We start from the raw sequence: 72089 nt of genomic DNA, 5'->3' as shown, positions 1-72089 counted from the left end.
TACCTAGCAGGTTTTCAGCAGCAAGCATTAATTAACTGAGATTGATGTATCCCATAAAAAGTTTATAATTTAAATGTTGGAGTTTTCCAGAATCCCTAAAGGCAAAAAGAAGCATTATTTTCATGAGCTTTGAGGTACTGTACAAAGTTTAGCTGTGTATATTTCTTTATTCTTTCTAGAAATTATATTTCTCATTAGAGTTTCATCTCATTACAATTTCTAGAAAATTATTATTTTTTTATGAATTAGCATCTCTCAACCTAAGGACCCTAATTGGGAAGAGGAGAGTCATTGTCAATTCCATTTGATCTGTTATTATCTATCATTTTCCAATAAACTTAGAACTATTGTATTTGTAACATGCACACATTAAGTTATCACACAGTGAGAACATTCCTGGTGTGTATTCTCATTAATTACATCTAAACTCATGCATATATAAATGCTATTGAATTAGTATTTTTTAAAATAATCATGGTATTGAGATGTCATTGGAGTAGTTTCTTCAGTTCTAGAAGAAACACAGGTTCATCATGAACTCTTAAAAAAGAAATTTGATACTCATAAAATACAAACAGAATACTTAACAGTAATATGTTCTTACTTGAGAATCATCTCAGAGATAAAAACAAATATTGTATATCTAAAACTGAAAATACACCATATAGACTGAAAATGGTGTCAGGTAAAGCATTTTAAAATGTGTGAGCTTTCTTCCAGGTGAGTAGGTAATATGAGGAAAGAAACCATTAGTTTTCATTTTAAAAGTGGTTTAGAGATTTGAAAGAATTTAATAGGGAGCTGATTTTATTCAATCAATTTCTAAGAAGTTCCTTTGTCACTAACCAAGGAGGAACATGCCTTTATGAGTTCCACTGCTGCAGTGATGTGAGATGGCCTCAGGGTGCAAACTGTTACCCGAATGATTCCACACAGCTGCTGTGCTTCCTTACATCCTCCTGGTCACCAGTGATTGTCTTATGTCCTGAGATAGCATGGTTCCAAATAATTTATCTCTTCTGAACATATAAAACTTGATTTCTTTCCTATTTGGATATTCCTTATGGTACAAGATCATGCATTTATTGTTCTCTAGTAACCACCTTCCTGTTATGGTGGAATTTATAAATTTTGTAAAAATGTGTTAAACCTCAGATCCTCCAAGTGGTGCTTAAACCCACTGTTCTGTGATGAAATGCTGGTTATAGTATCTCAGCATCTGGATTCTGTATAAAGCAATGCTAAAGCCAAAAGAAATTTACTTTTTACTAATTATGTATGTTTCCTTCATATGCTTCATAATTCTGTATGCTACCTTTTACTGAGAATAATTAGAAAAACACACATATTCACACAACATAGTGCTTCATGACTATCTAGAGTCACACAATTTAATAATATTAAGTTTTTCTGAGTTATATTTTATTAGGTTACTATGTATTAAATGTTTATAATTAGAAATCTTTAGCATACTATTTGCAATGAAAAAATTAAATTATGCTTAACACATCAGATTCCTACATTTGTCTGATGATTGTAGTATACTTACAACTGCTTATTTTTTTAGAGGAAAATGAAGTATATGAGAAAATTGCTATAATAATAAAAAGAAAAAAGAGAAAATTGCTAATTGTCTCTAAACTCAACCTGTTGAATGATTAACTACTGTAGTCATAAAATGTTCCATAAAAGTATAGAAACATATAAAAACTAGTTGAAACGTCTTATTACTTTATGAAGACAGGATTATATCTCAATAATATGAAATGTACTAGGTTTATTAAAAATTAGAGCCTGGCTACCATATAGTCCAATGATATCGGCTAGTTCTCATAAATGTATACTATCACTTGAATCTCTTTTTTTCACACCCATCTATCTACTAGTCAAATGTTGATTGTTACTCATTAACTCACTGATTTTCTCACTAAATATTTATGGATAACCATGAATTTTATAGGTTAAGCACTAGATGAGACTTGAGAACAGGTGGTGTCAGAAGTCTTTTTATATATGTGTTGCTTTTATTGGTTAATGAATAAAGTAACTGCCTTAGCCTGTGATAGAATAAAGAAGAGCTAGGTGGGGAAAACTAAACTGAATGCTGGGAGAAAGTAGGTAGAGTCAGGAGAAGCCTTGTAACTCCACCAGAGACAGACACTGGACCAAATCTTGCTGGTAAGCCACAGCCACATGACAATACACAGTTTAATAGAAATGGGTTAAATTGAAATGTAAGAGCTAGCCACTGAGAAGCTATAACTAATATAACTAATAGGACAAGCAATGATTTAATTAATATAGATTCTGTGTGGTTATTTCGGGGCTGAACAGCCAGGAAAAAACAAGCAGCCTCCTACAACAAATTGGTGCTTCAACACAGTTGATTATATCCACATGAAACCTATAAAGCTTAAAAAGGAATTCTAGTGACATGGTTGAGCATCCTTTGGATATATACCCAAAAGTGGTATTAATGATTCTTGGGGTAGGTTATTTCCTAATTTTCTGAGAAATCACACTGACATCCAAAGGGGCTGTACTAGCTTGCACTCCCACCAGCAATGCAGAAATGTTCCCTTTACCCCCAAACCTCTCCAGCATAAGCTGTCATCAAGGTTTTTGATCTTAGCCATTCTTACAGGTGTAACATGGAATCTCAGATTTATTTTGATTTGCATTTCTCTGATGACTAAGGATGTTGAACATTTCCTTAAGTGTCTTTCAGCCATTTTATATTCCTCTGTTGAAATTTTCTTTTTAGGTCTGTACTCCATTTTTTATTGGATTATTTGTTCTTTTGATAGCCAATTTCTTGAGTTCTTTGTATATTTTGGAGATCAGCCTTCTGTCCAATAGGGCATTGGTGAAGACCTTTATTCATTCTGTAGGCTGTTGTTTTGTCTTGTTGACATCTTGTTGATCATGTTTTTTTTGCTTTCCAGAAGCTTTTCAGTTTCAGAAGGTCCCATTTATTAATTATTTCTCTCAGTGTCTGTGCTACTGAGGATATATTTAGGAAGTGGTCTCCTGTGCCAATGTGTTCAAGTGTATTTCTCACATTCTCTTCTAAGTGGTTCAGTGTGATTGGCTTTATGTTGAGGTCTTTGATCCATTTGGACTTGAATTTTGTGCATGGTGCAAGATATGGATTTTCATTCTTCTACATGTTGATATTCAGTTATACCAGCACCATTTGTTAAATATGCTTTCTTTTTTTCCATTTGATATTTTTGCTTCTTTGTCAAAAATCAGGGGCTCAAAGGTGTGTGGATTAATATCTGGCTTTTCTTCGGTTCCATCAGTTTTCATGTCTGTTTTTATGCCAATACCAGACTATTTTCAGTACTGTAGCTCAATAGTAGATTTTGAAGTCTCCTGCCACAAGGACATGTGCTCAGCTACATTCATAGCATCATTGTTTTTCATAGCCAGAACCTGGAAACAACCTAAATGCCCCTTGAAAAAAAGAATGGATAAGGAAATTGTGGTACATTTACACAATGGAGTATTGAAGAGCAGAAAAAAATAATGACATCTTGAAATTTTCATGCAAATGGATGGAACTAGAAAACATCATTTTGAGTGAGGTAACCCAGACCCAGAAAGACAGTTTTCAGATGTTCTCATTTATAAGTGGTTTTTTTTTTTTCATAGTTGACCATAAAGGGATTTATTCAAAGGGAAAGAAACAAGACCAGATAGACAGCAAGGAAGCAACATACTATAGGGAGATTGCTCAAGGACCCCAAGTTACTCTGGATCTTTCTTCTATGGATTCTGGAGGAGGAGGAGTCACAGCTAAGAGGAGGCTTCTTATGGAGTTTGCTAGCCACTTGAGCAAGAAACTGTTCTTGCCTGGATGCTTGATTCTATGCTGTATGAACTGGACATGCAAGATCCACAGAGAAATGACTGCTAAAGCTGCCTAAAGGTGAGATGATTCTTCGGGGTTCCTGCTTTATGAAAGTGTCTGCTAGATATTTGGCAGGACAAAGAACACCGTGATTGACATACTGCCAATATAGGCAGAATTGTCTTTGTAATTTCCTACTTCATGGAAAAGTCTATTTGATACTATGGTGTTGGAGGGAGGCCTCTTGTTCATTTTCTGGCTGCCAGGAATCCTGAAATAATCACACAGAAACTATATTATTTCAATTGCTCCTTTAGCTTCTTATTGGCTAACTCTTACATCTTAATTTAATCCATCTCTATTAATCTGTACATTAACCATGAGGTCATGGCCTACCAGCACTGTTTCAACATCTCTGTCCCTAGCAGCAACTCCATGGTTTCTCCCTCACTCTTTCTCCTTTTTCAAGAATTCAGTTTAGCTTTCTCCTCTTACACAGATTTCTTTATTCACCACATCACTATAAGCCTGTAGGCTGAAGATAGATACTTCTATGATACAGAAGAACTTTAGGTGACTTGCCAGGTAGTAAGATGTCTCTGTCAATTCTAGAGTTTTGAAAGCTACTTACAATGCACTTCTTGTTTACTTAGGTAATTATATCCTTCTGGAGTCTTTGATGGAGTTGAAGAATAATTATAATTATAGTTTTCCTTAGTTATGATAAGAGATGAAGTAGATATAAATATTGTAACTATTATGTTTGTTTTGTAACTGTTTTGTTATATGTAATTTTGCTTTGTTAATGTTAAAACCTTCCTTTTATTTAAACAGAACAGGGAAAATGGTGTGGGAAGTTCTTTTGTATATGTGTTGCTTTTATTGGTATTGAATAAAGTAAATGCCTTGGCTTGTGATAGGGTAGAGTAGAGCTAGGCAGGAAAAAATAAATTAAATGCTGGGAGAAAGAAGGTGGAGTCAGGAGAAGCCATGTAGCCCCACCAGAGTCAGACATTGGATAGAACCTTGCCGGTAATCCAGCGCCATGTGGCAGTCAATACACAGATTAATAAAAATGGGTTAAATTAAGATGTAAGAGCTAGCCAGTAAGAAGTTAGAGCTAATAGGCCAAGCAGGGATTTAATTAATACAATTTCTATGTGATTATTTTGGGGCTGAGAAAATGAGAACAAACAAGTAGTCTCCTAAACAAACAGCAAAAAGGAAAAACTTTACCTAGTAAGGAGTTCTGATGGAGGAGAGTTATCTGTCTATGTTTCTTTCATTGGTTAATTAATAAAGAAAACTGCCTTGGCCCTTTAAGAGACAGAAAATTAGGTAGGTGGAGTAGACAGAACAGAATTGTGGGAACAAGGAAGTAGAGTGGGGGAGACGCTTCAGGCAGTCGCCATAGGAGTCTCCATGCTGCTCCTCTCCGAGGTGGACGCAGGTTAAGATCTCTCCTGGTAAGCCACACCTCGTGGTGCTACCCAGATTACTAAATATGGGTTAAAGGAAGATGTGAGAATTAGCCAATAAGAGGCTGAAACTATGGGCCAGGCAGTGTTTTTAAAGAATACAGTTTCCATGTAATTATTTCGGGTGTAAAGCTAGCCGGTGGCCGGGTGGCGGGACGCAGCCCCGCAGCTTCACACTACAGATTGGCGCTCCAACGTGGTGACTAAATCCACTTAAAAACCTGAGAGGGCTTTAAATAAAGGAGAGAGAGAGTTTAACACAGCTTTTTGCTGTTTGCTAGGACGTGCCGTAGAGAGATTTCCTGTTTTGGCAATAGCGGCAGAGAAAACGCTGACACATTTTAAAACGCAGCTTCCTGGTGCTGTGTCGCCAGCGCGAACTCTGGCTTTAAAGCATTTCAGTGGCTTGTATGGACTGGATGTTTGTTTGCCCGCTCGGGATCAGAAAGAAAGTGCTCTGTGACCATGCCAATGGCTCCCTGCTCCCTGCCTGCACCTGAGCAGATGGCGGAATCAGGCTTAGGCGAGGGGGAGAACATGGCGGATTTCTGCCGCCATACAGAGAGATGTTTTCAGACTGCACAGTGCTCTGTGGTCAGATTTGATTGTAACTTGGATGAAAAGAGTTTCTGTGCTGCACACTCAGTCTCAGAGTTAAAGTGCTGAGTGTGGCTCCTACCTGGCAGCCCCAGAGCCAGCAGAAAATGGTACGTCCTCCATTTTGAAATTGGAGAGAGGTGGAGCCAACATTCAGAGCAGCATGCTGCTCTGCAGCTCAGAGCTGCAACCGACTCAGAGTCATAAGCAGCTCCACCATGTTGGACTGGGCGTGGCAAGCTCACAGTACCTGTTTTTGACCTAGGAATGTCACAGCTTAGAGTCTTAAGCACTTAGCAATGTAAAGGCTCAAATCAAACATGTTTCTCGACAGTAAAAAAATTACAGATTCACAATAGGACAGATTCAGACATAAAAGACTTTTAAATGAGTCACAATGTTGGATGAAAGTATGTAGTCTTGAGAGAGAAGAAGAAAATATAGAAAATAAAGATAATGCCTTTTAAAAAAAAGGGTAAAGCCTTTAAAGAGACAGAATAAAGTAAGTGATAGAGTAAAAATAAGCCATGTAAAAATGGAAAATTCACAGAGAGTCTGGATGATGTATTTTATTGTGTTTTCTTTGAAATTTTTGACTGTAAAGGAGCTAAATACAGAGAGACATTTCATTATATGGGCTGCCAGGCTAGACCAGAATGGACATTTTAATGGTATGACTTCAGGATTTGGATCTAAGAACATGATGCTTTGGAAAAGAGTTTCTTCTTTTGTTTTCACAGAGGACGAGACTCTGTGGATTGCTTCTATCCCAATATGGTATGATAGACCACGCCCTCCTGAAAGGTTGCTGTGAACATCTTCAAAAAAATTACTGTCTGGGGACCTAGAATTGAGTGCACCCAGGCCTGTGGGAGGTCCCCTCCTTCATTTGACTGCCCGGAGCAAGGTAGGCCTTTGTCTGAGAGCTGCTCGGCCTGCAAGGGGACCTCACAGTCTGCAGGAGGATCCATCATTCTTTGGGGTGAGTGAGGAGTGAGTGCCCGAACAGCGGCAGCTGCCCGGAGAGGGACCACCGACTCTCCACAACTCCCCCTGCCACCAGCACACTTCCTGCTCTTCCTGCAGGGGTTATTCTCCCCGGATACCTGCCTCTCTCTCCCTGTCCCTTCCCAGCTTGCACCCAGAATCCTCCCCCCTCCCCCTTCCTCATCCTCCCGTCTTTGGGGCCACAAAATCCCACAGCTCAGCCTGTTTGGGCTCTGGGGACCCTGGAATTGAGTGCACCCAGGCCTGTGGGAGGTCCCCTCCTTCATTTGACATGCCCTGGAGGCAAGGTAGGCCTTTGTCTGAGAGCTGCTTGGCCTGCAAGGGGACCTGACAGTCTGCAGGAGGATCCATCATTCTTTGGGGTGAGTGAGGAGTGAGTGCCCGAACCACGGCAGCTGCCCAGAGAGGGACCACAGACACTCCACAACTCCCCCTGCCACCAGCACACTTCCTGCTCTTCCTGCAGGGGTTATTCTCCCCGGATACCGCCTCTATCTCCCTGTCCCTTCCCAGCTTGCACCCAGAATCCTCCCCCCTCCCCCTTCCTCATCCTTCCCGTCTTTGGGGCCACAAAATCCCACAGCTCAGCCTGCTTTGGGCTCTGGGGACCTAGAATTGAGTGCACCCAGGCCTGTGGGAGGTCCCCTCCTTCATTTGACTGCCCTGGAGCAAGGTAGGCCTTTGTCTGAGAGCTGCTCGGCCTGCAAGGGGACCTGACAGTCTGCAGGAGGATCCATCATTCTTTGGGGACACCAAACACCTCCGCGCTCCTTTTGAAGGAAGAGATGGGCAGGCGCCAATGCAGGAGCTCCTCCAACAACATGAAAGGCAACATGACATCACCACAAACCAGACATCCCGAAACAACAAGAATTGAACACCCTACCCCAGAAGATATAGAAGAAACCGACATTAAACAGTACTTTATGAAAATAATAGAGGACCTTAAACAGGAGGTAAAAAACTGCCATAAAGAAATGGAGATGACAAACAAAAAGGTAGACGAAATAAATAAATCTCTCAAAGATACCCAAGAAAAACAAGAAAAACAAGAAAAAGCAATCAAACAGGTAAGGGAAACAGTACAAGACCTGATAAATGAAATGGAGGTATTGAAGAAAACACAATCTGAGGGTCGACTGGAAATGGAAACTCTGAGTAAACGAACAGAAACTTCAGAGACAAGTATTTCCAACCGAATACAGGAGATGGAAGAAAAAATCTCGGACTCTGAAGATACTATAGAGGAAATAAACTCACAGATTAAAGAACTAAACAAATCTAACAAATTCTTAACACAAAACATTCAGGAAATCTGGGACACCATGAAAAGACCAAACCTAAGAATAATTGGGGTAGAAGAAGGAGAAGAATTACAACTCAAAGGCCCAGAAAACATATTCAACAAAATTATAGAAGAAAACTTCCCCAACCTAAAGAAGGATGTTCCTATGAAGGTACAAGAAGCCTACAGAACACCAAATAGACTGGATCAAAAGAAAGCATCCCCACGCCATATAATAATCAAAACACAAAACATACAGAATAAAGAACAGATATTAAGAGCTGCAAAGGAAAAAGGTCAAGTAACATATAAAGGGAAACCTATCAGAATTACACCTGATTTCTCAATGGAAACCATGAAAGCCAGAAGAGCTTGGATAGATGTGCTACAGACACTTAGGGAACATGGATGCAAGCCTAGACTATTATACCCAGCAAAGCTTGCATTCACCATTGATGGAGAAAACAAGATATTCCAGGACAAAAACAGATTTAAACAATACGCAGCCACAAATCCAGCCTTGCAGAAAGTAATAGAAGGAAAATCACAAACCAAGGAGTCCAACAACGCCCACAATAACTCAGGCATCAAGCAACCCTTCACCAGCACAACTAGAAGAAGGGAAACACACAAACTCTACTACTAAAAATGACTGAAGTTAACAACCACTGGTCATTAATATCACTTAATATCACTTAACATGGCCGTGTGGCCATACTAATTTTTAACAAAGTTGACTTCAAACTAAAATCAATCAGAAGAGATGGAAAGGGACACTTTATACTCATAACAGGAAAAATCCATCAGAATGAAGTCTCAATCCTGAATATCTATGCCCCTAATATAAAAGCTCCCACTTATGTAAAAGAAACACTTCTAGAACTCAAGGCAGCCATCAAACCACACACACTAATAGTTGGAGACTTCAGCACTCCTCTCTCACCAATGGACAGGTCAATCAGACAGAAACCTAACAGAGAATTGAAAGACTTAATGGAGGTAATGGACCAAATGGACTTAACAGACATCTATAGAACATTCCACCCAAATAGGAAAGAATATACCTTCTTCTCTGTGGCTCATGGAACCTTTTCGAAAATTGACCATATACTTGGTAACAAAGCAAACTTCCACAGTTACAAAAAAATATTAGTAACCACCTGTGTCTTATCGGATCACCATGGATTAAAATTAGAATTTAACAACAATGCTACCCCCAGAAAACCCACAAACTCATGGAAACTGAACAGTCAACTACTGACCCACACCTGGGTCAAGGAAGAAATAAAGAAAGAAATTAAAGTCTTTCTTGAATTTAATGAAAACAAAGACACAACATACTCAAACCTATGGGACACAATGAAAGCAGTGCTAAGAGGAAAGTTCATAGCACTAGGTGCCCACTTAAAGAAAACGGAGAAAGCACTCATTGGTGACTTAACAGCACACCTGAAAGCTCTGGAAAAAAAAGAAGCAGACTCACCTAGGAGAAGTAGAAGACTGGAAATAATCAAATTGAGGGCAGAAATCAACAAAATAGAAACACAGAAAACAATCCAAAGAATCAATGAAACAAGAAGCTGGTTCTTGGAGAAAATCAACAAGATTGACAAACCCTTAGCCAAACTAATCAAACGGCAGAGGGAGAACACGCAAATTAACAAGATCAGAAATGAAAAGGGGGACATAACCACAGACACAGAGGAAATTCAGAAAATCATTAGATCTTACTACAAAAGCCTGTATGCCACAAAATTGGAAAATGTAAAAGAAATGGACAGTTTTTTAGATAAATACCATATACCAAAGTTAAACCAGGACCAGGTAAATGCTCTAAATCGTCCTGTTAGTCGCGAAGAATTAGAAACTGTTATCAGAAACCTCCCTACCAAAAAGAGCCCAGGACCAGATGGTTTCAATGTGGAATTTTACCAGAACTTCCAAGAAGACCTAATACCTATACTCCTTAAGGTATTTCATAATATAGAAACACAAGAGTCACTGCCAAATTCCTTCTATGAAGCTACAGTTATCCTGATACCTAAACCACACAAAGACTCAACCAAGAAAGAGAATTACAGGCCAATCTCACTCATGAACATTGACGCAAAAATTCTCAATAAAATACTGGCAAACTGAATCCAAGAACACATTAGAAAAATTATCCATTACGATCAAGTAGGCTTCATCCCAGAGATGCAGGGCTGGTTCAACATACGAAAATCTATTAATGTAATCCATCATATAAACAAACTGAAGGAAAAAAAACCATATGGTCATCTCATTAGATGCTGAAAAAGCATTTGACAAAATTCAGCACCCTTTTATGATAAAGGTCTTGGAGAGATTAGGGATACAAGGGTCATTCCTAAATATAATAAAAGCTATTTACAGCAAGCCGACAGCTAACATCAAATTAAATGGAGAGAAACTCAAGGCTATCCCACTAAATTCAGGAACACGACAAGGCTGTCCACTCTCTCCTTATCTCTTCAATATAGTGCTTGAAGTTCTAGCAATAGCAATAAGACAACATAAGGGAATCAAGGTGATTCAATTTGGAAAGGAAGAAGTTAAACTTTCATTATTTGCAGATGATATGATAGTATACATAAGCGACCCCAAAAACTCCACCAAAGAACTCCTACAGCTGATAAACTCCTTCAGTAACGTGGCAGGATACAAGATCAACTCCAAAAAATCAGTCGCCCTCCTATACACAAAGGATAAGGAAGCAGAGAGGGAAATCAGAGAAGTATCACCTTTCACAATAGCCACAAATAGCATAAGATATCTGGGAGTATCGCTAACCAAGGAAATGAAGGATTTATTTGACAAGAACTTTAAGTCTTTGAAGAAAGAAATTGAAGAGGATACCAGAAAATGGAAGGATCTCCCCTGCTCGTGGATTGGGAGGATCAACATAGTAAAAATGGCAATTCTACCAAAAGCAATCTATAGATTCAATGCAATCCCAATCAAGGTCCCATTAAAATTCTTCACAGAGATTGAGAGGACAATAATCAACTTCATATGAAAAAACAAGAGACCCAGGATAGCCAAAAAAATCTTATACAATAAAGGTTCTTCTGGAGGCATTACCATCCCTGACTTCAAACTCTATTACAAAGCTACAGTATTGAAAACGGCTTGGTATTGGCATAAAAACAGAGAAGTTGACCAATGGAATCGTATAGAAGACCCGGATCTTAAACCACAAACCTATGAACACCTGATTTTTGATAAAGGAGCCAAAAGTACACAATGGAAGAAAGAGGGCATCTTCAACAAATGGTGCTGGCATAACTGGATGTCAACCTGTAGAAGAATGAAAGTAGATCCATATCTATCACCATGCACAAAACTCAAGTCCAAATGGATTAAAGACCTCAATATTAATTTGAACACATTGAGCTTGATAGAGGAGAAAGTGGGAAGTACTCTACAACAAATGGGCACAGGGAACCGTTTCCTATGCATAACCCCAGCTGCACAGACTTTAAGGGCAACATTGAATAAATGGGACCTCCTGAAGCTGAGCAGCTTCTGTAAAGCAAAGGACATTGTCACTAAGACACAAAGGCAGCCTACTGACTGGGAAAAGATCTTCACCAACCCTGCAACTGACAAAGGTCTGATCTCTAAAATATATAAGGAACTCAAGAGACTAGACGGTAAAATGCCAATTAACCCAATTAAAAAATGGGGCGCTGAACTAAACAGAGAATTCTCAACAGAAGAAGTTCGAATGGCCAAAAGACACTTAAGGTCATGCTCAACCTCCCTAGCTATCAGGGAAATGCAAATCAAAACAACTTTGAGATATCATCTTACACCTGTCAGATTGGCTAAAATCCAAAACACCAATAATAACCTTTGCTGGAGAGATTGTGGGGTAAGGGGCACACTCATCCATTGCTGGTGGGAATGCAAACTTGTGCAACCACTTTGGAAAGCAGTGTGGCGGTTTCTCAGGAAATTCGGGATCAACCTACCCCAGGACCCAGCAATTCCACTATTGGGAATCTACCCAAGAGATGCCCAATCATACAACAAAAGCATATGCTCATCTATGTTCATAGCAGCATTATTTGTAATAGCCAGATCCTGGAGACAGCCTAGATGCCCTTCAGTGGAAGAATGGATGAAGAAACTGTGGAATATATACACGCTAGAATACTACTCAGCGGTAAAAAACAATGACATCTTGAATTTTGCAGGCAAATGGATGGAAATAGAAAACACTATTCTGAGTGAGGTAACCCAGACCCATAAAGATGAACATGGGATGTACTCACTCATATTCGGTTTCTAGCCATAATTAAAGGACATCGAGCCTATAAATTTGGGATCCTTGAGAAGATAATAAGAAGGTGAACTCCCAAAAAAAGATATAGTAATCCTCCTGGATATTGGAAGTAGACACGATCGCCAGGCAAAATTGGGAACTTGAGGGTTGGGCAAGACTGGGCCAAGGGAAGATAGGGAGAGAAAAGTGTGAAGGGGAGAACGGGGGGAGCTCGGAGGAATGGGGTGCTTGGGATATAGGAAGGGTGGATATGAGAGCAGGGAAGCATATATCTTAATTTAAGGAGCTACCTGAGGGTTGTCAAGAGACTTGACCCTAGAGGGGTTCCTAGGTTTCCAGGGAGACGCCCCCAGTTAGTTCCTTGGGCAGCTGAGGAGAGGGAGCCTGAAAAGGCCAGTTCCTATAGCCATACTGATGAATTTCTTGCATATCACCATAGAACCTCCACCTGACGATAGATGAAGAAAATGACAGAGCCCCACATTGGAGCACCGGACTGAGCTCCCAAGGTCCTGATGAGGAGCAGAAGGAGAGAGAACATGAGAAAGAAAGTCAGGACCGTGAGCGAACCTCCAGCTGGCGACAGATGGGGAAGGTGACTGAGCCCCACATTGGAGCACTGGACTGAGCTCCCAAGGTCCTGATGAGGAGCAGAAGGAGCGAGAACATGAGGGAGAATGTCAGGAACGAGAGGGGTGCGTTCACTCATGGAAACGGTGGGACAGAACTAATGGGAGATCACCAACTCCAGTTGGAATGGGACTGATGGATCATGCGACCAAACCCGTCTCTCTGAGTGTGGCCAACAGCGGGGGCTGACTGAGAAGCAAAGGACAATGGCTCTGGGCTCTGATTGTTCTTCATGGACGTGCTCTGTGGGAGCCTTGTCAGCTTGGTCGATCACCTTCCTGGACCTGGGGGGAGTTGGGAGGACCTTGGTCTTAGCATAGAGTGGGGAACCCTGATGGCTCCTTGGCCTTGAGAGGGAGGGAGGGGAGGTATGGGTGGAGGGGAGGGGAGGGAAGGGGGAGAAGGAGGGGAGGGAAGGGGGAGGAGGAGGGGAGGGAGGGGGAGGAGGAGGGAAGGAGATGGAAATTTTTAAATATAAAAAAAATAAACCATGAGAAAAAAAAAATTACTTCACTCAACTGCCAACTGAGAGGAACCTAGCACACAGGTTACATCATGAAAGACCTAAATAACAGCGCCCCCATTCAGCAGGAAGCAGTTTGGAGAGAAAAAACTGCGCCCATTTTCCCAAATATTGCTTATAAATGTTCTTTTACATTTAAAGGGGGAGATGATGTAGATATAAATTTGCATTGGTATAGATTTTAAGGTCAATTTTGTTATATGTATATGTATTTCTGATCTTGATTAAGCTATTGTGATTGTAGTTCATTTTAAAAACTGTAATGTATAATTAGGAAATATAGGTTGTTAATGGATAATCATTGATAATAGTTAAGCTTGTAGTCATGTTATTAGATTTTCTAGATATGTAGAGATATATTTCAGTTAGATAGACATTCTTCATATCTTTCAAAGACTGCAGAATATGGCATTTAATGTTTTAATAACTTAGGGTTTTTCATGACAATGAGACACATCTGCTCCTGGCAGCACCATTCTACTTCAAGAGGAAGATGGGCATCGAAGAGGCTACTTATGGAGTTTGTTAGCCATTTGGGCAAGAAACTGCTCTTGGCTGGACTGTTCCATAAACTGGACACAAAGAACCCGCAGAGAGAGGACTGCTGAACTTGCCTAAAGGTGAGATGGTCTTTCGGGGTTCCTGATTCATGAAAGAGTCTGCGAGACGTTCTGCAGGACACAGCAGAAAGTGACTGAACTGTCTTTGGAATTTCCTGCTTCATGAAAAAGTCTGCTGGACACTATGGGCCTGAAGGCTGAAGATGGTTGCCCCAACGGTACAGAGGAACTTTGGGTGACTGTCTAGGCAGCGAGTTGTCTCTGTCATTTCTAGAGTTTGAAAGTTACAAATGACTTGTTTACTTAGGTAATATTATATCCTTCTGGAGTCTTTGATGGAGTTGAAGAATAAATAGATAGTTATACATTTCCTTAGTTATGATAAAAGATAAAATAGATCTAAATATTGTAACTGTAATACTTGCTTGATAACTGTTTTGTTATATGTAATTTTGCTATGTTAAAGTTGAAGCCTTTCTTTTTTGTTTAAACAGAAAAAGGGGAAATGATGGAGGAGAGTTATCTGTCTATGTTTCTTTCATTGGTTAATTAATAAAGAAAACTGCCTTGGCCCTTTAAGAGACAGAAAATTAGGTAGGTGGAGTAGATAGAACAGAATTGTCTGAACAAGGAAGTAGAGTGGGGGAGACGCTTCAGGCAGTCACCATAGGAGTCTCCATGCTGCTCCTCTCTGAGATGGACGCAGGTTAAGATCTCTCCTGGTAAGCCACACCTCGTGGTGCTACCCAGATTACTAAATATGGGTTAAAGGAAGATGTGAGAATTAGCCAATAAGAGGCTGAAACTATGGGCCAGGCAGTGTTTTAAAAGAATACAGTTTCCGTGTAATTATTTCGGGTGTAAAGCTAGCCAGTGGCCCGGTGGCGGGATGCAGCCCCGCCGTTTCACACTACAGAGTTCATACATATATTCAGGAGCTGGATGAGCAGATATCGAAGCAGAATCTATAACAACTAATTTACTAACCCAGCATAATCCCTAACAGCAGTCTAAACATTTGTCCAGATACCCACAGTTAAATACAATCCCCATCCTTCAACAAGTAAACTTCTCTTTGCAACAGACAGAATCCATTACTAACCACATTAATCAAATACAGAATTGTGGAGTACATTCCCAACAGACACATATCCAAAACAGTTCTGAATCAAAGGCTTAGGAACCATTTGTGGAAAATGGGGAGGAAAGATTTTAAGAGCCAGAAGATCAGAAAATATGCTATGAGATTGTGTCTTCTAAGGATGTCAGAAGCTGACCCATAACATCTCACCAATATGACTGTCTAAATATAAGCTGAAGAAGGATTACACCAATAAACATTCCATGAGGTCTCAAAGAAGTACAGGCAACTATGGAATGCTAAGAATGAAATAAATAGTATACTTTAAGTAAGAGGACACCAATTATTTTTCCAAATGGTCACCCTTTAAATCAAAATACAAGTAACATCATATAGACTAAACAGGTTGTATTTAAAAGTATATATGTACATACATACACATTTGTGAATATAATAACAATTAAAAAATAGGTCATTAATTTTGAAAGAGAGTAAAGAAAAATATATGGGAGAGAGGAAAGAGAAGACAGAAATGCTGTATTATAGTCTTTAAAAGATGTTAAATAGTAAATCAAAGTTTATTGGAGTTAAATGGTTTGCAATCTAATGTTGACTAAATCAAAAAATTTTCAATGACAATGAAAGTAGATAGAATATATTTAAAATAGCCTATCTTTGAATTTTTTCAGTACACTTCTAAATATAGAAATTTAGAAAGTTCTTGCTTGTACATTGTCTCTCATTACCATTTACTTTGTTATGTAGGAGACACATGAGAAGGGCCTTTGAGACATGGGTGATGTTTTAACCTAGAAAGCAGGTTTAAGTCTTGACTAAATCCTATAATTGTCAAGATTCTTGTATCTACCCTTACCACATTGCTTCTCTGTAACCAATAAATATGCTAATATTACCTATAGACATTGGTATGATGTGAAAAGTGTTGTCTGTAAGAAAATGACAATGTTGCCACAAACAATTATAATGACTAACTGACATGGGATGGGAGAGATTTTTATTAGAATGTTAACTTTAGAATTCAATTTGGGGAACCTGTACAGAACCACTGAGTAATGTAATCACCTGTTTGTCCTCCACTGAACTTTAAAATTTGCAATTTATCCCTTTTATATTTTACTAATTATTCCCTTATAGTGACTTTGCATTTGCTAATATAAAATGAAAATATTGTTACTTAATTTTTGTTGTTAAAATTGTACAGTTGTAATTAAATTATCATATAAATGAAAAAAGGTATAGCACTCTTAGCTACTTTATCAGATTTGCAGAGAACACAGCTTGCGGAAGCATTTCCGTTTTTGTTTATTTAGCCTACAATTCTTTTTTCCCACTGATGCTGTTTTTTTCTTTTCTGTTTTTTTTAAACTATCTTTTTTTCATTTTACATACCAATCCCAGTTCCCATTCCCTTCCCTCCTCATGCCCCCTCCCCTCATCTACTCCTCAGAAAGGGTAAGGCACATTGCTTTGAGGAATGACCAAGACCCACCCTACTGTACCTAGGCTGAGCAAAGTACCCATCAAAAGAGAATGGGTTCCAAAAATCTAGAACAAGCACTAGAGATAAATGCTGGTCCCACTGCCAGTAGCCCCACAGTTTGCCCTGGTCATACAACTGTCACTCACATTCCGAGGGCCTAGTTTGGTCCCATGCTGATTCCTTCACTGTTCAGCTGAAGTTGGTGAGCTCCCATTAGCTCAGGTAAGCTGTCTCCGTGGGTGTCACCATCATGGTCTTTACCTCTTTGCTCATATTCTAACTCCTCCCACTCATCCAGTAGACTTTGTGAGCTTAGCCTAATGCTCCCCTGTGGCTCTCTGCCTCTGCTTCCATCAGTTGCTGGATGAAGGCTATGTGGTGACATTTAAGATAGTATCATTCTGACCACAGAGCAAGGCCAGATCCGGCACCCTCTCCACTATTTTGTTTGTTTGTTTTTTTGTTTTTTTTTTGTTGTTGTTGTTTGAGACAAGGTTTCTTTGTAGCTTTGGTACCTCTCTCCACTATTGCTTAGGGTCTTAGCTGGGGTCAACCTTGTGTATTCCTGGGAATTTCTCTAGTGCCAGGTTTCTTGATAGCCCCATAATGGTTCCCTCAATCAAGATATTTCTTTCCTCGCTCTCTGTCTCTGTCCTTAATCCATCTTGCCATCAATCCCCATCTTGCTGTCAAGCCTCAGTCCCACAAGATCTCCTTTCTTCTCCCTCCACCCCTGTCTATTTCCCCTTCACAGGGAGATCTATATATGTTTCTCTTAGGGTTCTCCTTGTTACTTAGCATTTCTGGGGTCTTAGATTATAGGCTCATTATCCTCTGCTTTACAGCTAGTATCCACTTATGAGTGAGTACATACCATGTTCATCTTTCTGGATCTGGGTTAACTTACTCAGGATGTTTTTTTCTAGTTCCATCCATTTGCATGCAAATTTCAAGATGTCATTTCTTTTTATTACTGAGTAGTACACCACTGTGTAAATGTATAACATTTTCTTTAACCATCTTTCAGTTGAGGGGCATCTAGGTTGTTTCTAGATTCTGGCTATTACAAATAATGTGGCCATGAAAATAGTTGAACAAAAGTTCTTGCAATATAATTGGGCATCCTTTCTGTATATGTCAAAGAGTGGTATTGCTGGGTCCTGAGGTAGAGTGATGCCAAATCTTCTGAGTAATTGCCATACAGATTTCCAGAGAGGTTGTACAGGTTTGCATTCCCACCAGCAATGGGACAGTGTTCCCCTTACTCCACATCTACAGCATAGGCTATCATTGATATTTTTATCTTTGCTGTTCTTACATTTATAAGATGGTATTTCAGAGTCATTTTGATTAGAATTTTCCTGATGGCTAGAGATATTGAAATTTCCTTAAGTATCTTTTGGCCATTTGAGATTTTTCTGTTGAGAATTTTCTGTTTAGTTCTGTATCCCATTTTTAAATTGGATTATTTGGAATTTTGATGTCTAATTTCTTGAGTTCTTAAATATCAGTCCTCTGTCTGATGTGGGGTTGGTGAAGATCTTTTCCCATTCAGTAGGCTGCCTTTTTGTCTTACTGTGTCCTTTGCTTTACAGAAGCTTCTTAGTTTCAGGAGGTCCCGTTTATTTATTGTTGTTCAGTGTCTGTAATACTGAGGTTATATTTAGGAAGTGGTTTCCTGTTCCCATGAATTCAAGTGTACTTCCTACTTTCTCTTCTATGAAGTTTAGTGTGGTTGGTTTTAGGTTGAGGTCTTTGATTGATTTGGACTTGATTTATGTGCATGGTGATAGATATGGCTCTATTTTCATTCCTCTACATATTGATGTCCAGTTATGTCAGCACAATTTGTTGAATTTTAACGTAAGATAAGCACTGCTTTGAATAGGTTTTATTACTGTTAACTCTCAGTTCTTTGTGACAATGTAGATTATAGAAGGACTCTCAAACATTAATAACAACCCTTTTGTTTTTTTAAAGTATAGGGGGAAATGCCAGTTAGGAGCCATACTCCTAAGTGTCTTTCTTTTCTGTGAACATCTTTACAACTTCCAGTAACAGAACATCGATTTTTTTTATGAATTTAGAAGATTTTTGTTAATTTAATACATTTAGTTACACGGTTCCAGATATTTAAAATGCTGTTCTATTTGTTTTTTGTTTAAGAAAACTTGATTTAACACTAAGAATATTTGAAAAATGTAAATCTGTCCCAGATTTTTGCTTTTATTCTTCAAATATAAGTCAACATTATTTGTTTTTATTTTATGTATATGGTGCTTTGCTTGCATGTATGTCTGTGTGTGCAATTGTCTGTGTGTTCAATGCCTGTAAATGTCAGAAGAGGGCATTAGACGTTTTGGACCTGGCGGTATTGATGGTTGTGTGCTGCCATTTGGGTGCTGGGACTCAAGCCCAGGTTTTCTGGAAGAGTAAACAGTTCTCTCAACCATGCAGGTATCTATCTCTTCAGTCCCCAAGTTCCATTTTTAATTAAAGAATTGTAGGAACAGAAGTGGTTTCTACTGTTCACGTCACACAGTTAATGGAACTGTAATTTGTGTTTGCACTATTACAAAGCTTTTGACATCTCAAAAAACATTCCTTTGAAACTACAACCATGTTCAATAGGGTTTTCTTGTTAAAACATATGAAGTCTGCTTTTCTCAGCATGAAGTGCCAACCACAAAGTGTGCCACTGACTGGCCTTTATTTAGATAAGCTGGAAGGGCATTAGTTTTCTTTGGAAAGTCAAGGATATGCAAAATTAATTCAGGGGACTAAATGATTTCTCTCTTCCCAACTGCAGTTCACATAGCTCAGGTGTATTAATAGAGTGCAGTGGAGAAAATCCAAGCTTCACAGTGCCCAGCATTAAACATGAGGGATACCCATCATTAAACAGGAGGGACACCCAGCACTAAAAAGGAGAGACACCCAACAGTAAACAGGAGGGACACCCAGAACTAAACAAGAGGGACACCCAACAATAAACAGGAGGGACACCCAGCATTAAACAGGAGGGACACCCAGCACTAAACAGGAGCAGCATAAAACAGTGCTGGTGGTCATGCCATCATTAGAATGCCCAGTGTCTGGAGAGTTACATTTCTCCTTCACATTAAAGTGTCCCTGAACTAACAACTTTGTGTGAAGCAACTGAGTTAAAAATCTTACACCATTTTCTTCTCAGTGTGAACATTTTTCCTGAAAAGTTGTTTTGTAAGTAATCACATTGGTCATCCTAACAAGTTGAATGACAATTTCAAGCACAAGGCTTTTTCAAAAACAATCATTTCTTTGCTCTAAAGAGATGTGGAGCAATACAAATATAAGAAACATAGCTTCATCTTTTAGATGAATTAAGTATTTTTTCTCTTTCATGCATAAGTTCATGTTCCTCTAATCATAAAAATGATGTTTTGTCAAAAGCCATAGAAAATTTATTGAGTTCTTTATTATTCTCAAAATAATATTCCATTTTGTATAGTTATTCATATTGTTCATTGAGCCTCAAAATTGGTTTTAATCATCTGAAATACTGAAGATATATCTGACTACCATAATTACATTTCTCTACTCAAGAAGATTCAGAATTCCATGTAACTATCATCTCCTTTTATATTGCTTTCTACAGTTTATTTTGATAGCATAAGCTTGAGTAATCTATTGGCCAAAAAAGAAGTCAACACGGCTGTACAATAGTTACATAAAGTTTTAATGTGTGTTGGGAAGAATCATCATGGGCAATGTAATCCCCCTGTAAGTGTGAGGACCTGAGTTTGGATGTGAGACACCTGCATAAAGCAAGGGCTGCCTAGCTGCAAGCCTGTAATCTCCACTTTCCAGATGTAGACACGGGATCTGCAAGGACAACTGGCTAGTAACTGGAGCTGCTAGCTCTGGGCTTAGCAAAAGATCCTGCATTGTCAAATAGAGTGCAGAGTAACTGAGGAAGATACCCAACAGTAACCTCTCGTCTCCATATTCAGGTGCATCAACACATACATTGCTTATACACATGTAAACACACATATACACTTGTGTGCACATAAAACACACACTTAGGCAAAAAGGTCTCATGCAATATGGCACAATTGCTTATTACAGAGAATCAGAGTACACTGTATATTTTAAAAACCCACAAGAAAGGATTTGAATGGCTTTGTCGTTAAGTAATAGTGATTACTGGAGGAGAGAGAAGTAGTTTCAACATTACAAACATATACAGGTATTGAAACACTATATATGCTCCATATATGTAACATATTTATGATTTTATGTAGTAAAATCCTTTTTATCTCATATAATTTGATTATTAATTTATTTTCAAACTGCCTTGTGATAAACAATTTTCTATCCAAAATATTGCTTATGACATAAGAAAGGCTCTACCTACTTATGGTTAGTGGATAACACATTTCAAATGAACTAAACATTGACTTAATTCACTGTTAATTAGCATCTTATAATTTCCTAAAAATCTGAGGAAGTACGAAGTTGGGGCAATTTGTCCAGTCTAATTAACTGCTGAGATTTCATACAACTCACTTGATTTGGTAACAAATCTCCTCATACGCAGTCTACTAATACCTGGGACTCAAAAAGAGAATAAAGTCTTTAAAGTAACCAAATTATGGAACAGATTAGAATTAGAATTATTTAATTTATGGTGAGAATAGTCAAGAAAGTCCTCTTGCAGTAAACATGTTCTTTCTTCCTAAAATCACTTGATCTCTGGAAAGAAAATGATTCTATCATTATGAGAGTTGGTTGAAAGATGAAGCCTGGAGCCCCTCTGCAATCCATGGAAATGCTTTTAGTCTTGCTCCCTGAAGTCAACTAATGGATTTCAAAAGACAAGGGAAAGTGGTCACTCGAGGAAACCTGATGAAAGACACGTGTACCTGTTCTGGTTCCAAGCAGGGAACATTTAGTAGTAGGACCAGAGGATATAAAAAGAAATTAGATGTTAAGGGCAGTAGCTCCTGTCCTGTGGATACTTCTTTCACTCTTCTAGAGTAACATTTCTGAAAAATGTGCAAAAAAGTAGATAAACATGTAAGGGGGTAAAAACCACAGGAAAGATTTATGGAGAGAAGGAACAGAAATTTTTTGGATCTTGTAGTTTCAGGCTGCTTGTTCATTGCCCGGCTGTCAAAACCTGAAATAATTACACTGAAACTATATTAATTGTAACACTCGTTGGCCAGTGACTCCAGCGTATTCCTATCTAGCTCTTGCATCTTAAATTAATACATTTCTATTAATCTATGCATTGCCATGTGGTTGTGGTCTACCAGTCAGGTTCCATCTGGCATCCAGCATCTGTCTCCTACAAGGCATTTGCCTGACTTTATCTACTCTCTCCTTCTATATCTGCTTGGAATCCCCATCTTACCCTATTGTGTACTGCAATAGGCCCAAAGCAGCTTCTTTATTTACCAACAACAATAAAACATATTCATAACATACAGAGGGGAATCCCACATCAGTTCTTTCTACAAAGGGGAGATAAGTTTAAATAAAAATTAAAAATCATGTTGTGTTGAGTCATTGTAGCAAAGAGTCACCTATGTAGATTCAAACAGAGAAGCAGAATAGAGAAGACAGAGAAGATGCCTAAAAGGAAGGTTAATGCAATATTGAGGCATTGACAGCAATAAACACCTATGTGTATAATATGCTTGTAAAATAATATTAACCATTTTGGTCAATACAGTATTTGGACAGGCAATAGGAAGCGTTTCCATTTTTATAAGATGAGTAGTTTCCATGAGCTTAAAAGGGGGCTCTGTATGTGCTATTTCCCAGTTATGAAGGGCCCTGGCCAGCTGCAGCTGGAATTTTGAAATGACATCTCTCTTGCCATCATTGAGTCTCATATATTATCCATCCTGGAATGTGGATTTGGAGGCAGGGAGACCAGGCTCTGCTGTGCTATCCACATGACTTGAGAACTTGTTTTCATTACTTCACTTTCTTTCCCTATAAAACTAGAACCCCAAGCTTCCTATTTTAGGAGTTCATGAAAATTGCTATTGGTAGAAAATAAAGTAGAAAAATTGAAGAAGTTCAAAAGTGGACATTTTTGGCATTGTTGCTTAAAGAACAGAGAGGAGAGTGCATTCAATAATAGTACTATATAGTCAGGCTTCATAGTGAGTTTGCAGAGAAGGGGATAGCTTTCAAATACTTGGTAGAAGGTAGACTCCCAGAAGGAGTACAAAGGATAGAGAAAGAGTCAAATAAAAAGTCCTCAGAGTGGAATGACAGAGAAAATGTCAAGCATCTCATTTCACAAGGCCCTTGGGGTCATGTCCAGAGCCTCTCTCTGGAACACACTTTGTGTACTCTAATTTTCCACTGATTACTAAACTTTGCTTTTAATGTTGTGCTTATGATGGGCTTGTGGTCTGGGTGTTTTATATTCTTGTGCTGAAGTTTCATCTCAAGAATTTGCTAGAAGCAGTATGCAAATGCAGCTCCTTCTGTGTTGCTATCTGTCTGTTTCTGACAAGTCAGAGGAGATTCTACATTAAAATATCATCTGACTTCAAAGAACAATGGTTTTCTAATTGTCTATACCAAGAGACAATGAGCCTTTGAGAATGCCTTTGTATTTATTTGCTGAATTCAGCTCATATGTGTCTGGGAAAGCTGCTGCAAATCTCTGCATGTATTTGTCAAGGTGCACATAGGCTTAGAGGTTTCTGAAATAAGGGTCTTTAGGTAAGCATGACTACTGAATTTCAGATGGCACAGATGCTTAGAAGGGGAAATGGTTGTCACTAAGTGGAACAAAGTGGGTAAAAACAAATCTTGGTATTGTGGTGGCTTTGTCTTTACAAAGGCTCCATTTCAGAAAGGATTTTGAGATCAGATTAATGGCAGCCTTAGCTGAAGTAATTTGTCCTCTTGAGCATCTGCAGCTGTGAAATACACCACAAAATGCTGTAGTTGGATGTGATTCTCCTGCTGATGCCTGATACGTCTCTGCTTAACAGAGATCCACATATACCAGTGGCTCGCTCTGGGGAATGTGTGCATTTCTGACCCACACAAGGGCTTCAAGTTTACACATTAGCAAATGGCTTGTAATGAGGTTTCCGTATGTAGATTGACAATTACTGACATTAAAGAGAAAAACATTTCCTTGTTGCGCATCCCTCAGAAATAGAAAAATCATGTGTGGCATCTTTAGTAAAGGTCACTTTTTGGTCTTTATTTTCTCTGTCACCTATTGCTAGCTTGTATATAGTTTGGAATACACACACACACACACACACACACATATATATATATCAAGGTTGATATATATATATATATATATATATATATATATATATCAGGCACATCATTCAATATCTAAATTTTAGATATGTTAGAATGTATTGAAAAATGTCCTTATGTTTTAGAATAGCAAAGTAGACATTACTAATCTATGATGGGGATAAAAACTGACATCAATCTTTCCCAACTGAAAGTAACCAAGACGGTTTATGACTATGAAAGAAATTTTTGTTGCTAATTTTTCAGTGACTTTTATGACCATTAAAGGAATCTTTTGTTGGTAATTTTTCAATGGTTTGAGTTTAGTCTTTTTTTTTTAAATTATAACACTGTTTGGCCAATGGCTAAGGCATATTTCTAGCTAGCTCTTACACCTTAAATTAATCAATTTTTATTAATCTATATATCACCATGAGACTATGGTACTGGTAAGGTTCTGGCATCATTCTCCTTCTATAGCTACATGGCATATGACTGGCTCTGCATTCTTTCTCCCTGCATTCAGTTTAGTTTTCCTACCTAGGTCTATTCTGCCCTGCCATTAGCCAAAGCAGCTTCTTTATTAACCAATGGTAAAAAAAAAAGAGTTTAATCTTTTAAAAATCAAAATTTCATATTTACTCCTGTTCCATCCCCCTTATACATTCATAACTACCAGTTCTACTTCCATCTTCAAATGAGGTATATCTGTTCTTGCTAGTCAGTTACTCTGTCTATGCCTAACCTCTCTAGCTCTGTGGACTGTGGCTTGGATATCCACACAACTCATGTCCACATAAAACTGAATGCATACCATTTTTTCTCTTTCTGGATCTGGATTACCTTACTTGGAATGATTTTTTTTCCTAGTTCCATCAATTTACCTGCAAATTTCATGACTTCATATTTTTTAACAGCTGAATAAATACTCCATTGAGTAAATGTACCACATTTTCTTACACATTCTATTGAATGACCTCCATGTTGCTTCCAATTTGGGTTATTATGAATAAAGCAGCAATGAACACAGTATATGCTTATTTGGGTATGCCAAAGAACAATACATCTGGATCTTGAAATAGATGGGTTCCCATCTTTCTGAGGGATTACCACCATTATTTACCTGTCACACTGATTTCCATAGTATCTCTTCAAATAGGCATTTCCACAGCAATGGATGGCTGTTCCTCTGACTCCACATCTCTGCCAGTGTGAGCTATCAGTTGTGTTACCGATCCTAGTCATTGGAACAGCTGTAAGATAAAATATCAAAGCAGTTTCAATTTTTCTTTTCTTGATGACTAAGGATGTTGAACATTTCTTTAGGTTAAAAACATAAGGACTATTTGAGTGGGTAGAGTAGAAACCTAATATAGCAGAAACTTCCTAAAATATGTATATCTATGAAGACACCCTAACTGAAATTATAGAATAATGGGGGATAATAATAATAATAATCCACCTAGACATCTCTTGTAACCAAATAAAACTCCTAGTACTGGGCTTAGGTTATGTCTAATTGAATTGTAGGCCAAAGGAGTACCATGGAGGATTTTCCCAGGTCTTGCCAAGACTATAGTCACAAACTGACTGGATAATAGAATATTCATACATCATGGGTGGTTTGACATAGTGACTGACATGTGCTATGAGACTTTATTATGCCAAGTGTGTATGTTTTAAATACTCAGCATCTTCCCTAGTACAGTGAGCCAAATGGACATGTTTATAGAAAGACCCAGAAATGGAAAATTCAAACATGTTTAGAAGCAAATAAAACAAGGGAAGCAGGACTAAAGCGATATTTGGGGAAGTCTTACAACCTGCTTAAAAGCTAAAATTTCATTCTAGTTTTGTAAAGATTTTCATTATAAGGAATATATTTGTGTTAGAATAAATATACAATTGTTTCTTAAAATATAATTATACTAAGAATATTAATTGAAGTAATTTTTCATCTGATAAAATTAAATTTGATATTCATATGAATTAAATTTCTTTTTAGTTGTGAAATATTGATTTAGAAAATGGAAACTGTCCCTTAGAAGTATGATAGATAATTTTATTAGTGGTCTTTCAGCACTTCCAGTCATTATTTTTTTTTACAGAGAAACTGAATAAAATTCACTACTTTATACTGATACCCAGGCAGTCAAAACCAGATGACCATCTTTCTACAGGAGGACTGGGTCCACCTCACAGCATAGGGTGATGCTTTTCTCCATGCTAGGGGAGTTCTCAGCATGACTACTTGTGTATTCTAAGGGCATCAGAACTAGTTCAACTGCTTACACTTATAGACCAAAGAAAGGAAAGTTCAGTGGGGGTTTTTTGGTGAAACATCTGCCTCCTGTGATTTTTGGTGTTTTCTAAATGACATTATACATTATTTGACAAAAGTCTTCCATATAAGAAATGTTGGATAAATATCTCCCTGCAGAATTATTTGTACAACTACTAACAGTGGTGACAATAATTACTCATTGATAGACACCAGAAGCATTAGCAATATTCTTGTTGCTTACCAATGCCACTGCTGGCAATAGTTACATGCAAATTTAGAACCCCAGGTGAGGTTAAAATATCACATATATTCCCTCATTTATTTTTATTTCTTTATACAGACATTTGTGTATAAAATAAAGAACTCATAACTTCCTAAAGATTCGGTCGCTTGATCTCTGTCCGGACATCCTTTCAAAGTTTTTTCCCCTTTTAATTTTCATTGTCATAAATGATAAAATGCCAAATGCTAGAAACTATTTCTCATTTACTTTATATTTGAGGACATACTCCTTCAACAACGCTATTGTATGCATGTTCCCTGCTGGTCATGGGTCTAGACAATAGAAAACAGGGAGGGGATATACTTACCTGAGACCTACATTCCAATGTAGGAGAATGAGTGTAAGTACATACAAGAAATACTTGATAATTTTGATCATTTCTAGAAAGGAAATATATGGAGAAGGTGCTGTGATCAGCATGAGTCTCCTATGCACTTTCAGGTTAACAGGCCTCTAGAAGGGCATGGCTTCACCATGGAAACCTAGGGATATTAGTCAAGAAGAGCACATAGAAAGAGCAAAGGTCTTTGAACTGAGATCTGCTTACCACACCCAGAAAAAATGAGAACACCATGAATGATTGTGTGGAGGAGAAAGATAACTGAAGGAACTGAATTGGGAGATGACAAAGATATCAAGCGAATGGCACAGTGAGGGATTCTAGGCCAAGGAAGATCACTGGAGGATTGTGTGCAGAGGAACTTTTACTGACGAATGTACCTTCCTGTGAACACTGCTAGATAATGAAATGTGCCACTAAGGGCTGAGGCAGGAACCAGGTCAGAGATGTCAGAGGTTTGGTCCAGGTCTCAGTTCAAAGTAGACTATTTTAAGTTTTGTAAGTATGTGGAATTTTTGCAAAAAGGACAAAAACTGCCCACCTTTCTCCATTGTGGTAAGAGCAGAGACAACTTTCTTGAGGTTCACATTAAGAACTAACTGTATTAACAGTTAGTAGTGATGGCTGTTAGAGGCAGCTATGAGATACTAGTAACTGGTCCACATAGACTATTCATAGGTGTTTTCCCTTCACAAGAGCAGACGAAGCAGACCCTGTCCTAATATTCACTGAAGAAATACTGTTAACTGAATCCCCTATTATGGAATAAAAACATTTTATTCTAAAACTTATAATGAAATCTTGAGAAATGTGAAATAAGAATAACAGTGTGCCTTTATGCAGGCTGTACTCTTTAGAGCACTGTCTCATGACTTCACTCATTCGGCCAGTATAGGACTGCTGAGAGATCCAGTCCTGGCTAGGTGCGACATTGAATCTGTTCCTGCTTAATTACTGAGGAAATTGAGGTTAGAATAACTGTCACTCCTTTAAGGTTACAGGAAGTAAGCATCAAAAGAGAAATATAAACAGTGCCCAATTTCTGAACGTCTGGACAGTGCACAGACAGTGCCTCATACGAGTTCATTCCAGATGGATTTGGGAGAGGGAGTTGTGCTGTGCCCTTTATTGACAGATTTAGGCTTTCTCCTTTTACCCTGTCCTGAGTTCTTGCCATGTCCCAGCACTAACTATATCAAGATTGTTTCAGCCCATTATCATTACTTTTGTTACAGGTGAAATTTGTGGAATATAAATATACACTCATTATAAAATGAATTCTGATGACCTTTTATATTTGTGTGTATGAACTGTAGGCAGCAGCAGTTAAAGATGAAAAGGAACAGGTACTGAGCTTTCTTAATTATTGTACTTGTTTCAGACCTTTAATATAGCCCTGACTTTCGCTAACACATCTCTATGAGGTTTACTGAACTTAGTGCTGTGCATTCAGTGCTCATTGGCAGACAACTGACAGTATGTTGGAGATTTCCTTTTACTGTTTTTGAGAAGAAATCACTATAAATCTCAAATTTAGATGTTTTATTTTACAATGGATTACCTGATGATTTGGAGTTACTGTAAGTGCACTCTAGTGAAGGAAAGCCTAAAGTGAGATCACAAAAGCATGGCAAGAGAGAGAATGGAAGCTATACATCATTAGGTTTTTGGAAGTCTGTAAGGCAAAGCTAATATGACTGGTGTTGGAATGCAATGCACCATTTTAAACTGTGTTATCTTAGGAAGTTAAAGCCAGGGCTCCCATTCTGTTGAATTCTACTTTCACCAAAGCAATGACCACCATCTCTCCTGGATGTAGATCTTCAACTGATCCTTTGGCTTCCAAGGTCTACTCATGTGAAATTTACCTATATGTAATTGATGGTATATATATGTGTGTGTGTGTGTGTGTGTGTGTGTGTGTGTGTATAAAACTATATATGTATACATATATATGGATATATGTATTTATTTGCAGTTTAACCACATATACTCATTTTGCTGATTATTCTTCATTCATATAATGCTTTAGGAGAATTAAGACTCTAGTTAAAGTAAAAGACCAGCATATAATTAGTGTAATTACAAAACAAGTGACAAACTATTTTTTCTTATATTTTTGTTAAAATAGTATAGTTTAAAGGACATAGTGAAAAAAGAAATGGCTTGTGTCAAGAAGCACAGAGACAAGGCCTTAAGTCTTAGGGTACAGCAAGTGGAGAGATGTGTTATGAGTAAGCCAAGTATGGTAGTACTGGTTAAGAGGTGAAAGTCCTTAACGCATGAGTAAAAAAGCATGTCTGAATATAGATATGTACTTTGAGCAGGGACAAAATTTGGTGTCCTACAGAAAGCATGTTTCATATAAAGGCGTAGAAAGCAGTTATCAGGCCTTGAGGCAGCGAACTCCACAGGAGCAGGACTGAGATAATGACCTGGGACAGAGTGGGCCTGGGACAGTGAACTCCACAGTAGCAGGATGGAGCCAGTGACCTAGGCCAGAGCAGGCCTAGGCAGTAAACTCTACAGGATAAGGATTGAGCCAGTGACCTGGGCCAGAGTGTGTCTAGGACAGTAAACTTCATGGGAGCAGGACTGGGTCAGTGACTTAGACTGGAACAGGACTGAAGTGGAGAGCTCCATGGGAGTGGTGCTGACCCAGTGACCTAGGCCAGAGTGGGCCTGAGACTGTGAGCTCCACAGGAGTAGGTACAGGAGAGAAACTGCTGAGGGAGTGGGCTGGATCCAGAGACCTCTGCATGTCCAAGAGTGAGTCTGGGACCTTTAAGGGAATAGACCCAAGCCAGGACTCCTGTGGGTCCAGGCATGAATCTGGGACCTCCAAGAAATTAGGCCTGAGCCAAGACGTCTGAGGGTCCAGGATGAGTCTGAGACCTCTGCAGGAGTAGGCCTGAGCCAGTACCCCAAGCAAGGGACCTCCACAGGAGTGGATATAAACTAGGGACATTCACAGAAACAGTTCTGAGCCAGCAACCTAGGCCAGAGCAGGTCTGAAACAGCAAATTCCATGATTGTGGAGCAAACCCAAGGAGTTCTGAGCAACATCCAAGGAAACAGAGTGACCAACTGCATAACTGGAACCATGGCACTGACTACACTATGAGGAGCAACCATCTGAGCCTTAGAACTACTGACACCTGGAATATTGATCACCAGAGTCACAGATATGCCAACTACAGTAATGAGAGAATAAGATGAGTAGACAAGGTCAGAACACACACCACAGCACAAAGAGCAACACGACACCAGTAAAATCTAGTGACCCTACAACAGCAAGACTTAAATAGCCAAATATAGATGAAGTAAAAGAAAATGACCTAAAAATAACCTCAGGAGAATGTTTGAGGCCCATAAAGAGGAAATGAGAATTCTCCCCCCCCCTAAAAAAAAACTGGAGGAAAAGACAAACAAAAAATTGGAAGACATCAACAAATCCTGTAAAGAAAACCAATAAAAAGCAATGAAACATATGAAAGAAACTATCCACGACTTGAAAACTAAAATAGAGACAATAAAGAAAACACGTACCAAGGGAATTATGAAACAGAAATTATGAGAAAAACAATCATGAGTCACAAATGCAAGCATAAACAGCAGAATACAAGAGATAGAAGAGAAAATCTCAAACACTGAACATGCAATAGAGAAAATAGACTCATCAGTTAAAGAAAATATTAAATCTAGCAAAAGCTTAACCCCAAATATCCAGGAAATATTGGACACCATGAAAAGAACAAACCTAAGAATAATAGATATAGAAGAAGTCCAACTCAAAAGCACAGAAAATATATTTAACAAATTTATAGAAGAAAACTTTCCAAACATAATGAAAGATATACCTATTAAGATACAAGAAGCTTATACAACACCAAATAGACTAGATCAAAAAAAGTTCCCTAGCAACATAATAATCAAAACACTAAACATATAGAATAAATAAGACCTTCAAAGGTAAATGGTCAAGTACCATATTAAGGCAGACCTATCAGAATTACACCTGACTTCTCAATGGATATAATAAAAAGCCAAAAAGTCATGGTCAAGTGTTATGAAAAGATTAAGACATCACGAATGCCAGCCCAGACTATTATACCCTGCAAAACTTTCATTTACCATAGAAGGACAAAACAAGATATTCTATGACAAAACCACATTTAACCAATACCTAACAGCTCTCTCCACTCCCTTCAACACACGCCTCAACCTCAAAGACAGACATTGCCTCAGAGTAAAAGGTTAGAAAAAAATTTTCCAATCAAACGGACCTAAGAAAGAATCTGGTGTAGCTATCCTAATATTTAACAAAATAGACTTCAAACTAAAATCAATCAAAACAGAAAGAAGGACATTTCATATTAGTAACAGGAAAAATACATCAAGAGGAAATCTCAATACTGAACGTCTATGCCGCCAATACAAGAGCACACTCATATGTAAAAGAAACATGTCTAAAGCTTAAATAATGCATTAAACCACACATACTAATAGTGGGAGACTTCAAAGCTCCACTCTCACCACTGGACAGGTCAGTCAAACAAAAAATTAACCAAGAAATAAGGGAACTAACAGATGTTATGACTCAAATGGGCTAAACAGACATCTATAAAATATTACATCCAAACAGAAAAAAATACAGCTTCTTCTCAGCAACAAATGGAACCTTCTCAAAAATTGACCACATACTTGGCAACAAAACAAACCTCAACAGATACAAAAACATGGAATAACCCCATGTATCTTATCAAATCACCATTGCTTAAAACTAGAATTCAACAGCAACACTAATTTCAAAAAGCCCACAAACATGCAAATTATAAAATGTTCACCTGAAACATCAATGGGTCAAGGAAAAATAAAGGGAGAAATTAAAGACTTTTTAAAATTCAATGATAATGACCACACAACATACCCAAATTTATGGGACGCAATGAAAGCAGTGTTAAGAAGAAAGTTCATAGCACTAAATGCCTACATAAAGAATCTGGAAAATTTGCACACTAGTGAATTAACAGAACATTTGAAAATTTTAGAACAAAAAGAAGCACACTTACCCAAGAGAACTAGACAGAAGGAAATAATCAAATTGAGAGCTGAAATCAACAAAACAGAAACAAAGAAAACAATACAAAGAATCAATGAGACAGAGTTGACTCTTCGAGAAAATCAACAAAATAGTCAAACTTTTATCCAAAATAACCAAAAGGCAGAGAAAGAATATCCAAATTAACCAAACTCAGAAATGAAAAGGGGGATATAACAACAGATATAGAGGAAATCTATAGAATTATCAGGTCATATTTTGAAACCTGTACTCCACAAAATTGAAAACCTGAAAGGAAATGGACAAATTTCTGAAAAAATATCATTCAACAAAATTAAATCAAGACCAGATAAGCAAATTAAATATACCTGTATCTGCTAAAGAAATAGAAATAGTCATCAAAAGTCTTATAACCAAAAAAAATCCTAGGAAGAGACAGTTTCAGCTCACAATTCTACAAGATTTTAAAGAAGAACTAATACTAATACTCCTCAAATTTTTCTACACAGTAAAAACAAAAGGAACATTACCAAACTCTTTTTATGAAGCTATAATACCGTTTTAACCAAACCACACAAAGACATTACTAAGAAATAAAATTATAGACCAATGTCACTCATGAACATTGATGCAAAAATACTCAATAAGATACTGGCAAATCGAATTCAAGAAGACATCAGAATCATCATCCACCATGATCAAGTCGGCTTCATCCCAGAGATGCAGGGACTGTTCAACATATGAAAATCTGTTAATATAATCCACCATATAAACAAACTGAAAAATAAAAACCGCATCATCATCTCATTAGATGTTGATAAAGCTTTCAACAAAATACAACATCCCTTCATGATAAAGGTCCTGGAGAGAGTAGGGATACAAGGAACATACTTAAACATAATAAAGTCAAAATACAGCAAGGCAACAGCCAATCAGACTAAATGGAGAGAAATACCTGTTATCCCATGGAAATCAGGACAAGACAAGGTTGTCCACTCTCTCCATTTTTATTCAATATAGTTCTTGAGGTCCTAGCTAGAGCAATAAGACAACAAAAGGAGATGAAGGAGATACAAATTGGAAAAGGAGAAGTAAAACCATAATTATTCACTGATGATATGATAGTTTACATAAGCAACCCCAAAAATTCTACCAAAGATTTTCTACAACTCATAAACACTTTCAGTAATATAGCAGGATATAAGGTTATCTCAAAAAATCAGTAGCCCTCCTTTACAGAGATGATAAATGGGCTGAGAAAGAAATCAGAGAAACATCATTTTTCACAATAGCCACACATAGCATAAAATACCTCCGAGTAGCTCTAACCAAACAAGTGGAAGACTTGTATGACAAAAACTTTAAATTTTTGAAGGAAGTAATTGAAAAAGACACCAGAAAGTTGAAAGATCTCCCATGCTCTTGGGTAGGTAGACAATGTAGTAAAAATGGCAATCTTACCAAAAGCAACTTACAGATTCAATGCAATGCCCATCAAAATCCCAGCAAAATTATTCACAGATCTCGAAAGAATGGTACTCAATTTCATATGGAAAAGCAAAAAACTCAGGATAATCAAAACAATACTGTACAATAAAAGAACTTTTGGAGGCATCACACTCCGTGACTTCAAATTTTACTAAAAAACTATAGTACTAAAAAAAACATGGTATTGGCATAAAAACAGACAGGAAGACTAATGGAACAAAGACCTGGATATTAATTTACACTCCTTCAAACACCTGATTTTTGACAAAGAAGCAAAAAATATTAAATGGGAATAAGAAAGTATATTTAACAAATGGTGCTGGCATAACTGGATAACAACACATAGAAAAATGAAAATCGATCCCTATTTTTCACCATGTACAAAACTCAAGTCCAAATGGATCAAAGATCTCAACATAAAACCAACCATACTGGACCTCATAGAAGAGAAAGTAGGAAGTACACTTGGACCCACTGGCACAGAAGACCACTTCCTAAATGTAACCCAGGTAGCACAGACACTGAGAGAAACAATTAATAAATGGACCTCCTGAAGCTGAAAATCTTCTGTAAAGCAAAGGACATGGTTAACAAGACAAAACGACAGCCTACAGAATGGGTAAAGATCTTTACCAGCCCCACATCAGGCAGAGGTCTGATCTCCAAAATATACAAAGAACTCAAGAAATTGGTCATCAAAAGAACAAATAATCCAATAAAAAATGGAGTACATTGTCCAGAAAATTTTAACAGGTTTATTTATAATTGTTATAAAGTTGAACTGTTGAAATGTGTTCACTGAAACATTTTGCTTGCATTAATGCTTTACATCTTGCATTTATATTAAAAATTCACACACAAATGAAAATGGAAAAACTGCCAATACCTGATTTCTGTCCCCTATTTTCCACTCGCAATCATATACTTAGGGACCTTTTGACCCCATGGAAAAAATATCTAACAACAGCATTTGGATTTTTTTAAAATAAGTAAATTTCTTATTGACGGCAACTAAATGGTGTTTGTAGCATTTTTATCATACAGTAGATTCCATCATTCACTATACTTTTCTAACTGAGTTGTCCTACATGCAAGTACATGTTTTTAATGTTGTCTGTCTTCTGTGCTGTTCCTGTAAGTTTGCTATTAAAATACATTAAACTATAAAAAAAAAAAAAAAAAAAAAAAAAAAAATGGAGTACAGATCTAAACAGAGAACTTTCAACAGTGGAATCTAAAATGGCGGCAAGACACTTAAGGAAATGTTCAACATCCTTAGTCATCAGAGAAATGCAAATCAAAACAACTTGAGATTCCATCTTTCACATGTAAGAATGGACAAGGTCAAAAACTGTGATGACAACTTATGCTTTGGGGTAAAGGGAACATTCCTACATTGCTGGTGGGAGTGCAAGCTGGTACAATGCCTTTGTGTTGGGGCGGCTGACCAATCCCTGCGCTGAGGGGCATTTTCCCTTAGGTTTAGGGAAACTAATTGGTGGTCGATATAGGGTTGAGGGGATGAGGGAGGTATTATATGGACTCAGGGGTATATATATATATATATATATATATATATATATATATGTGTGTGTGTGTGTGTGTGTGTGTGTGTGTGTGTGTGTGTGTAAAAAAAGGAGGGATTAACTGGTCTGAAGGAATGATTGATATTTGTGAGTTATTGTTTTTTTGAAAACTGTATTGGTGCTGATTCTTGTATATTGATATATTGAACATTGTATGAGAATATGATCCTACCTCTGTTCGAAACAATTGTTATATTGAGATATATACCATATTGCAATGTACATTTCTACCTATGATATTATTTATGTAATGACACTGTTTACCATATTGCAATGTACATTTCTACCTCAGATATTAATTATGTAATGGCCCTGTTTATATTTGGAAATCATTGTCTTCATTTATTGCACAGTTGTCTATTAGTCATAAAGTTAGATAGGTGTTGAGAATTATATGTTTGTCATATTTATATTTAGGATAATCAGGTTTTTTAGATACATAGAGACTATATTTAGTATAGATAGTATAATCTTCGACCTCTTCGAAGAGCTGTAGAACATGGCCTTTAATCTAACCTAGAGTTTTGTACTTATGAGACACAATCACTCCTGGCAACAATGCTCTACTCCCGAGAAAACGTTGAGCACCAAAGGCACTCCAATGGGAGTTTGTCTTCTTTTTGGCAGAACTGGCCTTTGGGCAAAGAAAAGCCCATACCTCGACTACTGACAAAGATACAAAATATCCATAAGCGGATAAAACAGAATTGTCTTATCTTGCCAAGACAGGATAGGATAGTTCTACTAAAGGTTCCTTGCCGTTGAAAAATGGTATGTCAGGTTGTGTTAGGCCTTAGCCAAAGTTGGTTGCCTCAACATTGCTAACGAGACTTTGTGTGGTTGCCCAGGTAGTCAGTTGTCTCTGTCATCTGTTGCACATTTTGGAAGTTTCTCGTTTGTACTTCTTGGTTGCTTTAGTAATATTACTTCCCTTCTCAGATCTTTGATGGGGTTGAAGATTAGATAATTGTAGCTACCTTCTACATTATTTAGACTTCCTGAAGTAGAATGTTTAGTAAAATTTCTGTTATATGTTCCTCGCCTAATATTGTTTGCTTCTTGTAATTTTATATGATCTGTTCCCATTGTATATAGTTGTATTTGGTTTCTGAATCTGCCTTATTTAGACAAAAGGGGGAGATGTTGGGGCGCTGACCAATCCTTGCGCTGAGGGTTGTGGTCGCTCCAGGAGCAAAAGGTACCTTTAAAAAGAACCGGGTTTGGGATAGGCGCCCCTGATTTTTCTGCCTCTTGGTTCGCTGCTCTTCGCTGGAACCTTGACTCTGTAAGTTTACCCCACTTCCTTCCTTTATTAAAGCTGATTATTTTGGATAAGGCTTGTTTTTGATTATTTCCCATTGCTGCCCGACCACCTCGCTACACCTTTGGATATCAGTGTGGCAGTTTCTCAGAAAATTAGAAAACAACCTTCCTCAATACCCAGTAATACCACTTTTGGGTATATATCCAAAGGATGCTCAATCATGCCACAAGGACATGTGCTCAACACTGTCCCTAGCAGCATTGTTTGTCATAGCCCAAACCTGGAAATAACCTAAATGCCTCTCAACTGAAGAATAGATAAGGAAAATATGGTACATTTACAAAATGGAGTGTTGCACAGCAGAAAAAATGACACCTTGAAGTTTGCAGGCAAATGGATGAAGTTACAAAACATCATATTGAGTAAGGTAACCCAGACCCAGAAGGACAGTTATCACATGTACTCACTCATAAGTGATTTTTGAACATAAAGCAAAGAAAACCAGTCTACAAATCACAATTCCAGAGAACCTAAAGAACAATGAGCACCCTAAGAGAGACATATATAGATCTAATCTTCATGGTAAGTAGAAAAAGACAAGATCTCTTGAATAAATTGGGATCATGGGGACCATGGGAGAGGGTTGAAAGCAAGGGGATAGGCAGAGAAAGGAGCAGAGATAAATGTACAGCTCTATAAAATAAAATAACAAAACAGTTATCTGTGAACAAAACAGTATAAATTATAAAATGTGTAGAAAGTCAGTGAAGAATAAATGGAATACATGTTCTGATCAACATGCAGAATACAAGAGACCATAGAGTTCTCATATCTTAAGGGGTTGGACATACTCCTCTCTGCCAAAGCTCATGCATTTTTGAGGAATGGTGGGGGGTTGTTGTAAGAACCAGAATTTGTGGATCACTTCAAGTTGACAGTATTTCATGCAAACAATAGGCTCACTGTAACACCAAGAGAGGGCCTGTAGAGTTCATGGCACACAAAATCCCAGCACTGGGGGGATGGAAATAGTCAGCAATTTCACTAGAGGTGGAGGCTTCTGCACTTCATAGCTGTTGAGAGAGGAAGAACTGATTTTCTTTAATGATGTGAACTCTGGTAGGCTGACCACACTCCATTGCTGGCCTCACTCATAAAATCAGTTGTATAACACAAACTGGACTTGATGGAGAAAAATGAAAAGTCAAAGTTGGTGAGTAATGAGGGAAGGTGGATAAGGAAGACATGAGAACAGTTAAGGAAGTGAATATGAACAAAGAAACTGGACACAGCTCATGACCATTTCTCTATTAGTACCTATGCTTGTATGCAGCATACACATGCCCACAGTTTCCTAGGGTCCTCTGACTCAGGCTATATTGTTCCTTCACACTTACTTTAAACATTTATCAAATGGATAAAATGTTTTAGACAAAGTTTTAAAAGTCTCAGAACATCCAAGATGACTGACTAGTTTTTCTATTAAATAAAAAAACATAGTGTTTCAGATGATATCCACTAAGCTTGTCTCTACAAAAACTTAGATAAATAGAACTTCCTACTTCCAAATAGTTCAGTTTAGTCTGGAGAAAGGTTTGTATTTTGTGTTTACATATGTGTGTGCGTGTGTGTGTGTGTGTGTGTGTGTGTGTGCATGCGCACATTCCACAGGGCCCAGGTGAAGATCAGAGAATAACTTTTAGGAGTTGGTTCTTGCTTTGTGCTTTGTTGAGGCATGGTATCTCTTATTATTTCTGTTTTGCTGTGTTCTCAAGACTTGCTGGTTCATGAACTTCTGAGTTTCTTTTTTCCACCTTCCATCTCACTCTAAGAATATTGGGATTGCATGTGCACCCTAAGAGCATCAGGATTTTCCTTGGGGTCCAGGGATTGAACTCAGGTCATAAGCCTTGCAGCAGAACTCACTCAAATATCTACTTAGTTCAGGGTTTAGGTATAAGTCTGAAAATAAAAACAAGCATGTTGCATTTGTGAAAAATTTCTCAGGATATTAAGATAATAAATTCTCTAGGGAAGATTGATGATAGTTTAACCAAGCCTTCAGGAAGTGACAATGACCTTTTCTCTTAAATAATGAGGCCATGAAAGACATTTGAAAGTACAACAAAACAACAAGGTTAAATGTGAGTGTATTAATCATAAATATCCAACACAAGAATACCTGCATTCTTTTAAGATGTTTTAGATAGTTGCTTTGATCTAAATGTTTGTGACCTACCAATAAAGAATTTTTAGGTTGAATATCTAGTATGCAAGGTGATAATGGCATTAAGATGTAGGGTCTTAGGAAGGTGACAAAGTCATGAATGTACAGTTTTCATAAATGGATTAGTTTCCTAATAAGATACTCCAAAGTGTTACCTAATTTCTTTTAACTCAGGAGATTATAATGAGAAAAACCTCTACACCAGAAGGTCCTCACCAGATACCAAATCCATGATCTGGGAGATCCTGTCTTTCAGAATGCTGAGATAAATTTAAAACATTTCTAATTTACATGTTTATGATGTATTATTTTCTCAGGAACAAGGGGAGGGAGAGGAGAAATATATGATAGATAGATAGATAGATAGATAGATAGATAGATGATAGATAGATGATAGATAGATAGATGATAGAAAGATAGATGATAGATAGATAGATAGATAGATAGATAGATAGATAGATAGAAAGATAAATAGATAAATGATGATAGATAGATAGATGGATGGATGATAGAGATCTGTGGCAAGAAGGATTCAAATACTCCCTAGGCCAAAGATGTCCAGTTGATGGATATAACTCAGGTACCAGAGCAAAGCAGAAGAGACAGGATTCTTTAATATTTTATTGCCAACCCTGTCCCAAATCCATTTCTCTAATAACAAAGTAACAGGTAGCAATGCCCCAGGTTGTTGGATGGATATAACCATCCAAAATGGCTTACTGTGCCGGGCGTGGTGGCGCACGCCTTTAATCCCAGCACTCGGGAGGCAGAAGCAGGCGGATCTCTGTGAGTTCGAGACCAGACTGGCCTACAAGAGCTAGTTCCAGGACAGGCTCCAAAGCCACAGAGAAACCCTGTCTCGAAAAACCAAAAACAAAAACAAAAACAAAACAAAACAAAAAAAACAAAATGGCTTACTGTCTCTTTAGCTTCATTCTTATAGTGCATATGAATGTATTTAATGTATATCTTCTTTTCTGGTTCTTCAGTGACTTGACTTTTGTCTTTGGATGTAAGTAACATGGATATTTGGAGTTATTTCAAATAAATCATAACCTCAGTTATGAAAATTGAACTCTTTTGCTAATCATATTTAAAATTTAAAATGAATTATCAACACCTGTAGCTTGTACTAGAAAGAAAGTTGTAAAATCTCATGATCAGCTCTCTGTGCTGACCACTTGATGTTCAATGTGCTCTGATACTGACCTGTAGGAAACACAAAGGAAGAAGATAGCAGAGTAGAAAAGCTGCTCATGAGCTGCATAACTTCTTTCTCTTTCTCATGCTGATATACTAGAGCAGCCTCTTAGTTTTGTTCACACTTTGGCTAGAGATTTGAAAATTCTGTACACGTTCCTTCAATGGAAATACAATCTTAGCCTTCCAGATAGGTGGAAGACATTAAATGACCACCTTCAATAAAAGAGCCCAACTGTCCTTCTTTTCTTGGACCCCCAAACACATCTTGCCCCTTTTGTGATCTTATTTACCTATATGTTTGACTCTTTCTCTTATTTTCTACATATGTTACATGGAAAGTATGTATTAATCATTTGTTTCCAGGTTCTGTAGCTCTGTGGTGACCAAAAGGAAGCAATAATCACTATCTTGTTCTAAATCCTTCAGTGAGACTCAGATCTCACATTGTTCCCATAGTTACAACATACAAATGAAAATCTTTTCAGGTGATCCCTTTGAAAGTCTGAATATAGAACATTTCCCAAAGACTCCCGAGCATCCTTCGTAGATGGACACATTATTTCCCCACTTATAAAGCCTCTGGAATACAGTATTCAGCTAGTGTGTGCAGGTTATTGAGGTGATGGGATGATGAAACACTGTGAGAGCTATACTTGCCTCTCATTCATGTCTAGTTTGACTTTTATGTTTCTTTATGCTTCCAGGACTTTGATATACTTTGTTCTTTTTACAACTATACAGCTATGGTGGCAGATCTAGAGTTTAACATGTTAATATTATATATGGTATTTTGAGACAATACAGAAGAACTTCAACCACGGAGTAAGGACCCTTTGTTCACTTTTATGATGAAAATACTCTGAGAGAAGCCAAATAGGTCCTATACTGTTCAGTTTTAAGACATTAAGTTTACTTCTCATTGGTATTTTAGAAATCTTTATAACTATTTTAAAACTGCATATAGTTATGTTCAAGGTGATTTCTTCAAGAGAATTCTATACAGATATATTGGTTGATCTGAACAAAGTAGAAGCTAGGAGCTCTACCCTCAGATATTAGTATAGGGTAAAAGGGACAACAAGAGCAGGAAATCAACCAGTCACTGAGCACCCTGTCTCTGAGCCCAAGTCAGAGAAAGAAACACACCTTTTATTTGAGACCAGGGCCAGGGAGAGAAACATCTTTTTCCTTCAACTCAGGACTAAAAACATGTGCTGTGGCTCTGAAACTAGTGTCAAAGAAACACACTTTGTTCTTAGAATCAGAGCGGCAAAAGAAATATGCCCTGGTTCTAAGATTAGAGTCAAAAAGCTAAAAAGGACCAGTGGAAAAAAACTAGTTTGGCCATGAAGTTGGAGCCATCTTTGCCCCTGACCACCTAAACTGACCAATTCCTGAGCAGAGAAACATTAACCAATCCTCTGTTTCCCTAGGAAAACTCCACCCCCCCCCCTCCCCAGAAGCCCTATATAAGCCTCTCCACCCCTTCAGTTAAGAGCTGCCATTAATCCCTCTCTGGCAGAGGGAGCCGCTCTCCTGGACTCCTCCTTCCCAAATAAATCTCTTTCTCAAAAGAGTCTTGGGTGACGCCGGGTGGTGGTGGCACATGCCTTTAATCCCAGCACTCGGGAGGCAGAGGCAGGCGGATCTCTGTGAGTTTGAGACCAGCCTGGTCTACAAGAGCTAGTTCCAGGACAGGCTCCAAAGCCACAGAGAAACCCTGTCTCGAAAAACAAAACAAAACAAAAAAAAAAGAGTCTTGGGTGACGACCATCATTCACTGGTGCAGAGCAGAAGAATCTGGCCCTCATGTCCCTAAGGGGACTGAGCTGAAAAACTTTGCTGAGATGCTCACTAGGAGGCCACAGCAAGGCAGAGTAGAGCAGAAGAACTTTGCTAGGAAGCTACTAAAGGGGACTAATCAAGGCCAGCAAAGGAAAAGTAACAACTTTTCACCAGAGCAGGCAGAGATTGCTACATTTCTGCAGGGACATCTTTTTAGCAGAGTGTTAGCACAAGAAACATCTTAGGTTGGAGAAGCAGATAGCTCTGCTAGGATGCTCCTGTAAGGGAACAGAGCAGAACTCAGCTGTAGTAGCTCCGGGAGAGGAGTAGGATTCCTACCCTATATCCTGCAGGGTACCATCCCCATGTCACCCCAGCTTCAGGTATCCTGGCTTCCTGTTAGTCAGGATACCTTTCCTCCAGGGCTGAGCTGTCCCATTGCAGCTCTAGCCTCCAGAGCTGTTCTATTGTAATTCTAGCTTCCCGCCCCCCTAGCTGTCCTATTGCAGCTCTAAGTATTTCCTGGCTTCCGATAAGTCAGCATATCCCAATACCATTACTGTACCATATTCCCCTACAATTAGAAGACCTTTTTAAATGTTTTCAACCAGTTGTTCAATGTTGTAAAGACTAAAGACTAGCATAACTAATGTGTCTAGGTGGCTGATGAGCTATTGTGGTAACGACAAGGATGATACAACTGTGGGGATGGAACAGTGTCACAGTGTCATTCATGCCTACATTTTATAGCTGCCAGTGGTGAATGGTAAAGGGATCACTCAATAATTTGCTCCAGTACACTAATAAGAGAAAACTCAGGACACAAATTTGGGTAGTTGAGACCATAAACCTGAGCTTTAAATCATAACATTATTCTGTATGGTTTTGAAGCAATAGTTTCCTTGTTATTTTGGGGTTTTTTTTGTTGTTGTTTAATGTGTATGGGTATTTTGCCTGCATGAATAGCTATGCACTACGTGCATGCCTGAAGGTGTCATTTTTTCTGGAACTGGAATGAAATGGTTCTGCCATGTTGGTGCTCACAATAGAAAATGTGTCTTCTGCAGCAACAAGTTGTGTGCTTAATCATTGAGCCAGTTTTTAAGCCCCCTAGTTTTTACACCCAATATTCATCACCTAAATTTAGCGATTACATCAACTATCATTGCATTCTTATTGATACATATGAAGCAAAATTAACAATCAGTATTTCTTGGCTACATCTTAGACTAAGAACAAAAGATGACTTTGAGCCTGCTCACCATCTCCAGGAGCAGGCTGCTATGCATGGGCTACCTTTTTCCTACACATAATAACAAGCCTTTGTGGGGTGGAAGTGAAAATTTTTCTTGTGGTGAGGTAGCAACTGAAGATTTTAGTTCAGATAATTTTTTTTCTTGTTAAGTGTAAGATGGAACACAGGTCTTTGGATAATAGATGTATGTAGTAGCTGGAACGCCCACCATACTGTTTGAAGCATACAATTTTAGCCACTAGGATAGTCATGTAATTTCATGACCCAAGAAACTAACAGAAAATTCTGAGTGCTCTTTAAAATAACTGTCCCTTTTTATTTTTCATTTTTAACTGAAATACCATATTTACTGAATATTATGCTTATTAACACCCTGGAGACTACCTGCTCTTTATCATTGTCCTTTCGCAGTATATTAATATAATTTTAGATTGAAAAAAATACTATAACATCAATTCATACTGCACATTAATATTATTTGGAACATCATTCTACAAAAATAACACATAGTTATTCAGAGCGGATATATCCTTCACTATAATAATTTAGCTCTGTTACAGAAATCTGCATAGAAATATGTAGCTTTTTCATCCCTCATCTTCTTCAATGGTTTACACTTATGTTGCACTAATAAATGACTAGGAGGAGAACCATCTCAGCATTAGCACAATATTTATTTTCATCAGTCAATGCTACAGCATCCACAGATGCCCTGCTTTTTTGTGAGAATTCATTGAGCCTTCCCCACACTTGTTTAGTGATGAGATATGCTGTCAGCACAAAGCCATTGATGGAGCAGGGTCTTCAGAATCTTGTCAACTCTAATACTTTTCTTGTTTAGACAACTTCTTCATTTTTAAAATGTAGCAAAATACCTTCCACAAATAAGGCAAATATCATTCATCAGATGACAAAGGAGAATTAAAATTCATTTCATAAAATAAAAATTTTAAGATACAATGAAATGAAATAGATTATTGATGGCAATACAAACCTTGAAATATTAAAAAATAAAAATTAATTACTCAAAAGTTAAAAAGAAAATACACAGTTTTTCTCCTTATAACTATTTTGTAAAAAAAAAAATGGAAATCATGTTAAGACTGCAGGAAAATCTGTGAAGATCTGATGGTCACATTAAAGCAAAACTTTATTAAATAATTAATTTTAAACAACCACTGACAAAGTTAGTCTCTAGAAAATGTTATAATGGCAGACAGTAAAAAAAGTCCAAGAAAATATGCTGAAAATTATAAGGTTGAACTAAACAATTGTAAGAATGTACAGAAGTGATTGTATTTAATATACATAGAAATGGGATGCATGGTAGTAATAGAATATAAACATGAATGGCTGGGGTGGAGCTTTCTAAAATGAAAAGTCTACGTACTTTACCAGAACCATTAAAGAATTAATAAAAAATACTTCTAAAATATAGAGGAGAGATTCATTTATTCTGAGTTTGGTGTGACTCTGTTACCCCAACAAAACAAGAAACTACCATAGGAAGTAGGCCTCATGAACATGATCATAATAATCCTCAAAAATACCACTAAGCAATGTAAGCCATGGCAAAGTAAGAGAATTTTACCCAAAGATGTAAGCCTGGTATAAGTTCCAAAAATAATGCAGTGGATATTATTGATGGAAGAAAGAATTGTCAATTTTTAAGTCACATATCTGAAAATTTAAAAAAATGAAAATAAGTATATTTATATTATTACTGAAATAATTTTGATATTTGTACTATTGGTAAGGAAATCTTTCTAGAAAATTATTTTTAATCTTAGAAAAATATTGACTAGGACTTCTTTTTAAGATTATAATCACATTACTTCCCACTTCCCTTTCCTCCCTCCAAACCCTCTCATATACAAATCTTGGCTCTTCTTCAAATTCACGGCATCTTTTTTTCATTAAATGCTGTACATGCATATATATGCATATATATGCATATATATGTAAAATGCTATACATGAGTATGCATACATTTTCATATATATAATATATATATAACTTCTCCAGCTCCCATCTTTTCTCAGATACCTATAGTTCTTTGTGTAGGCTTGAGGCCTCAATAGCTTTTCTCTGTCTACACTGGCATATCCATCAATGTCCCACTAGTTCAGCCCACATTTCGACCGTCATGTTGGTGAGGCTCTATGGGTGTAGCTTCTGGTATACCAGGAGACACAACCTCAGAGAAAACTCTCTGATCTTCTAGCTCTTACAATCTTTCCACATCCTCTATGCGATGTTCCCTGAGCCTTAGGTGCTGGTGTTATTTTTGTACATGTGTCCATTGGTACTGGGCTCTACAACTTTGCGTTTTGTTTGATTATGGTTTACTACCTTGGTCTCTTTATGTTTCAATGAGAATTTTTCTTGATGACTGGTGAATTTGTTAATATATTTATACTTAATTATAAGTATAAGGAAAACATTTAGATGTTTGTAAGTATTACGCTATTTTAGGCAAATAGTGGATGTAGGTTTTATCCAACAACCATGACTTCACAAGCACTGAGTAATTAGATAGGTTTAAAGGACCAGGTATGGCCTCTCTCTTGTTGAGTTGGTCTTGAGTCCAATTGGAGAGATGTTGATTATCTCCAAATTATGTGAGCCATTAAGCTACCCTTAGAGTTATATGCCATTCTGGTTATTGATTTTTTTTCACAGGCATAATAGCTGGGTAGAACTGTTACTTGCTTTCCAAACATGAATGCTTGCAAGGTGTCTTGGTATCATGAAAGATAGTCATTATGGAGGAAATGAATTCAGATCAGTTCTAGCTCACAATTAATAATGTCTCCATGTCATTTCTATGAGCTGGTGGCCCAAAGTAAACTCCATCTACACATGGCAATGAACGCATGGCCATGTATATTCACATAAGACCTGAGAAAGCTAAGAAAATTTCTGGTCAAAGAGTCAGAACTTGATTTCTTATTCTGAAATATCTCAGGTGGACTAGGACTTAGCAGCACACAGAGGCACAGCAACTGGCTGCTATCTCTGGCTTGAAGTCAACAACCAGCACCATCTGCCAGAACCATGTGCCAATGTCATGCACTAAGCTGTATGGTGGCTGACATAGCGTTTTAATATTTGTCTCATGCAATCAGAGAGCACAACAACTGCCCAGTAAATACAGATTCAGATGGGCAAAAAGCTCTAAAGAGGTTATGATGTGTTTAAAAACTGTTCATGGGCTTAAAAATGAAAAAAAATGGGTCTAGTAATAGAAAAAATAGTTTATAATCAATATGATGAAGTCTTTAAATAAGATAATATAAAAAAGATAAGACACCCCCCCACACACACACACACTATCTGTGTGAGACTCCATATAAGACACCATATAAATATATACATACACATATATGTATATATTTGGTGTTTTATTAATTTTTATTTTTGAGTGATAACTAATAGAGAATGATAGCTGCTGCAAGACATTGGACTTTGGAAGGGACTTTGGAATTAAACAGGCCTAGATACTTTAGGAATGCCTTAACTTTAAAATCAATGTAAAAAATATATTACTTTGGGGAAGAGGTTATAGTTTTGTTTCCACAGAAAATGAAAGGCTATAGATTCATTCAAGGTTAAATGGATTGAATTTGATCAGGGGAGATGTCCCTGAAAACCCTGGCTACACACATAAAGAAATAAGCATAGAAAAACTAAAGGACAGGTGCTGTATATTTTAGCTACTCAAACAAAAACCAAATAAACAAACATCTTTGTCTGACTTGTGTACAACACGCAATCCATACTTGTGTTAATGCAGAAATGTATGCTATCTTTGAAAGTTTGTGTGTTTTCAGAGCAAGAGGACCAAATAGGAATGAAAATGCCTGGTCCAGGTGATCCAGCCTCTCAGAGTGCTTCTGCTGCAGTTTCCTCAGAGTTCTACATCCAGAACAGCTACAAGACTGCTGGCTGAGATGGTCCATCCTCGGAGTCTATTCTAGTCAGGACTTGAACATTATCTTAATTTGCTCAGGATCCCCCAAAGATTCCAGTACCCCAAGACAGCAGAAAGTATTCTAGGAAACACAATGCCCACATTCACAAGAGATGGGGTTGGTGGATTTTGATCATTTGGTGGACTATGGATGTTTGTTACAATTTAAGAGGTTTAGGTAATAAGTGTTATTGGGCATAGCAGAAAAGTGTGAACAAAGGCATTCAATTCAAGGATCTCTTTCTGAAGAGAAAAATAGAGGGATGATGATAACAAAAAAGGGTGGATTATTGAGTCTACTTCCCAGCTACCAGTATTCTTAAATATTTTACATTAGTATGGATTTTTGGATATTGATACACATTTAAAGTTATTTTTGTTAGAACATATGGTGTGTATGCTTTTACTATTTCTTGTTTAAGGTATTGTGCCTTTGTAGTTCATTTAAAGGTGTAATGTAAATTTCTAGTCCTTGAAAGTTATTATTATAAACTATTTAGGCTAATAAAGAAATGTAGGTAAATGGTTACCTATAACAATCAAACTTATACTCATATTATGTATGTTTTTCAGTTCAAACATAGATATATTTTAGATAGATTGTCTGCAAACACTTCAAAGACCTACAGAATGCCATATACATTATTTTTGTTAACATAGGGCTTTTAATGAAAATGAGACACATCTGCTTCTGGTAGGTAGCATCAGTTTACTTCAAAGAAGATAGGCATTGAAGAAACTTCATATGAATTTTGCTTTCAATGTTTCAAAATTGTCCATTTATGTAAGAAATTGCTATTGTCTTGACTGCTGACAATATGTTTTACAAAATGAACTAGCAGAATACAAAGGAAAAAGACTGTTGAACTTTGCTAAGTTAAGATGGGACAGTCCTACAAAATTCTTGTTTATAAAATAGTCTGCCAGACATTCTTTAGGATACAGAAAAGTGAATGCTGAACTTTGTCAAAATAAGACTAGATACCAACAGTTGTGAAGAGAAAGGTATTCTGACTGTAGGGAATTCAGGATATGAGTGAAGCTGTGTTCCAGTGGGAAATGGTCTCCTCACAGAATGTGATAATTTTCCTTCTCTCTGAGAGAGAGCCATTACAGTTGGGCTCTGCTAAGAGAGTTTCCCAGTGGAGATGTCCATCATTGCTCTGTTCCACTCCTCTAAGGGAGTTTCCCAGCAGAGATCCTGCTACACTCAGGTGAAAGAAAATCTTCACCCAAAACTCATTGAATAGATATATTGGGGATGGGGGAATTCAGGAGAGTGCCTACCTCTCCCAGGGTGGAAAGAGGCAGCTGCTAACTGAATAGGTGCAGGGTTTATATAGGGCTTCTTAAGGATGGATTTTTTTCTAGGGAGAAGATTTTCCAGATAATTTCAAACCCCTGCGTTTGGACAAATTCACAGATTGCATAGGTTTCATGTTTAAAGAATAGTTGGTTTCATGCTCATGCATTGATTGGTTTCATGCTAAGGTCAGGGGCAGATTGTGTTTCTTTGACTCTGGTTCCACGGCCAAAGTGTGTTTCTTTGGTTCTGGTTTCAGGGTCAAAGTGAATTCCTCTCACTGTCACTGGTTTCAGGGTCAAGGTGGGTCTCTTCAACTGGCCCTTTTACATTATGTTTATTGTGTTAGAGTTAAAAGCTTTCCTTTTTATTCAGATAAAAAGAAAAAATGTTGTGGAATAATCATTTGTACATTGTGAATATGTGTCACCATCATTGGTTTAATTAAACACTGAATAGGCAATATCTAGGTAGGATTTTCAAGGCAGAGAGGATGCTAGAAAAAAGAAAAGAGATGGCAGTCAAATTCCAAATGATTAGAACACACAAAATGGGATAGAGGTATAAGCCACATGGTAGAAAGTAGATTAATAAAAATAAAAAGGGTTAGTACTACTCAGTGGTAAAAAACAGTAACATCTTGAATTTTGCATGCAAATGGATGGAAATAGAAAACACTATCCTGAGTGAGGTAACCCAGACCCAAAAAGATGAGTATGGTATGTACTCACTCATAAGTGGATTCTAGCCATAAATAAAGGACATTGAGCCTATAATTCGTGATCTTAGAGACACTAAATAAGAAGGTGAACCCAAAGAAAAACATGTAGTTATCCTCCTGGATATTGGAAGTAGACAAGATTGCCAGGCAAAAATTAGGAACTTGGGGGTGGGGATGGAGTGGGGGTAAGGAGAGATGGGGAGAGAAAAGTGAGAAGGGGAGGATGGGGAGAGCTTGAGGGAATGGGTTGGGATGGAGGAAGGGTAGATATGGAAGCAGGGAAGTATATATCTTAATTAGGGGAGCCATTTTAGGGTTGGCAAGAGACTTGACTCTAGAGGGGTTCCCAGGTGTCCATGGAGATATCCCCAGCTAGTTCCTTGGGCAGCTGAGGAGAGGGAGCCTGAAATGGCCCTATGTTATAGCCATATTGATGAATATCTTGCATATCACCATAGAACCTTCATCTGGCGATGGATGGAGATAGAGAGAGAGACCCACATTGGAGCACTGGACTGAGCTCCCAAGGTCCAAATAAGGAGCAGAAGGAGGAAGAACATGAGCAAGGAAGTCAGGACTGCGAGGAGTGTGCCCACCCATTCAGACGGTGGGGCTGATCTAATGGGACCTCACCAAGGCCAGCTGGACTGGGATTGATGGAGCATGTGATCAAACCAGACTCTCTGAACATGGCAAACAATGAGGGCTGACTGAGAAGCCAAGGAAAATGGCACTGGGTTTTGATCCTACTGCATGTACTGGCTTTGTGAAAGCCTAGTCTATTTGTATGTTCACCTTTGTAGACCTGGATGGAGGGGGGAAGACCTTGGACTTCCCACAGGGCAGGGAACCCTGACTACTCTTTGGACTGGAGAGGGAGGGGGAGGGGTATGGGGGATGGGAAAGGAAATGGGAGGAGGGGAGGAGGTGGAAATTTTTAATAAAAGAATAAAAAAGGTTAATTTAAGTTGCAAGAGCTAGTTAGAAACAAGCCTAAGCCATAGTCTGAGCTTTCACAATTAATAATAAGTTTCTTGGACATTTTTGTGGCTAGCAAACCAAAGAAAATTCCATATACATACTTTCTCAAAACTTCCAATGTAGTAATGTGAAAGTTTTAATGAAGACCTACATTTCTGTGAAACTTGCCAACATTTTAGATTTAAGATGCTATGAGGTGATTAATGGAATCATTTAACCTAAATGTTGTGTGGTATAAGGACAGCTCAGAAAATGAGATTTGCCCACTAATCTCATTCAGTCTGGTGCATGTTTATAGTTATAGATGAATCAAGTATTTGCAACTTGAATTTGTTTTTGACTGTTATGGGATAATGCTCTTATGTACTGTAAAAACTTTTTACTCATATTTGTTTAATAATACACTGAGTGGCCAGGAGTCAGGCAATTAGTATAGGTAGGGCAACCAGACTAGGAGAATTCTGAGATGAGGAAAGGCAGAGACACAGTCACAAGCTAGTCACAGAGGAAGCAAGATGAGAATGTATTACTGAGAAAAGGTACCAACCCATATCACTAAATATAGATAGGAATTATGGGTTAATCTAAGTTGTAAGAACTAGTTAACAATAATCCTCATCTGATGGGCCAAACAGTTCATGATTAATATAAGCCTCTGTATGTTTCTTTGGGACTGAATGGCTGTGGGACTGGGTGGGACAGAAACTTCCATCTATAGTTTTTAACTGGAAATTTTTCTATTGTTCTTTTTTGGTGTATTTTTGAATACATCAAAATTATCTAAAAATAATTTTATATTACCTTCTATCTTAGTAGCTATTGGAAGCACAGGCAGAGAGATTAGTACACAAATTACTGTGTCATGTAGTCTTCCTCAGCTTTCCCTGAGCAAATACCATGTTCTACTATCACAATGGAATTTCTAACCTCTATTCCTTCAGTTTATCTACTCTGGAGGTGAACAGATGACTCATAAAACAACCCAATGGTGCAATTATCACTTCAGTATGAGAAGGACAACAGAAAGTGATAAAATTCTACATTCAATACAACATTTTATGGCTAACTATAAACTCACAATGGCCTTTTGGTATTTGTTACAGTATTAGTGATGATTCATACTATACTCTCACAAGACATGGAAGGATGCCCTATGCTCACATCCAGCAAAGCTAGTATGAGGAGATGAGCTGAGAGTGAATTGTGTGAAAGATAATGGTATATCAAATATCCAGAGCCACATTTTAGTAAGGCACTGGCAGCTTCATGTAATTCATGAAAAATATGATTATAAGTTAAACATTTACTATCTACCATTTTCAAAGAACAGTGATGCCCCAAATACTCTTCTTACGAGGTGAGAGTACGCAGCAGGCATTGTTTCCATTTGTATATTTTACAAATATCTAGAAAGATAATTTTAAGTTATCAAACTGAACTGAGCCTTAGAAAAACAATATTTGCTATACTTTTGCCCATGCTAAAATGTAAAATTGTTACTTGTAATTAATTGTATTTTCTTTGCTTTTCACAATACATTAAATCAGAGACAAAGAATTTACCTATATAAAAATTAAACAGGCATTATTTTCATTGATTGTAACAAATTTTCTTATTCTATATATTTCATTGAACAATATTTTCTGGATATTTAACATATGCTAACAGCACTATAAACATATTTTTTGTGTGTTTTCCACCTATCATTTCATAATTAAAATTTTCTCTTTTCATATAGACTTTATAATTATAATAGACAAATAATATTCATTAAGTTGATCTTCAAGAGTTGACTGGAATATTCATCTTTTGTATAACCATTCAGGTTTTTCAACAGGGTTTAATTATAGGTAACACCGTAACTGGCAATTTATTAATCTACCTTTATGTATAGTCACCTTATTAATAGACATTTTCCTGATGTGACCATTAACATAAAGAATAATTATACCCTATCTCTTGAGAGAACTACTGTATTGTTTTAAATGTGCTTTGTCATTTTTTTCAAACCATTGATATGAATACACATTTAATGGAAATGTTACATATTTTAATAGAACTTATGTTTATGTTGTAGTCTATCAAATAATATTGCCACAAAGAAACTGGGAAACACTCCCTTAGTTTTCTACACAAAGCCATAGCTTCTAATTTATTTCATTGTGCTTTTGAAGATAAAATGTATCTAAGATATGAGCAATCTTCTACTAGCTTTAAAAGCAACACCATAACTAGGCTACTCAAACACTATCAGTATTTTTATAATTCTGACATTCAACTTTATATTGTTTCATATAATCTCTCTGTTTTATGTACATATGGAGTAAGTTGATTAAAATAGTTGTAGTGATTGAAAACATTAGCTAATTTGTGGATTTTATGTTCTTTAAAAAATAAAAGAATTTTTCACAGTGTGATTTTAATTTGCTTTTGTAATACTGCAGTGATATGCCAAGTAACAATAAACACTGTCACATTGTTAATTTTAAGAAATAATTTCAATTAAAGTAGATTATAATTATAAAAAAACAAGAAAACCTTTCTTGGTAGCAGTGATGCAATTATAGAAAGTGTGAGTGTTGAGTGAGTCTGATCCTTGAAATTATAATGACTAGATTTGCTTTCATTATTAGGAGATAATGATGCATTGATGGTGATTAGTGAGCTGTGAACAATGCAATGATTTAGAGAAAAATGACAATATCAGGTAAACAAACGAATTGCAGCAACAATAATCCAATCATTTATGTGCTCTCAAGGTGAACTTACTTCCATTTGCCTCATTTCCTTTTATCTCAGCATTTCTCTTTTAACTGGGTTGACCTTATCAAGACAACGATATGTGGAGAAGAGGGTGGGTTTATACTTCTAGTCTTCTACATCAAGGTCTATATTTAGATATCACCATGTAATTGCTGTAGTTGTAATCTTGCCAGTTTTAAATTCTATAATCAGAGAACACAAAAAATGCTATTGCAAATAGCATTATTGAAAAACCAAAAGAAAAAGAAACAATGGATGAAGGAACACACACACACACACACAAACACACACACTTATTACAAACAGACCGTAAGGGTTAGTTCATAGCATCTCACCACTATACAGTTCATAGACAATTTTCTGTCCTGAAAGGTCACCAATTGCCTTATTTCTCTATATTTACAATGAGAGAAGAGGTAGTGGTGGCATGCCTGTGTGGTTTTGATTTTTAGATTGGATGGCATATCTAGATGAGGGTATAACAATCAAGTTTTTTTTTTCCAGTGAAATCAAGACCCTTTGACTTCAGACTAAGAGGAGTACCCATTAACCCACTATAACTGAAACATCTTTGTAGAGAGTGTCTAAGCATAATAGAAACTCAAGCTCTGAATCATCCAGGACTGGCCATGCACAATAGGAATGGCTTGGTAACCATGTTTCTCTGCAGACAGCCTTCATCTCTAAACCAGTTCCATAGGGAAAACAAGGGAGATAATGCTATGAAAAACAAGTGAAATAACAGTAATTTTCCTTAGAAAGGTTCTATACAGAGATGATCTTAATGATTATCTGTTGATCTACTTTTTTTTTTTTTTGAGACAGGGTTTCTCTGTAGCTTTGGAGCCTGTCCTGGAGCTAGCTCTTGTTTGACAGCATTCAGTTTCAATGTGGAACCTTGATGCCTGCATATGTATTGGGGCATTGTTTGGATAATTTATTTACTTAAGATATTCTTACTGAATAATTCATATGTGCCATTCTATTTCTGGATATCATGATCATGAAGATGGAAAAACAAACCCTCTGCTACTAAAGAGCTCTTTCTGGTATTAGAGGTAGGATTTAAAAACACGTATTTGCTAATGGTGTAATGAAAGTGGTAGGGAATCATTATTATGTTGATTTTTCATAATATAGTATTTCTGCCCTGAATGAGCTCTACTCAGTTCCTCTATTGAAAGTATAGTTGTTAGTATCCCAGCTTCTAATGCTCTATATTTACCATCAAACCAGTGCCATGCATATGAAGGCTGTTGCAAGTCAGCAGGAAGCAAGACTTCCTCTTGAAGACAAAGGACTTTCTATGGGTCTGGGCCATCTTTATTTGGATCTGAGATGTAATATTTGAATTTTCCCCTCTTCCTAGTCATCTATGGCTGCTTCATTTGAAGCTTCTTTTCTTATCTTCTCCTTTTTGTCCCCTTTAACGATGTACAGGGCATTATCTAATTTCACCTGTGTCTGTTTCTTGGAGGACCTAAACTGACCAGCTGTGCATGTATCCCATGTCCAGAGGAATGAGCTAAATACATTTTCTCTGCTATGAGCCATCCTGTAATGCTCATTTCTATTAAGCCTGTTTAACAGTCTAGGAAACTAAGGCTCTGCCAGGTTAAGTGACCTGATCAAAATCACACGGTTAGTTACAGATAGAGATTTGTACCTCCTCCAAATTCAGAGCCAGCTACCAAGTTCTTACTATGTCAATTTGAGTAGCCAAGGACACTGTCAAAAGTGTTTATGATTATCCTGATACATGGAAAATTATCTTACACAATATGTATAATTTTGTACATATACAACCTGCAATTGGATATACTATGCACACACAATGTACAATATGCAATTATACATGTTGCACAGTATGTATTATATACAGTATTCAGGCATAGTGTCAGGTCTGGAGATTTTGCGCTGCTGAAAAAGAAAAAGAGTCATGAAAGCACTCTGATATACACTAGGAAATGATGAATGACCTAATTATAATATAGACAAAGGATCTGAACAAACATTTATCCAGTGAATATTGCGAGTAGTTAGTAAGCACAGTAAAATATGCCCAATATCATTAGTCATTAATGTCACTTAAACTCCCATTGAAGGTTTACTTTACCACCTACTAGAATGGCTACAATCAAAGAAATAAGGATATATTGCTAGTGAGAAAACAAGCTAGCACAATTCTTCTGAAAGAATTTTGTTCATTGCTCAGAAGGTCAAATCACAAGTAACATATGATCTAACAATTTCACTCCCAGACATGTACATGAATATTAAAATCAAAGCCTTGAATATGAAAGTACACAGCAGTATTATTTACAAACACACAAGTTCCACTAATGGATGAACAAGTAACAAAGTGTCCAGTCTCCATTTAAGGCTGGTCATCCACAAAAGGAACTGATGCATGTATGAACCTGGATGAACCTTGAAAATTGTGTCCATGAGCCGGGCGGTGGTGGCGCACGCCTTTAATCCCAGCTCTCGGGAGGCAGAGGCAGGCAGATCTCTGAGTTCGAGGCCAGCCTGGTCTACAAGAGCTAGTTCCAGGACAGGCTCTAGAAACTACAGGGAAACCCTGTCTCGAAAAACCAAAAAAAAAAAAAAAAAAAAAAAAAAGAAAAGAAAAAGGTGTCCATGGATTGATTTGCTTTAAATGCAAACAGGGAAAGTCCCTAGAGATGGAAAACCAATCAGTTATTTACTGCCATGAACTGGAGGAATGGGTATGAGGACAATTACTAACAAATACTTTTCACTCTGCAGTGATGATGATATTTTGAATTTATATCATTGCAATTATTGTAGGCTTAGTGACTTTAAGTAAACCCCCCAAAATGGGGGAAAATTTTAAAATCTGTTAAAATTTCATTCTTTGTTTTTCTTTCTATTCACAATGATGTCACCCTCAAGCAAGTGTCAGACATGACATGAAAATAACTATTGTAGGCTATCAATGAATGTGGAAATTAAAACAAAATAATGAAAGTGAAAATGTGACAGACCATGTTATTGCTGACTTGTGGAGTAGAATGCAGAAAGTATACAGAACGTGATGGAAATCAACATCCAAAGAAATGAATCCCTTCATTTAGAAACTACATAGCATGAGGACAGCACTGAGACCTGAGTTGAATAGTCAGCCATTCCCAGGTTTTCTATGAATTGTTTCTCAGGACTGAAGACCTAGAAGCAGAACTACAGACAGACAGTACCAGAGAGAGGCTTCTTAGGCTGACCTGCAATGAAGTCTGTGGTGTTGACTCAGAGCCCCTCACTTCAGGAGGTAACACTAAAGCCAGATACAGGGGGATGGCTGTGAATACTCTTGAAATATAATCTACGATGCTTGGATAAGATTAGAACTGATGTAGGGAAAAGGAATAAAGATTAGAACCCTGTTGTCTTGTGCTCAAGGAAAAAGTTCTCAAGGAGAGCTGTACTGTTTTATACTGGGAATACAAACCATTAACTTAAAATCAAAGATGAATATCCCTGTGTTTTGACCAAAATTTCCTATTCCCAGATAATTAGGGATGGATGGAAAGGAAGAGTAATTTGAGCACTCAATAAAGGCTAATGGTAAATTGTTTAGAAAAATGTGAACAAAAGTAGGAGAGTACTGGGACATCATGAAAATCAATAGCCTTTGTTGCATGAATAGTAAAAACACAGAGACAGATATTGAGATTTAAGCTGAACATCAGAAGAGCAAAGCAGCCAAGCTGCCAGAGAGTTATTATTACCTCTACAAGGCTCAGACGAACAAAGGGCCAATTCTGTCCTCACCATGACACCAGACTGCTATGCTCTCCAATAAACCTCAGACTAAAATGAGCTTGGTCTTCTTCTGCCTTATATACTATATTGTCCAACTAGCCACATCACTCCTATCTCTACCTCCCTAGTACTGGGAATAAAGGTATGTGACTTTAATGTTCTGGGAGCATCTTTGTGTGAGTTCTATTTCTCTTGTTAGACAGATTCAATCTTGTGTAACCCAGGGTAGCTTGAGTCTTGGGATTAAAGGTGTGTGTCACTACTCCCTGCATTTTAGCTCTTCACTCTGATCTTCAAGCAAGCTTTATTATTAAAATACAAATTAAATACCGATATAAGGCTCATATTACAGGCTTAGAAGATGGAAAATGATATTGTAATAAAGGCACAGGTCCTATCTGCATTTGTAGAAAAAAATTGCAAACTTTGGGACAAAGATGATCATCCAGATACAGGAGGCCTAAAGAACCCCAAATAGGAGCATAAAGCAAACTTCCTGTGACATTGCATATTAAAATATTAAAACTTAGGATATTAAAAGCTAAGAAACAGACAAGTCAAATCACTTATAAAGGTAGCCGCTTCATAACAACACCTGGTCAATTAGCAGAGACTTTTAATGTGCATACTGCCTAGAAATATGCATTCCAGGTTCTGAATTACAGTAATTACCAACACAGAAATATCAATACCATACGCAGCAAGACTCTTTGTTAAATGTGAAAGGAAAAAAAAAAACACCTTTCCTCAATGAGAACAGTTTAAAGGAATTTGTGACTACAAAGCAAGATTTAAAACTTTATAGATGGTCCTGTAAGAAATATTTCAATATGAAGCGAAGGATAAACACACTCAGCAGATCACAGGAAGCAAATAATAAATGAAGGACAAGTTGTCAAAAGATGTCTGAGAAAACACAAATATAGGGCAGGTAACAATGTATATTGTTCAATAAAACTCTTAATATTAGTTGCCTCAATTTTCTAATAAAGAAACAAAGATGATATACTTAGATTAAAACCATGAGTCATTTATTACCTACATATAGGAAGCATTCATCACTATCAATGATAAACACACCTAAGTGAAAAAGAATGGGGGAAAGTATTCTAACTTAATGAACCAGAGAAACAAACACATAGCTAATTTATTATTCACATGAAATAGAATTCAAAACAAAACAAGTTAGAAGAGATAAGGAGTATTGCTTCATAGTCATTAAAAGTACAATCTAGCAAGAGGATGTTATAATTCCACCTATATGTGTATGTAACACAGAGTTATCTAAAATTATAAAATAAATACTGAGATCTAAAGCAATAGAAAAGCTCCAGCACAATAATTGTGATGATGTCACTAACCCATTCTCACCAATAGATACATGATATAGATTAAAAACATACATAAAAACTGAAGTTAAATAACATCTTCAAATATAAACCAGACAGGAATTTGCATAAAATTCCATCTAAATACTAAAGAATAACCTTTTTTAGTAGTTCCTGAATCTCATTATAAATATTACTATATGTGAGGAAACAAAACAAGTCTGAGCAGATGTATGACAATTAAAATAACATCATTATCCTATGTGACCACAATGAGCTAAAGGTGAATATCAACAAGAATAAAAAATTACAGAAAGTATACAAAATCCCATAAAATAACCAACCCATGACCAATTGATAATTGACATTAAGGAGGAAGTCAAGAAGAAAGTTTAAAAATTCATATAATTAAATGAAAGTAAAACTCAAAATACCTTGAAGGTATCCATAAAAGAAAAATTCATAGTATTAAGATCCTAAATAAAAAAATTAAAGACCTCAAATAAATAAATCAATAGTATAATTGAAGGTTTTGGAAAAACAAAACTTTGACAACTAAAAACAGTATATGGGAAGAGATAAACAAATCAAAGCTGAAATTAATGAAATAGAATTGACAAAAGTTATAATTAATGAAAAGAAGGGTTGATCTTTGAAAAGATTAACAACATTGACAAGCTATTAGTCAAATTAAACAAAATTAACAAAAAGCAAACATTAAAAGGGAAACATTAAAGCAAATAATTAATAAAGAAATTCAGAAAAAATATGATTTATATTCCAGTAAGCTGTGAAAATCTAAAAGAAGGGAAGAATTTCTAAATATATATGACTTATCAAATTTAATCAATATGAATTAAATAATCTAGACAATAGTAGATAAAGGAGCCACAGATAGAAAAGAAAGATGCCAAAATATCTTATTTGCAGATGATATAATTCTATACTTAAATGACCTTAAAAACTCTGCCACTAATCTCCAAATTTGATAAACAACAGAGTAAAAGTATACACAATTAGAACACACACACACACACACACACACACATCTTATACACCAATAATAAACAAACCAATACCAACAAAGAAATCATGGAAATAATTTACTTACCATAACCTCAAAAGTATCCTAGAATAAAAATAACCAAGAAAATGAAAGAATTATGCAGGGAAAACCTAAGACAGAGAAAAAAAAAAACTGAAGACAATACTGGAAGATAGAAAGACTTTTTTTTAATCTATGGATTAGAATAGTTAACAAGGTGATAATGGTCAAGTCAACCCAACAAAAAAATCTACAGTGCCTTTCAAACTTCTAGTACATTTCTTCACAGAAACTGAAAACAAATTCCTGAAATTCATATGGAAACACAGAGATTCAGGATAGCCAAAACAATTCTGAAAAATAAGAATAATTCTAGAAGTATCATCAAACCAGTTTTCAAGTTATAACACAGAGATATAGTGCTTAAAATACCATGGTACTGTCAGAAAATGAGACAAACTGCTTATTGAAACAGAAGAGGTTCCAAATATAGTCCATAATCCCACAGTTACCTGTTTTGTTTTTGACAAAAAAGGCTAAAATGTTTGGTGGGGAAAAGACAGCATCTTCAATAAATCATGAGGATCAAAGTAGATAGCTACACATATAAGAATGATATTAGATCCTTATTTTTTTTTTCTCTTTTAGTTTTGAGACAGGGTTTCTCTGTAGCTTTGGAGTCTGTCCTGGAACTAGCTCTTGTAGACTAGGTTGGCTTCAAACTCACAGAGATCCACCCGCCTCCAATCCTTATTTCTTACTCTGCACAAAGTTCAATTGCAATTAAATCAAAGACCTGAACACAAATCCTGATACCCAGAAGCTGATAGAAGAGAAAGTGTTTAATACAATTGTAGGCTGGAAACTTCCTGGCTTTATGTCAACTTACACAAGCTAGTCATAAAAGAGAGGAAGGAGCCATAACTGAGAATATGCCTGCGTGAGATCTAGTTGTATTTTCTTAATTAATGATCAATGTGGGGAGGGCCCAGCATATTGTGGGTAGTAAAATCCCTGGACAGGTGGTCTTGGGTTCTATAAGGAAGCAAGCTGAGCAAGCCAGTAAGAAGTACTATTCCACAGCTGCTGTAACAGCTCCTGCTTCCAGGAGCCTGCCCTGCTTGAGTTCTTGTCCCGATTTTTCTTGGCTGATGAACAGTGATGTGGAAGTATAAACCAAATAAACCCTTGCCTCTTCATCTTGCTTTCGGTTCATGGTGTTTTATTTCAGCACTGAAACCCTAATGAAGACAACTGCCTAGGGAAGATAAGGTCATTGATGCAGTAGTGTTAGGGATGTATGGGAGTATTCAAATACTTTCTGATTCAATTTGAATTCTACCCTCATAAGACGGATCCTATGCCTGGAATTCATTTGGCCCAAATTCCATAAGTGACTATTTCACAAGCCCAAGAAGAGAACCTAGTGCTATTGTTTTGCTAAATAAGAAAAAATAAGTTTTTTCTTCATATCCATATGTTAGTGATTCTCCAAACTTTTAATAGGAAAGGTTACTTTTTAGAAGTAGATAGAAATTAATACTGAAGAGAATTAACACAAAGAGAATAAGAAACTGTGGAGTGATCTGCTTAAAATATCATATGGTATCATTTCCCCATAAGGGTTAGAAACCATCATGGAGAATCAGGGAGTAGAGTATCTTTAGTAAGACACTATTTTGGGGATATGATAGGACAGTTATACACATGAAGTTATAATGGCTGAGACTGTCTGCACAATATTTCAAACCAGCCAAGATCCTAGCATTGATGGAGGAGTTCCTGTAATTCTATCCCACTCAAAGAAGTTACCAAAGTAGGTTGTTCCAAACTCATGTGTGTACAAACGGCACTAAATAGACTTAGTGGATATTAAATTCTACAAAGGAGAGATAGAGTATACAAAGTTGAGAGGGCCATCGTGTCTACTTCCAATATCCAGGAGGATTACTATATCTTTTTTTGGGAGTTCACCTTCTTATTATCTTCTCAAGGATCCCAAATTTATAGGCTCGATGTCCTTTAATTATGGCTAGAAACCGATTATGAGTGAGTACATCCCATGTTCATCTTTTTGGGTCTGGGTTACCTCACTCAGAATAGTGTTTTCTATTTCCATCCATTTGCCTGCAAAATTCAAGATGTCATTGTTTTTTTACCGCTGAGTAGTATTCTAGCATGTATATATTCCACAGTTTCTTCATCCATTCTTCCACTGAAGGGCATCTAGGTTGTTTCCAGGATCTGGCTATTACAAAAAATGCTGCTATGAACATAGATGAGCATATGCTTTTGTTGTATGATTGGGCATCTCTTGGGTAGATTCCCAATAGTGGAATTGCTTGAGGGTTGGGCGAGACTGGGCCAAGGGAAGATGGGGAGAGAAAAGTGTGAAGGGGAGAATGGGGGGAGCTCGGAGGAATGGGGTGCTTGGGATATAGGAAGGGTGGATATGGGAGCAGGGAAGCATATATCTTAATTTAAGGAGCTACCTGAGGGTTGTCAAGAGACTTGACCCTAGAGGGGTTCCCAGGTTTCCAGGGAGACGCCCCCAGTTAGTTCCTTGGGCAGCTGAGGAGAGGGAGCCTGAAAAGGCCAGTTCCTATAGCCATACTGATGAAATTCTTGCATATCACCATAGAACCTCCACCTGACGATAGATGAAGAAAATGACAGAGCCCCACATTGGAGCACCGGACTGAGCTCCCAAGGTCCTTATGAGGAGCAGAAGGAGAGAGAACATGAGAAAGAAAGTCAGGACCGTGAGGGAACCTCCAGCTGGCGACAGATGGGGAAGGTGACTGAGCCCCACATTGGAGCACCGGACTGAGCTCCCAAGGTCCTGATGAGGAGCAGAAGGAGAGAGAACATGAGAAAGAAAGTCAGGACTGTGAGGGAACCTCCAGCTGGCGACAGATGGGGAAGGTGACTGAGCCCCACATTGAAGCACTGGACTGAGCTCCCAAGGTCCTGATGAGGAGCAGAAGGAGCGAGAACATGAGGGAGAAAGTCAGGAACGTGAGGGGTGCGTTCACTCATGGAGACGGTGGGACAGAACTAAAGGGAGATCACCAACTCCAGTTGGAATGGGACTGATGGATCATGCGACCAAACCCGTCTCTCTGAATGTGGCCAACAGCGGGGGCTGACTGAGAAGCAAAGGACAATGGTGCTGGGCTCTGATTCTTCTGCATGGACGGGCTCTGTGGGAGCCTTCTCAGCTTGGTCGATCACCTTCCTGGACCTGGGGGAGTTGGGAGGACCTTGGACTTAGCATAGAGTGGGGAACCCTGATGGCTCCTTGGCCTTGAGAGGGAAGGAGGGGAGGTATGGGTGGAGGGAAGGGTAGGGAAGGGGGAGAAGGAGGGGAGGGAGGGGGGAGGAGGAGGGAAGGAGATGGAAATTTTTAAATATAAAAAAAATAAACCATGAGAAAAAAATAAAAATAAAAATAAATAAAAAGAAAAAGAAAGAGAAAAAAAACAAAGTTGAGAGGGGAAGTATGGAGCAATAGAAGAATTTTGGGGGAAGAAAGGGGTGTGAGATAGATTAAAACACATTATATTTATAAAAGAATATTAAATAAAGCATTAAATTTACAAACAACTCACTGATCCTGCTGTCATCTCCTCCTGGTCAATCTTCTTGTCTTTTGGATGCTAGAGATCCTAGGCTACTCTTTACTAGGAATTCTCTACCAACCGTATGTACTCCATAGCCCTAGATGACTGACACTGCCCTCCAGCCTTGAGAAACAGGACCAGTACACACTCCAAAGGGAAACTTCTTTGGAACTTCTTGACCAAGCCACTTTACATTCCAGATGGTAGTTGGCAACCTGAAAATTCTGGGTGGAGGCTGAAAGCTCAAAATCTAGACAAATAGAGAAAGTCAACATGTCAGTCCTACTATGAATTACCTCTATCCTGAAGATTTAAACAATTTTGGTGTAAGAAGAAAGATGACTTTCATGAAAAGTGAAGAAAAAGTGAACCAATGAACTAGCTTCAGATGTGCAAATACCAATGTAGAAATAAAAAGGCAATTATGAAACCAGAATTACATACCTTCTTCAAATATTATAAATCTCATCATAATAATGTACCCTAATAAAAAGATGCTGGAAGAATTTCCAAACAAAAAAATTCAAAAAATATGAACACAAAATATTCAAACTCAAAGAAGACAAGGACAAAGAGATGAATGACTTGGAAATCAATCCATGTCAGGAAAATTGAGTTCAGATTGATGAGGAAAAGAAATGATGCTGGAAATGAAAACTCTAGAGTATAGTGAAAATCTCATTGTTAAGGCTGCTAATACAATGGAGCATGTTTCAAACAGAAGCTCATTGATGGAAGACAAAATAGAGGAATTAACTGGATTATTTGGTAGAGGAACACACACACACATGCACACACACACACACACACACACACACACACACACACACACACACACAAATCCAGCTCTACAGAGGAGTTCCAGAGAAATACTACATCTTGAAGAGAAGTATAAAAGGATGTAGAAGGTCACATGCATCTAATAAATGATCTCTGAACAGATACTCAAAAATATCTCAGTCATTATTAAAACATAAGAAAACTGACAAGAATTAGACATCTTTCAATAAGTAATTTAATATTAATGGAAAAACCATAAAGTGATTAGGTTAGAAACAGTATCTCCTTTTCTTCCTGTCTATAATAAATTCACATTACCTGTACATATAAACACCCCTATAGAGTAAAAGAATTGAAAATTCCCAAGCAAAAGACCCCAAGAACCTAAAGATATAGCTAGTCCAAATTTGGAAAACATAGACTTGTTGTAGAAGGAGCGGGCAGCGGCTAACTGTCCGGATAGCTTAACCCCTGAAATAATCACAAAGAAATTGTATTAATTAAATTACTGATTGGCCCATTATGTCTAGCTTCTTCTTGGCCAACTCTCACATCCTGTTCTAACCCATTTCCATTAATCTGTGTATCACCACAAGTTTGTGGCTTACCAGGTCTCTTATTCAGTGTCTCTGACCTGGCAACTTCATTGTGGCTCTCCGTCTGCCTTTCTCTTCCCAGCATTCCATTCTGTCTTCCCGCCTATCTAAGTACTGCTCTATGAAAGGACCAAGGTGGTTTCAAGCAACACAAATACAGAAGGACCTCCTACACTATAGACTTCAAACCAATAATAGAATAAATTGAAAGTGTCACTTGCACCTGATAAAGGAACAACTCACCAATAGGATACTATAATTCTAAACATATGTACACTAACACCAGGGTACTCAGTTTCATAAGGGAAATGCTATTAGATCTGAAACTAAAGATTGAAATAAGCAATCATTATGGGAAAACCTTCACCACCCTTCTATCCTAGAAATACAGGCCTTCAATGGGGGGGGGGTAGGAACTAAGAAGAGAAACTCTAGAATAAAGCAATATCATAACTCAAATGAACTTAACAGATATTTACATGACATTTTGTCCAAACTAAAGGACAGAAACTACATTATCACCTCATATCCAGAATAAAGTTACAACAGAATGCTTCCATAGGTGGTAAACAGTCACCAAAGTAGCATGATACAAAGTTACCACAAAGTTCTATCCTTCCAATAAACACGTAACAATCATACTAAGAACTTATCAGGAAAACAATAAGATTCACAATATCTTCAAGCAAACAGCAAACAAAGAAAGCAAAGACAAACAAATATAAAACAACAACAGCAAAACCATCTTGGATTATACACAACCAAAGAAGTAAAAGTTCTGCGTATCCAATTTCATGTAAAACTTTTAAAACTAGTAGTTGCACTTTAAAAGTGGATTCAATAATCTATATTTTATCTTACTATAGTTATTTCCTTCCTTTTTTCTTTTTAGTCTTTGCTCCCTTTATGGCAGGTGTTGGGGTCTATGCACTGGGTTTTAAGGTCAGAGTGGTACTTCTAATATGGTGTCAGTCATATTCTCTGGGAGGCCTATCACAATGTAAAAATTCAGAAGAAAATTTGAACAGTAAGATCTGTTGTATATTTGGAAGACCTTTAAGAGGATCAATGTGGTCTACCTTACTTCTCTTTGGACAGCCATTGCCATTACAATAAACTCAGTTGGATACACTGTACATCCTGTACCATAAAAAAATTCTGTGTAATAATAACTTTAAGACACTGACAAAAAACAATGGAAAAGGAATCAGGAGACAGAAAGACAACTTCCCCTCACCATAGTCATGGCTACTAAGAATTAATATTGTGAAAATACACAACCTACTAAGAGCAACCTAGAGACTTAATGCAATCCCCATTTAGCTGAATAGCTAGAGGCAAATGTAAATATTTATCCCTCATTCTATTGAAAACTCAACTGGAAATGAATTGAAGATCTCAACACAAAACCTTTTTCCTCTGCAATTGGGAAGCAGAGGCTGGGGGAGATCAATGAGTTTGAGGCCAGCCTGTTCTACAAAGAATGTTCCATGATAGCCAGGACTGTTAACACAGAGAAACCCTGCCTCAAGAAAACAAAAGAATGAAAAACTTTTCTCCTGAATCACACAAAAGGAAAAGTCCAGAAAATGCTTGAAATCCCTGGCAAAACAGCAGCTTTCTGAGAAAGAGTGCAGTAGCACGAGCATTAGCACCACTGATGGATAAATGGAAGGAAAACTGAAATGTGGGTACCGGAAAGGGCATAGTCATCTGCTCATCTGTGGAAAAACAGACTACAGAATGGAAGAGTCTTTATTCACTGTACAGCAGACAGATTTTCAGATTCAGAACACACAGACAACTAAAAGAAGCCCTAAATAACCCAATGAAAATTTTGATATGTCACTAAATAGGGTATTCTTTAATAAATAAATACAAATGTCTGAGAAATGTTCTAAAAGTTTTCAATATTCTTATCCTTCAAGAAGATACAAATTAAAATTACTATGAAATTTTGTCATCTTGCTCCAGTCAGAATTGCTATGATAAAAACAACAACAACAAGCAAATGAAAAACTTCTTGTATGGGTGTGGGAGGTAAACTGGTGTGGCCTCTGTGTACAATAGAATGGGGGTTCCTCTAAAAGACTAGATATGATCAAGCTATGGCACTCCTGACCATATCCTGAGAAGCCTCATGTCCTACTACAGAGATACTTTCCATTAATTATCATTGCTGGTTTACTCATGAGAGCTAAAGAATGGGACCATGTTAGATGTTCAGCAGCAGATAAATTGATAGTAAAGGTGCAGAATATTTTACTTAATGGAATATTATACAGCTGTTAAGAAAAAGTATAAATTTTTACAGATAAACATCTTTAAGTTTGAAGCAATCTAATTAAAACAACCCATACTGAGAAAGAGAAGTCTTATATGTTCTCTCTCAAATATGAATGCAAGCTGTGTATATTCAAATATGTGGGCTTCATTTGGAATATCCATAGAGGTCAGGTCATCATTAAGGGACTGTCCTGTGGAGGATAGGAAATAGAACATAGTTGTGTAAACATTTAAAGTGAATAATGGAACAGGAGGGAGTAAGCGGTTTGTCATGGAAGGCTGGGTAAGGAGGGAATGGGAGGGAGGGCACAAAACACTGTGGTGTTTTAGGAAGTTTCATGGAAGAGTATTAATGGAGAAGCTTCTTAAAATATATGCATACACATATCTAACAAGAGTTTAAATGTAGTTACCCTTAGAACAGTGCAACAATGTCCCCGCTGAGCACCATAGGCTAATTAATCAAAAGTTCAGTTGCAGGTTTGGGCTACTTCTTTTGGGGTTGTTGGCCTCAGAGATTTCATAGGCCCTGAATATTTGGTAATGCTATTGCCAATGTTTTTGGTTTCTGTCCAGAATTTGTCAGTAAGACCCCCTACTAACACCACATATCTGATTCATAGAAACACCGGGAGCTGGTATTCATCATGAAACTTCATCCCTACAAATTCTGGAAGATTATATATATATATATATATATATATATATATATATATATATATATTACCATAAGAGAAACATAATTTTAGTATTACCCAGCTATGAACCCTGAATGCTAAAGTAAAATCCGTCCTTGCAAGATATGCCCATTTGTGCAGTTATTTGCTCCCCAGTACTCCATAAACCAGGTGTGGTAGTGAGTGGCTAAAATCCTGGCACCTGGGAGACTGATAAAGGAGAAGCACAAGTTCAAAATCATCCTCAGGTATATAGTGAGTTAACATCAGCCTGAAATGTATGGACCATAGATAGATAGATAGATAGATAGATAGATAGATAGATAGATAGATTGATAGATAGATACTTAGAGATAGATGATTGATGGGTGAGTAGACGGTGGACAAATTATATAATATACATACATATATATATATATATATATATATATATATATATATATATATATAATGTGGAAATGCTTATGTTTGAAAACAATAGTTCAAGTCCCAAACTTTCCACAGGCTTTATTGACATCATCATTTTCCAAATCTTTATGTAATGTTGTCTGTCATACTTAACATCCTACACTTAACAGAACCATGTAGCAATTGTGTCTTAAATAACACTAAGTAAATCAAACATTAGAGCATGAGCTGCCTCCACCTCATTGGCTGCTGCTTCTTGTTCTTGTTCCAGGACTTCTAAAACTTTTATGATTCTTTTATATTCTAGAAAAGAGAAACAATTATGTGGATTTGTTAACAATTAAATGCTTAGCTGTCTTGTAGGTATAATAGTAGTTGGGGACAAGTAAGAAAAACCATGGAAAAAAGAGAAAGAACATTCTATATTTCACAGATTTTGCTAGTCATAAAAGATGAGAGGATCAATTCTAGCATGTTTCATGAAATGACTTTTGACTTTTTCATACCTTGTTTATTATTCATTTTAAGTAGAATTTTGTTTCAAGAAATATTGGGATTATCATGAATGAATTTCATATTACTTCTGCTCTCCCCACACAATCTTTCCAATGATGGCAGTACATTTTCAACTTTGTTTTTGAAGTTTATTCTAAATGCCAAGGAAACATATATTCAATATAGTTGTTTCAAAGAAAGCACTGTTTGCTAGTGCAAACTCTGCCATTCATATATTTGATACACTCCCTTGCTCCTAGAGATCCTGAGTGAGGAGAAAGCAGTGTTGTCAGCTATATTTCTAGGAACAGGGCTTAAGCTGGAAAGTTTTATCATCCATTGTATTGCCATAGTTTTTATTATCACCTCATTGGCTCATTATTTTAAGGGTTAATATAGCTTACTGTGAGAAATATAATTTCTCCTATTGAAAATAGATTCTTTTCTCACACAATATACCCTGATTACAGATCCCCTCCCTCTATTCTTCCATGGTCCTCCCTATATTCCCTTTCTTCCAGATCCACTTTTATTGTCTGTCCCTCATTTGAAATAAACAGGCTTCCAAGAGATAATTACCAAACATGAGAAAATAAAATATAACAAGATAAAACAAAAATTGTCATATTGAAGCTTGACAAGTCAACTCAACAGCAGGAAAAGAACCCAAAGAGCAGGCATAAGAAGCAGATATCCACTCGTTTGCACCAGCAGGAGTCCCCTAAAAACAGTAAGTTGAACACTTTAATATAGACAACCTGGTCCAGTCCCGTAATGGCCCTGTGCTTGCTGCTTCACTCCTTGAATTCATATGAGCCCGGCTTAGTTGATTCAGAGGGCCCTTTTCTTCTGGTGTCCCCCATCGCCACTGCTCTTACACTCTTTATGCCTCTGCTTTCATCACATTCCCTAAATTCTGGGGGGAGAAACTGGATGGAGAAATCTTACTTAGAGCTGTGTGTTCCAAGGGCTCTCTGTGTGTATTGTCTGACTGTGGCTCTCTGCATCTCTTTCCATTTTCTGTGTAATGAAGCTTCTCTGGTGACGACTGTGTAAGGCACTGATCTATGAATATATCAGAACATCACTGTAGTCATTTTTATAATTATTCCTAGACAAGTAGTGTTTGGTTTTACCCTAAGTCTCTAGGATATCTAATCTTGGGGAGAATCTTAACTTTCACGGCTTGATTAGATATTGTATCTATTAATAGTGCCTATCCTTATTCTTATAAACTCTTCTTAAATACCTGGAACACTTAGTTTAATTCACAAACTATCTAATATACTTATTTTTACTTGTGAACATTTTCTGAATATTTCTTACACACTTTATACAAGTAATATACAAAACTATATATATATATATATATATATATATATATATATATATATATATATTTCATTAGAGTATATTACTTTCCCCTCAGTACCAGAGTGCAAATTTTTCCCATCCTTAACAATTAGTAACTGGTCACAAAATACGGCATTCAAAATCTAAGGATAGGCCCAAGTTGTCAATATGAGTCCACCAATGACCCAAGTTTGAGGACTTCTAACATAAATGTTGGGCTCACATAGCTAACTGAACTAAAAATATGTTTTGGTGAATATTCATAAACATAACAGTGAGATTTGGACCATGGAGATGGCTCAGTAGGTAAGGGAATTTGCCTCCAAGCATAATGACCTGAGTCGCAGCCTTGGAACTTACATGAAGAAATGAGAGAAGTGACACTCACAAGTTATTCTCTGATCTCACACATTTGTCATATGTGTTTGCACATATACATATACACACACACTTGCACACATGTACACACACATACTTAAAATAAATGGTCAATATTTTAACAATATTTTTCAAAATGAAAAGAAATCCATAGAGGAGAGCCTTTGTTTATTTTTTTTCTGAATTTGAGTTGTCATTTTAGCCTTTGTACTTTACTTAACTTCCAGTTGCTTGTCACACTTTAATACTTTGTATATTTTATTTTGCTCTATATGGATCTTGATACTTTTCTAATATTCCAACTCTTCTTCTAAACTACATAACTGTTCCACATGTTTTACACACCTATATTGATGAATATTTAACTACCATCTATTTTGTGACATTCAGATGGATCTGACACCGATGCTGAAGCTGAATCTACCCTTTGATGGAGCTAAGAGAGGGTATGCAGTAGGGCTGCAAAATCATTGAAAGAGATGATTTTTCACACACAACTGCACTGATTAGAAATCCAGTACCAAGCTCAACCCTATCAGGTTCAAATTTGGTGTCTCATCCCTTAAACCATGCATAAACAATGAAAGCCTCTTATCTCATTCCAACTTATTCCCTCAAACATCTTCAGAAATATTCTGTAATATTTAATGACCATGTTATCTTTGAAAGAAAGAAAAATACCTTAATTATAGTCTTCTGATTCACAGAATTTCACCTGGAGCTGTCATTCATCCTGAATAGACCAAAAATACTTGAGAGCTGTCTCTCATACTTGCTCCCTTCCCCCAGCAATTTCATGAATAATTCAAGGGCAATTCTACACTTTTAAAATGGGAGAATACATTCTTGATCAGGATGTAGTAACAGAGTAGGTACAGTCACATGGATGAGAACTATGCTGTTTTCTCTGGATAGGATATCAATTACAACTTGAACTTGTTGCAAGTGTGGATATTCTTTAAGGTTGTCAGTAGCAGTTGTCGAAGACTTCTAGTGAAACTGTACTAGAACATAAGTAATGCATTCCATTTTAAATTTTACATCAATTGACTCGTCCATTATAAATTATACTATAGATGGGGATATATGAATTATATCTCAGAAAGAGAAAAATATGAGTGCTTGTGTAATTAATTTCATTAACTAAAGAACATGCTGTGTGAAGGGGAGGCAACTGTTTAACAAAAATGACTGGTAAGATTTTTGTCTCTTGTTTTCCTCTGTGTGTTTGGTATTGAGGATAGAATATAGGACCTTTAATATACATACCCTCCAGGCATGTTGTTGAGGAGGCTGCTTATTCTTTTTCCAGACACTCAAGACTCCTAAAATAATTACACAGTAATCTTATTAATCAAAGTATTGTTTAGCCAATATGTTAAGCATATTTCTGGCTAACTCTTATATCTTAAATTAACCAGTTTCTATTAATCTCTGTATTGTCATGTGGCTGTGACTTACTAGCAAGGTTTCAGTGGCCTCCTGCTCCTACAGAGGTGTCTGATTTCTACAGATAACTACATGGCTTCTCTCTGACTCTGCCTACAGTCTCTCCATATCCCTTTCAGCCTGGCTTTACTCTATTAAGCCATTGGACAAAAGCAGCTTCTTTATTAACCTATGGTATACAGAGTTAAATCCCACATCACCTCCCATTTCTGTCTAAATAAAAGTAGTTATTTTCCTCTTATGAATTAGCCACACCATTTCTAATACAAGGCTTAGACTCCTTAGGATAGAATGCTTATTGAAACATTTAGCATATGTTTCTTGCTTAATATTGTTTACATTGGTTGTAATTCTAATTTTATACTAGATATAGTTTGTGTTAGAACTCTTTTATTTAAAAAAAAAGGGGGGAGGTACTGTAGGAATTCTTTCAGCCAGTAGCCTTTAAGATACCAGTCCACGTGGGCGTGGCCTATTATACTATAAATGATGACATAAATTGGGCACTCACTCTCTCTCCTGATTTCTGTAATTGGTTCCTGCTCCCTGTTCATGCAGAGGACTTTGATCTGTGAGTATACTCCTAAATAAATAACCCTTTATTATATGCAGTTCTGAGCTAGTGAGGCATTATTTTGTAACTTCTATCATCAGCATGTCAGGTTTGTTCATTTGAATGAGCTGCAATTACTCAAAGATAGATTCTGGAATAGATAACCAGTGAATAAATTTAACCTAGGAGACTTTCATTTACCATATTCAGAGATTCTGAAATCATACAATGCATGGTTAATTTGAAATAATATTTTACCTTCTTGTCTCACAATACAGCTACCATCCTTCAGGTCAAAAAATAACATATTTCCTATGAAAACTTCATGCAGCAAGTTCTCATTCTAAGTGCATCAGTTTCATTTAATCAGTGGTCAGTAAGACATTAGCTTTAAATCTGTAAACACAAAACTGTTTTTGTAAGTTTATTTCTCCTGAAATATATTAGCATGCATTTTTTAGATAAATACTGAAAGAAATTTAAAATCAGATAAGCAGTTTGTTCATGGAGCTTTTCAAGAAAATGTCTGTTCACTTCCTCATTTTTTGATACTCTGAGTAATATTCCTTTTCACTGTAAATATTCCCATCTTCCCAGCCACTGTGCAGATTAGTGGGAGTTCTCTGTGGAGAGACACACAGGGGGTGCAAAGCTGAGTGAGGACAGGACTAGTGATGAGCAATCAGAAGTCCTACATAATTAAATGATGGTTTTCTG

The sequence above is a fragment of the Arvicola amphibius genome, chromosome 12 (genome assembly GCF_903992535.2).
Source record: "Arvicola amphibius chromosome 12, mArvAmp1.2, whole genome shotgun sequence".
Taxonomy (NCBI): Eukaryota; Metazoa; Chordata; class Mammalia; order Rodentia; family Cricetidae; genus Arvicola; species Arvicola amphibius.
Note: the sequence above shows the minus strand (reverse complement) of the source record.